The following is a 72,089-nucleotide window of genomic DNA, read 5'->3' on the forward strand; positions in this document are numbered from 1 at the left end:
CTAAATCTCATCTATTAAGAGGAGTGAAAAAAAAAAAAAAAAACATCTAAAAATCTCCACCATATTTTTTTGTGTACAGTGCCTTTCTGCTGCCACTTGGTTACAACAATAGTGGAGAAAAGTGGGCCCATAAAGCAAGATTGATTGCCGGGAAGATGATCAATTGCTGCTGTGAAAGGGGAAAAAAAAACTGATAAATGCTTTTTTCCCCCGCTCTCATCACAACCTTTTGCTAAAGCTGTGCAAAATGTGTCATGCATAAAAAGTATGCAATTTTCATGTAATTAGAGGAACACAGATGAAAATGAGTTCCATCAGAGCAATCAAGGATGGTAATGTGGTATGTATTTGTCAGTGCCTATTTGTCATGAAAGCAAAACCCAACAAGTTCTATATTTTATTTTATTTTAACTTGAAAATCATAAATGCCATTTGCCATGGCCAAATCTATAAATTTCAATAACCCCCCTTTTTTTGCAAAAGTGAAGTTTTGGAACTGCAGATTAGAGCATTTTACTCCCTTAAAGAATAGAATGCTGTTTTATGAAAAACACTGAGATTACAGGACAGATTTATTCCATGGAGGGTCAGATTTACAGTGGGAGGTGATGGGTTTATAGTTTGCTATACAAAAACACGCTATAATTTATTTTCTCTAAAAATACACTTGCATCTTACAGTAGTAGCATGTGCTTCTGATCCCATCCTCATACCCTCAAAACCAACTATATTAAGTTTTTATATTCTTCTTGGGCAAGAAGACATGCATTTTTCTTTTTTCCTTCCTTCTTTCCTTCCATCTTTCCTCCCTTCCTTCCTTCCTTCCTTCCTTCCTTCCTTCCTTCCTTCCTTCCTTCCTTCCTTCCTTCCTTCCTTCTTTCTTTCCTTCCTTCTTTTTCGGTCATACATTTGCTTAGTTATTATGTTATTTGTAACAGTTTATTGATATAAACATTTTTCCAGGAATGCTAAACTCTGATGACATTTTAAAAAAACATGATCCATGTTTTCAAGTTGATTACACTTAGTGGGAAAAGAGACACTTAAGCAATTAATACAGCAGGATAAGATCAGAAAGGAATAGCTTCGGGAGATTATGGGGAGAGTTAAGTGAATTTTGGTTGGTAAAGCCTATGGAAAGATTTTAGTCCCCACATTTAGGAATTAGTTGGAACCAGGTGTGAAAAAGGCAGCCCTGGTAGAGGAACAAGGGAAAAAGCTGGGAGGTTCCCTGGCAGCTTGTCAACTTATTGTTTCTATGGTGGAAGGTTTGAGGAGGCAAGTAGTGAGGCCAATGAAGATAATCCTGGAAGGAAAAATGAGCAAGTTCCTTGTAGGCCAGACTAAGAAGGACAATGGGAAAACTTTTAATGTTGAAAGCATCAATATCACATCATCAAGTCTGTGTCTATAAGGGCCATTCTAGCAGCAGCATGGAGAAAACTTGTTATGAATCTATTACTCTGACTCAGTTGAGAGAGAGTTAAGGTTGGAGTCAAGGTGTACAATGGCCAGGTTTGGAATTTCTTATATAATTTATATAATGCAGAAATAGATTATAAATAAGGCATAAAGAAGAGGGGGGACTTTAAGTTTTAATGCAGACAATTGGGTAAATAGTGATACCTTTTACTAAATCAGGGCACAGAGGTATAAAAAAAGCAAATGTATTTTGAAAGATAGTGAGTTACAACTTGTTCCTGTTTAATGTGAGATAATGGTGGAATGTTTAAGACTGATAATCATTGTATACATAATTTGCATAGTACAAATCCAGACATGTTTCCTCTTCTGAAGTACTATAAGCTTGTAAGGTTATCAGATCTAAGCTGAGAGAACCATTCATTCATTCATTTCATTCAAAAATGAATACTGAGCACCTACACTGTCTAGTTAAAGCAGTGGTCAAGCACAGAGCTGTTTATGAAATCACACCATTTGGACTCAAACCTTACCTCCACCAGTTATGAACTTTGTGACACAGAGCATTTGCATTAACCTCAGTAAGCTTTATTTTCCTTGTTTGTGAAATGGGAGTAAATATATCCACTCAATAGAATTAGTTATGAGGTTTCAGGGAGATGAAGCACAAAAAGTAATAGCGCAGTTCTGGATATATTGTTTAAAATTAGCATTATTTAAATCCAAGTCACCAATATGTAAGAGAAGTCTATAAATATAAACAACATAATAATACATTTAAAACATTTTACCTACCTAATTATAATTTCTTATCTAGTGGTAACTAATACTAAATAGGTGAAAATTGCATCTAAAGCTCTTAGGAAATTACAATTTGACAGCACAATATAGCAGAAAATCCACACTAAACACCCACTACTGAAAAAATATGGGAATATTTATATGTCCATGTGTAGTATTAAATATAATAAAAATAGATTAACTCATATTTGTGTAGTGCTTCCCCATTTACTAAACATTTTAACATATATTGTCCTATAATATTATTTTATTATTATTCCTTAAATGTTTGGTAGAATTCAACTGTGAAGGTCCTGGGCTTTTTTTTTCTTAAGGAGTTTTTTATTTTATTTTATCATTATTACTGATTTAATCTTCTTATTAATACTTAGTCTCCTTGGATTTTCTATTTCTTCATGATTCAGACTTTGCAGGTTTCTAAGAGTTTAATAATTTAAACTCCTTTGTTCATAGTAGCCTCTTGTAACCTTTTGTTTCAGCTTGAACATCTCCACTTTTATTTATAACTAGAGGCCCAGTGCATGAAATTCATGCATGGGGGGTTGTCCCCTCAGCCCAGCCTGCACCCTCTCCAATCTGGGAACCCTTGGGGGATGTCCAACTGCCTCTCACAGACAGATATCCCTCTCACAATCCTGGACCACTGGCTCTTAATTGCTCACCTGCCTGCCTGCCTGGTTGTCCCTAACTGCCCCCTGCTGCCAGCCTGATCGCCCCCAACTGCCCCCTCCCTGCTGGCCTGGACACTTCTAACTGCCCCCCCTCCACCGTCCTGGTCACCCCTTACAGTCCCCCCTGCCGGCCTGGTTGCCACCAACTGCCCTCCTCTGATGGCCTGGTCACCCCTAACTGCCTCCCCTGCTGGCCTGGTTGCCCCCCACTGCCTGCTGTTCAATTGTTTGGTCATCCCTCACTAACCCCCCTGGTGGCCTGGTCATAGGCACCCATATTGTGAGGGTGTGATGGTCAATTTGCATATTACCTCTGTATTATATAGGAATTTTTTGAGTACCCTCTCTTTTTTCTTGGTAAGTTTAGCAAAGCATTGCCTATTTTTGTTATCTTTTCAAATAATCAGCACTTAGTTTCATTGATTTTTTTTTCTCCACATCACTTATTTCTGCTTGAAACTGTAATTCATTTTCTATACCTAATATGTGGTTTCATTTAGTCTTTTTTCTAGTTCTTTTTTTTGTAATATTTTATTGATTTTTTACAGAGAGGAAGGGAGAGGGAGAGTTAGAAACATCAATGAGAGAGAAACATCGATCAGCTGCCTCCTGCACACCCCCTACTGGGGATGTGCCTGCAACCAAGGTACATGCCCTGGATCGGAATCGAACCCAGGACCCTTCAGTCCACAGGCCAACGCTCTATCCACTGAGCCAAACCAGTCTCGGCTTTTTTCTAGTTCTTAAGATGCAAAGTTAGGTTTATTTGAAATCTTTCTTTACTCTTTTTTTTTTTTTTTTTTTTTTAATCCTCACCCTAGGATATGTTTTTCATTGATTCTAGTAGTCAAATTCATGACCCTTTGGTATCCTGCCCCACCCTTATTTCTCATTGAAACTTCTTTATACTTATAGAGGATATTTAACATTTTAGAGCACATGATTTTATTTAAATTTTAGCTTCATAATAAATGTGATCTCTTTAGAGAAGATCATTTTAATTTGCATTTTAAAGTGTTTTTTAGTTCTTCTTAGATGGATCTTGTCTATATTTTGTTAGATTTATAACTTAGTATTTCATGTGAATGGTATTATCTTTTAAATTTCTCGTTCTACTTATTCATTGCTGATCTATAAGAAATAGGTTAACTTTGTGTATGAACCTTGTATCCAATAACTTTGCTATAATTACTTATTAGTTCCAAGAGTTTTTTTTTAATTGTTTCAGATTTTCTGTGGAGATGATTATGTCATCTGTCAATAAAGATAGTTTTATTTCTTCCTTCCCAATCTGTATACCTTTTACTTCCTTTTTTTGTTTATTGCATTAGCTAGTAATTCTAGTGTGAAAAGAAACACTGAGAGGGCCTATCCCTAACTTCTTCCTAATCTTAATGGAAAAACTTTTAGTTTCTCACCATTTAGTATATCTATTAGTTATAGATTATTTTTAGATTTCTTTATCAATTGAGGAATTTCTCCTATATTCCCAGTTTACTAAACCTAACTACGTTCTTCTACCTGAATTATACATTTAGGACAGTAGGAAAAGTGATTATTCTTAAAGATAACTCACTTTGCATGAACTCTCAGTCATTTGAGACCTTTGACAATGAGGTCTTGTTTCTAAATTCATAGCGAGTTAATGACACCCTCCCCTTTTGACCCCTTTACCTCACTTTCATAGTTACAGAATAGTACCTGAATTACTGGCCTGTTGCATATTCTGAAATGCAAGTTAGGTTTCATTTGGAGAGAAGAACAAATGGAGTAAAGTATAATGTGGGAATCTGGAAACCATTCTTGTACCCAGAGTAAGGCAGAAATCATTAGGAGATTTTAGTAACTCAGAGTCAATACCCCAAGTCCTATTCTCTGGTCCATGCAAAGGTTTTAAGACAGTGAAAAGCATAATTTTAAGATAAATATACTAATCTCGAGTAGGAGGACTGTTTTTTCCTCAAGACCCAGATGGAAGATGTCAAGAAAATAAACTTGTCCCCCAACTCTATCCTTACCCCCTACTGATAAACAAACCTATACCACTGGGTTTGTTTATTCCAAAATGGATAAGCATGTGCTCACTACCAACAAAACATTGCTGGTTTCACACTCCAGTGATTCTCGGGCCATCTGTCCAGGTATTAAGTGATTTGATTCTTCCCTCAGCTCACATAAACTAGTGATCAAGGACGATCTCTTGAAATCCCCAGCCACAGAGACTCCTGATTGAGGTAATGAGGAAAGGCTTGTGGATCTATGCAAGAGAATCTGAGAACAAGAACTGACATAAAGCAATAAGAGCACTTAGGAGGTAGACTTACTAGTAAACGGAGGCAGAAAATCTGAGTTCTACTAGGAGTGTGCTCCCCAAATATGTAACTAAGGCACCTCAATTAGTGTTAAACTGATTAAAAGAGTCATTGAACAAATATAAACAGACTCCCTGATTTTTCAGGGCACTGCATTAGGTATCACCATAAAATTAAAGATAGGTAAAAGTAAGCCCTTCATTTTGAAGGTTTTCAATAAAAATGGGGTTGTCAGACAAGTACACAGAATGTTATATAAACTAAGTCATGACAGAAAGAGAAACTATGCAGAAGGGATGAGAGAGAGAGAATGGATGAAAAAATCTAACATTGCCCAGCCTGGTGGGGCTCAGTGGTTGAGCATCGACCACTGTGACCAGGAGGTCACAGTTCAATTCCAGGTCAGGGCACATGCCAGGGTTTCGAGCTCAGTCCCCAATGGGGGATGTGCAGGAGGCAGCCGATCAAAGTTTCTCTTTCAGCATTAATGTTTCTATCTCTCTCTCTTTCTCTCTTCTTCTCTGAAATCAATGAAATATATTTTTAAAAAGCTTACATTATTAAGAGGCTCAAATGCCAGTTGCATTTAAAGTAGATCTACGATGCTCAGGCTTTTGCCAGGACTTGATATATAATTTTCATGAGGATTCCACACTCTCACAGGCCGTGACATAAGTAAAGAGATTTTAGATTTTACATAGAAAACAATACTAATTATATCCCTTTCTTTCCTACTCAAGAAATGATACTAGAACTGTGAGTAAAAATTATAACATACTTGCAATGATTTAAAATTTTAAGGATTTAACTATTACTATCTAGTATTTTAGTATACATCAAAGTTAAAGAATTCATAACAATTGAAAAAGGCTGAGACAGAGTTTTGAATCTTTGAAGTTTTTTAGGTCAGAAATAAAAAGGGTAAAACTGAATAATCATGAAATAATATTAATAGCATTAAAATAAAACAAAACAAACAGGGTAGAAGATATAATCAGCCAAACTAGCAATTTAGTATAAAAAATATGAACTAGCCTTCTGAATAACACTGAAATGTAGTTTTAGCTATTTATACAAAAATGGATTTATAATATAATGGAATAAGCAGTTTGCAATCTAACTGATAAGATTACATAGTGATATTTATTCTCTCTCTGTCTTCTTGATCTTCTTAATGACACTGTCTCAGCTAGACGTTGAGGAAGCAGAAAATAAGTAAACTCTAGGTCATTGCTGACAACTGGAGACACAAAGAATCACTATCACAACTTGAGTATCTTGAGCCCTGCAAGGGCAGTTGAACAGAATCTGAGATGCTCTCTACTCACCAGTCCCAAATTGGCCTCAGAAGCATTCTATAATAATAAAAGTGTAATATGCTAATTAGACTGAACAGCCAAACAACCTTCCAGACATCATTCCGGACATCCTTCCAGACAAAGCCACAGTGGCGGAGGCCAAGGCAGAGGCAGTTAGGAGCAATCAGGCAGGCAGGTAAGCAGTTAGGGGTGATCAGGCAGGCAGGCAAGCAGTTAGGGGTGATCAGGCAGGCAGGCAGAGTGTTAGGGATGATCAGGGAGGCAGTCGAGTGGTTAGGAATGATCAGGCAGGCAGGCAGGCAAGCGGTTAGGAGCCAGTGGTCCCGGATTGTGAGAGGGATGTCCGACTGCTGGTTTAGGCCTAATCACACAGGGATCCCACAGGGATCTTGCAGGGTCCTGGATTGTGAGAGGGTGCAGGCCTGGCTGAAGGATCCCCCCATGCACAAATTTCATACACTGGGCCACTAGTCTATATATATATAAAAGCCAAGCGACCAGAACACTGGAACGACTGGTCGCTATGACGTGCACTGCAGTGGCCAACCACCCGATTGGGGCCCCAATTGGACTTCCAAATCTCCCGCAGCTCCTCCCCGTGGCAGGCCCCGCCCCCAATTGCCCCCCACCCAGATAAGGGCGCAGGGCCAGCTGACCAACTGCCCATGGCCCCTCCCCCCAGGCAGCCCCACCCCTTTCGGTCTCCCTGACCCCAATCAGGAGCGGGGCTGGCAGGCTGACCTCCTGGGGCTCCCCCACCCCCTGGCCAATTGGCCCCAATTGGGGTGGGCCAGCTGGACCTCACCCATGCAGGAACTTGTGCACCAGGGCTCTAGTTTGGAATAATGAAAAGAGCACATACAGTGTGAGGCAGACAGATGTGAGTTAAAACATACCCCTGTGTTATCTGGAAAAGTTAATTATCCTCTCTGAGTTTCACTTTATTGCCTCAAAAGGTAAAAGCACTTACATTGGGTAAATATGATATATTGCATCTTATATTTGTCTATGGAGCTTTAGACCTGCTAATGCATTATTTCCTGACAGCATTGTTTAGAAATTAAATGAGATGATGTATAAACATCCACATAATAAACACTCAATGCATTTTCCTTACCTTAATTTCACATGCACCTGACATTAACCCATCCATTTGATATTTTCCAGTTAGAAAGCTATGGGGGTTTACATAGAAGACAACTTTCTGTCCAGGACTGGAAATAGTAACTCCACTTCACCATCCATGTACTTATGGGGCCATAGCAAATGTTAAATTCACTTTTTCTTTACTTTGCTTAATGCACTTAAAACCCTCTTCACCCACACCTTCTATGATAAACTGGCCTACAGGGCCGTTTGCAGAGAAATAAATATGTAAATAAATAAATAACTAGATTCCCTGAGCCGGCTTGGAGGAACGTTTGATAATCTGAACCATTATGGAGGTGAAATTTCATTACACAGATGGTGACATCCCGATGTCTATCATCAAAACACAGCAGGTAGAAACTATCAGCCAGGCCCATTCCCGTCTATAAAATTACACTTATATTAATGTCACTCCAGATTTCATTATGCGGAAAATAATATTGCACAGGTCTCCAGCACTAGGAGGACAGAGGGGCGGGGGGGGGAGGGTGGTGGTGTCGGGGTGGCAAGGGGAGACTGAAGGGGTAGTCATGCAAGGGTGGGAAAAGAGACTGTCTGAGAAGAGGCCATGGAAACAAATCCGGATGACGGCTGCCTAGGACTGGCAGAGAGACAAGAAGGTCTATAAATGTACACATAAATGTATATTTTAAACGTCCTTGTAGATACTGCTGCCAGTTCATGCTGCTACTTGATTGACTCGCCACCAGACGTCCTGTGCAAGCCCTGCTGGGATGTTTAAAGGGCCTCCTGTAGGAAACTAGGAGATTTACAGTTAATTTTTATTAATGAAGTATGACAGGTATCTTCACTTAGCCAAGAAGATGTTACAGCAATCCAAAAAAATGCTCCTCTACTTGGACAGGCCTCCCTAATTTCTCTCTCTCTCTCTCTCTCTCTCTCTCTCTCTTTCTCTCTCTCTCTTTCTCTCTCTCATATGTAAACCTACACATATATCGCAGCATCAGGAAATTAATAGTACAACAAATTAAGAAACAAAGGAGAACATCTACTTACTTATATACCTACTAGTGGCCCGGTGCACAAAATTCGTGCACATTAAAAGGGGGACCCAGAGTTAAGTCCCCGCCCACCCACATGCGCCTCAAAATCGCGTGTGACCCAGACCCAGCTACGCGCCCCCCTCATTGGGCTAGATCCAGACCCAGCCAGTCCCACCCTTGTTAAGCTCCGCCGAGCAGGGGGCATAGCCTCAGGTCCCCCAGCCCAGACCAGGGTGGGGGCATGCCTTGAGGTCCCCCGTCAAGCCCTGCCAGGTGGGGAGCACGGCCTGAGGTCCCCTGTCAAGCCCTGCCAGGCAGGAGGGCACAGCCTCAGGCGCCCTGGCATGGTGCTGGGGCCGGGGGTGCGGACTGAGGTCCCCTAGCCCAGCAACAGGATGGAAAGCGCACCTTGAGGTCCCCGTCAAGCCCTGCTGGGCGGGGGCATGGCCTCAGGTCCCCTGGCCTGGTGCGGGGCAGGGGGTCTCGGCCTGAGGTGCCCCGGCCTGGTGCTGGGGCAGGGGGTGAGGCCTGAGGTCCCCGTCAAGCCCTGCTGGGTGCGGGGCGTGGCCTGAGGTCCCCTGTCAAGCTCTGACGGGTGGGGGACGTGGCCTGAGGTCCCCTGTCAAGCCCCACGGGGGCGGTAGAGGGCGTAGCCTCAGGTCCCTGCTGATTGCTCTTTAAGGCTCCTTAAAGGAACTTGGCCTCAGCTGTGGGTGCAGCCATCTTTGTGACAGAGCGATGGTCAATTAGCATATTCCCTCTTTATTAGATAGGATACTCTGCTATCAAAAGAGGGAGGGATGAGGTAAGGTTTATAAATATCTAAGCATTATGTTGTACACCTGAAACTAACAATATTAAATGTCAACTCTGATTGAAAGATAAATTATTTTGTTCTAAAAAAGAGGACAGAATGAGGACTACATGAGAATCTTACAGGGTGGGGTGGTTTTTCCATTATTCTCTCTCCATTCCTACACTCCTCCTTTCTATCCATACACACCCAAGAGAAATTACTTCCATTTCAGATATGAATTAGGATGCCACATTACTTTTCTAATTAGCCCAAATAACTTCACTTGGGCCTCTCTAATTTACCTCTCATGTTGTGGTAAGATTGGTTTTTCCATAACACAGACCTATTGTGTTTAGTTTCTATGAAAAACCTTCAGTGCTGATTCTTCTGACTTACTGGATAAGTGCATATTCAATATGACCCCAGGACACCTTACAAAAGAGGCCCTGCCCATATCTCCAGGATTGGGTTTCTTTCAGTGTCTATATGGTTTGCCCTACAGTTTTTTACTTTGTTTGTTTCTTTTCTACTCACATAGATTTATCATTTTTTTTCTAATCTTAGCTCTAGCCTTGATAACGTGAGGATTTCTTTCCCAAGATAATATTCTTCCTTTGCAAATGATTTTTGATGGCTCACCATTCTTGGGATGTACAGAACTTGTCTCCCAAATAAGAAAAACGTTGGCAATTTAGTTTTATGTATGATTTTAACCCCAATATACTGGCCCATTGGTGTATGTCATCCTTACTTTTCTAAGCTCACTGATGAGGTATCATACTCTGCATTCTATGGCTTGCTTATATTGTCCATTTCCTAGTACTAGTTATCACACATAACTTGATTTGAATCCTACCCAACCTTAAAGAACAGGTTATTTCTTATTTTCTCTATGACAATTTTTCCTTAAGTATTTTGGTGTCTACTCATCTCTTCTCTATTTTTATATTTTATAGAATTCTGACTTTTTCATATAAGTTTTATTATTTTTAAAGACATGTATACTAGTTTGGTCTCATTAAATGAAGTAAATCCTTCATTTGTTATATCGTATTTTTATTTCTCAATACTAATCTCAAAGTAGGCAATAAATAAATGATGAGGAATGGCTGAAATAGGAATGACTTAATCAATACTACTGTTTATTAAGTAATCGTTGGATAAATTTTATTTTTTAATTAATATGTTATACTCAGGAGTGGGCAAAGTATGTTTATAGTTGTATAGAAAAAGACTTGTAGGTTATGATTATTACAACAGATTTATTAACTCAAAAGAATGTCACTCATAACTGTAAACCTAGTTTTGCCAACCCCTGTGCTATGTATATATAATGTCCCATTCATATTGTTTTTCAGTTTCAAGAACCATAAAAACTCAGTTACCTTTTTTCTGAGGCTATTTCATGCCTCAAGATTAAACAATTATAATGTTATTCTCTTACTGTAGGGACTCCGCAGGTGTCCTTCCTGGGGTTCTTTCATCTTTTTTTTTTTTTTTTCACACTTCTTTTACAGAAAATTGGATGAAGTACATGACCAAGGCTAGGATTTAACTTTTATAATATGGGCTGCAGAACTTTAAAAAATGCCCTCAGGATCTAAATGGGTGCAGTCATAATTGGGGTTCTCAAACTTTAGGATTCCCACAAATCAATAATAAGCTGTTTTGACTCTCAGAAAACACACAAGGAACTCAGTTCAGTATGCTTGAGGGAACCGCTGGAGTGCCAATTTTAACACATACGTGATTCTTTGCAGCTGAGGTGCAGAGCACATTTTGAGAAACATTAGAGCTCAGTAAATAGAAAGTTGTGAATATGGTAGTGAAGTTATTAATCAGAAAAACTAACCAGCAGCAAGTTGATAATCCAGTTTAGAGCTTTTTTTTTACTTTCAAAAGTTCTGAGTTTCAAATTATGTGCCATTACATTCATATCTGCACTCCCTATCAAAAACTATACTTACAAAATCACCCACTACTCTATAATCATATGACATCCAAGCTTTGATTTCATTATTTAAATTGAACATTGATAATGCAATTTAAATGGCTACAGAATAGGTAAAATTCGTATCTTCAAATTGTGTTCCTTAATCCAAATTAATCTTCAGTTGGCGGAATATACTTTCTTTTTTTTTTCTTTTTTTCTTTTGGTTAACTTTTCTCTCTAGCACTAGCCCTTTTTTTTAGTCTGTAACTCCCATATTTACCTTTCTATTAATCAATTTCTTATATATCTAGTACACACAGATACACACATACATCTGAGTTCCAAGGACAAATTTATTGCACTACGTTCTAGCCTTAAGTCTTACCAAATCTTTTGTTCTTGACCAAATTCATAAATGGATTTGAACTGACCTTACTTTTCTTAAGGCCAGTATTATATAGTCATCCATGAATAGAATATTATATTGACACAAGGTAGAATTTATATAATAAAATTTTGATTTGGAGTTGTAGTAAATTCTTTCAAATAATTTGAATTCTACTTCTCAATCACAGAAAATCCAATTTAACTGAATTGAGGTAAAATGTAGATATAATAAAATGCATGCCTAAGTGTACATTTTGGTGAGTTTTAACAATGTACACATGTATTTAATTACCATCACACAAAAAAACATTTTTGTCAACCCCATAATTTTCCTGTGCACCTTAAAATTCACTCTTGCCTCCCTGAACACCCAATGTCAGGCAAATACAGATCTCATTACACTCATTCTGCACTTCCTAGAATTCATATAATGTAATTATACACTATATACACTTTCATACCTGGATTTTTTAACTCATCATGCTATTGTAAAGATCCAACCATGTTGTTTCATATATCAGTCCTTTACTGTGTTATTGCTGGGTAGTATCCCATTAGATGGATGTACATTTTGTTTATTTGTTCACCTGTATTTAGATGGGCAGCTTATTATTAAACAATGCTATGAATGTTTGAGAACAAAAATGTTGGTTCAGTTTGAAATTTTGCGGACTGACCTTGTATTTGACCATCAATTGTGAAGGACCTGGGATGACTCACTAAGAAATTTGAATGTTAATATAGACTAGCATTCTCATTATATGCATCACCTACATCAAATTTACTAACATCACATGATAAAAATCAGATTATTGAACCCCGAAACAGGAATGCAGGATCAGAATCCCAGGGACTTGTCTGGGGAACATGTATATTTAATAAAGCTCCGAGTGATGATGGTGCAGCTTACTCATCTTTGTCAAGTCAGGACTCAAAGTTGGCCTCAGTTAGAGTTAGAGTTAGAGTTAGAGTTAGAGTTAGAGTTAGAGTTAGAGTTAGAGTTAGAGTTATACATCACAGATGCAACCGCCTTCCAGCTCATGTAAAGAGCCCAGAGTGTAAGAAACAGTAAGGCCCCTGAAACTTTTATGAAGGTTAATATTTCAAATATTTAGAACAAAAGTAGACATTGAGGGGATGGCGATGGTGGAAAAGAAAGAAACAAAACCAGTAAGCTAGAACTCAAAATTTCCTGAGAGTGTATCTGGTCAAAGATCACTGATAGGATAAGCAGGCTTTAGTATGAATACTCAGATAAAAGTGTAGGGAACAAAGCTCTACTGAAAATGATATCACAGGGGGCACATTCTATGTCACTGAATTTTGCAGAATTTTCTCAACAACAATGCTTCAAGCACTAAATAGTTCTTTCATCATTTTCTTTAAAACATATTTAATTTCTATTCACTTTTCTCAAAAAGGAAAATAAAAGTAGAGGAGGATAAACAAAACAAAGAAATAAAATCTCAACAGAACCTTTTGCTTCATTGCTGCAGAACCCTGCTCTCCACCTCAGCGCCTGCCTTTGGAGTTTCCTCCACTCACTGGGGAGAACACAGGCGCACATGTTTGTCTGTCCAATGTGGAATCAAACGCCCAGCCTCTCCTCAGAGAGGCTTTGTTGGCAATCACACATGGATCTGCTCCAGGACCAGCAGATTTCAGGCCCCTGGAGGGATGCGAGATTGCAAAGGGCAGGGAAGATTGGCAAAAATATTGACTTTGATATTTTATCACTTCACATTTTTAAAGAGTAGAAATGCACTGACAACTGCACCTTTCTAATCAGATGCTACCAGAGGTTCTCAGCATTGCACACCCACTGGAGACTGCAATACCAACAAAGCCCCACACAGAATGACTTATATGAGAGCAAAGTAATTAGCAGCATCCCTGCTTTTCTCTCTGGTTGATTTCTCTGTTCATTTGGGTGGCACTTTAAAGGATCTTATTATGAGACTTTTCAACTTCTGGCTATTTTCAGGTACTGTTGTGACCTCATTTATCTCTTCAGGGTATATATATAGCTTCCCTGACTGATACTATATAAATGGTGATAAGCAACACCCCAAATATTTTCCCCACCACTGGTTCTGGTACCAGAGATTTCATCTAAGGATAAATATTAAATATTATTCAGTGTTTGAGAGAATGGAAATGGTATCCAACTTTCAGTCTGTCAAGGAAGAAGGATCTGAAACTTGGCTTTTAATAAAAAATGTTAACCCTGTTTCTGTGCACTATCCCTTGGGAATGATGGAAGTGTCTCTTCTTGAGTCAAACCTTAGCAAATACAGCAACTGCAACCCATTGGTATATAGTATTCCTGTTGCACACTGCCTTTATCATGATTAGAAAACTAAGGTTGCCTTACACACACACACAAATACACACACACACACACACACACACACACACACACACACACACACCACAACCCCTAAAAACACTACAATAATGAAAAAAAGCAAGGCAAGGGGTCAGGTACAAAAGAATGCTAACAAGACATTTTCTTTTATAGAATCCTTTAAATCCATTTTTATCTGAGCTTTGCAAAAACAACACAAACAAAAAAAAAAAAAAAAAGGTCAAATTAATCAGAAAATACTTTATGAGTGAGACTTGTCAGGAAACACTTTCTCTACACTAGAGAACATAAAATGGGAGGTGGAAAAATCTATTTTAAGGCCATGTCACCAGCCAGTGCCAGGGATGGCATTGTACTCAGTACTTGTCCCATCTGTTTCACCTCACCATGAGTTCAAGGAAAGCAGTAGCCCTGGACCAGCAAAATATGACAAATGCTAACTGTATCCAATGGGTAGGGATGGTGACCTGATGGAATTAAACTTTAGGAGACATTGGGCACTGGCATCTCAGGAAGCTCACTAAGTTGTTCAGTCACTCTGTGTGTTCCCTTTACCATCCCTTCTCTGTAGTTTCCCTCAAGATTTTCTCAGACTCACACAGCTATTATCTGTTTTCATAGCATTTTCATCTTCCACTTATTAAAATCTGCTCTCCAAACCTACCATCTGGAGAGAATTTGGAAATGTCAATCCCACGGAAGTGATACCCTCAGGTGAACTTGCATTTGTACAAGGAACAATGATGATGGTATTTCAGCCATAGCAAATGGCTATAGAGGAGCATTTTAGAACAAGAAAGCTATCTAGGATCCATCAAATCATACCTCATCATCTGTTCTTCCTAACATGTGTAGTTCCCGGGGCGAGAGTACAAATAGAGATACACATAACATATGCTTAAATATTTAAATTTTTATGTCAAGCCAACAAACTATGAAATTATATTTGATCCTCCTACTTTGAAAAAGATATCTTCATAACAACCGGAAAGGGTATATTTGAATTTAGAATTCTTTGTCTCTTCAGTGTTCTGGGCCAGAAATAACAGTGTGGGGAGAGCGCACTATCCCTTTCTCTTCCTATCACTGACCCCGTCTAGCAATGCAGGTATACACGTGCATGGACACTGGAGACTGCACATCAAATTCCATCGACACCTGTTGTAAATAGTCTCCCTTTGACTATCCCTTGGCCACTTCATCAGAAGACTTGGGAATAGGTCTGCACAGCCCTTAGAAATGAGCTTGGAGCTATTTTAGCAGGGAATTCCAAGATCCAAGATACCTAGGACATGATCTAGAAGAGGAAGAGGGGCTCCATGTGAACACATCTACACGTGCTCATGAACATCAATCACTGTGTGGAGACACAGGTGAGAGGAAGGTCAGAAAATAGTTCTCTAGTGCTGGGTCTGGGCTCACGATTCCTCTTGCCTGAGACTACTGTGGCACTACTCATTAGATCACAGCTGTCTTAGTGGGTCAGCTGATGTAGAAAGCACATTTCATGCAAGGTCCAGGAGAGAGAAGATATGATACATCTTTTGAGAGTCTAAATGTCTAAGTTATACCAAACTTGAAAGAAATATTGGTATGATGAGAAGTATTTTCCATAAACCAACCATAAACCTCATTCATGCTTTAGAGAGAGAGACCAAAAAGATTGAGAAGGTATTTGAGATTCTTTGAAAGACTCTATTGGGGGAATTTAGAAGCAACATTGACTGCTGGAGAGGGAAGAAAATGTGTTAGCAGTCTTCAGGGAAGGTGGCACTTCTGCAACAGATGGGCCAACTGAATTTTTTCCCAATGATGATTTTATGCCTTTGGCAGAAGTTTTCAATGTAATTTAGAAAAGAGGGAAAACAACATAAAGACAACTGATGCTGTTCTTTAAAATTGGGGGAAGGACATCAAAAAATAAAGTTGTTAGTTAAAAACATTAAATGGGTTAAAAATATAAAATATTTTTGACATTTTATAAAAAGAATTGCCATCAAAATTGGCAGAATGAAACTGGGTATCAAATTCACATTGTATTGGGTCAGTTGTAGGATATGAAATTCCCTGGGGGAAAAAACACACACACAAACGGATCACAAATTAAGTTCAACATTGTCTTTTCTTCATTCTCTTACTTCTCTTAACCTGTTTTATAGTACTTTAATTGCCTACAGATGTTTTTCTCTGCTTCCTAAATCTAAATTGTCTATTCACCCTCTTATGAACATGTTTTTAAATGTGAATTTGAACATGTAATAATTAAGTACTTTTAGCTGCCTCTCATCAATTGCATTTAAATTTTCTACTTATTTGGCAAATGGTCCCGGGTATCTGGTCTTGATAAATTTTTCTAACTTAATATCCTGACTACCTCCCTTAAATAAATCACAAAAATTCTCCTCTAATATGGCATGTTCTTTTAAGCTTCTGAACACTGCATATTCTATTCCTCCTACCTGGATCATCTCTTTCTGCCATACTATCCTTGATGATCTTCTATTTTATTAATCATCATTGTTGAAATCATCTTCTCTTCAATATTTCTCAACTCCCCAAGAGAGAGTTAGTTATTTCTTCCTTTGTGTTTGCTCACAGATTGGCCACATCCCCAGGATCCCGGGTACTTGCCAGAGAGGTCTTATCCTCAGTATTTTTTGTAAGTGAAGCCAGCTACCTTCTTTTAAATATCAAAGAACTGCTTAATTTAGATATAACCCATGTCCACAAAATAACATCTACAAGAAGAAGATACCATGTTTCCTGTCTCTCTTTTTAAGAGTAAGAATTTCTTTTCTCAGAAGCTCTTCAACGGAGCTACGTATTAGGTCATATGTCACCCCTAAGCCAATCACATGCTAAGGTAAAGAACTTGACATAGTGTTATCTTCCCTAAGAGGCAGGTGGAAAGATAGAAGTGGAATTGTTTTGAGAATGTAAGATGAGAAAATTAGTATTAGGATTAGCAACCAACAGTGTATGTTCCAGAAGTGAAGTGGCTTGATTTGAATGGGATTCACTTGTGCTGTAGCCTGCCATGCAGGCACTATCAACATAACATTTAAACTTTAAAAACAGCAACAAAGCAAAGACTATTGAAGGATTCCTTACTGAAAAGGTGAGTGAACTTGTCTTCCAAGATGTGGTCTCTGTTCTGAAAAAATCATCTGTTATTTGGTATTGTTTTCTCCGCCTGCAGCAATGCTTAAATTTCAAGTCCATAGTTTAGAGCTGCAAGCTTGAAGCTCTCATGATTATTCTTAAAAGGTAAATCTCAAAATATGTGTTTTCTTTTCCTCTATAAGTAATAAAAGCCAGAAGGAGGATATATTAACTCAGGAAAAAGACAAGTGTTTCATTAAGTTAAAAATTGAAACTTCATGTTAGCTAGCCATCTCAAAACTTCTTAATTTCATAGAAACAGGTGAAAACAATGCTATGATGCTATGCAGAAATATTAGGAATTTTGGTACCAGGTAAATTTTGGACTTAAGGCAACTCCTATGAGGATTCCTATATAACTATGCTCGATGATAAAATGAATAGCAGTCGATCACCACATTCACATGTAAGACCATCTAGACTTTGGATTCCCGATGATCAAATCTTTGCCTCACACTACTGGTCTAAGATTTCTGGCCAACTGGAGTTCTCTATTAGGTCAGAGATTATAGAAGTGTCTTGGGGAAAATAATACAAAAATACTAGTTAAGGTATTGTGATATGAAGTATAAATGAAAATACTAGCTAAGGTATTGTGATATGAAGTATAATTTTATCTGCATTCAGTTATTATCACTGTTGTTCATATATGTTTGCATGTGTCCCTTTTTCTACATAAAAGATGTGGCATTGGTAGCTAAATTCATTATGTAGTTTATGGCTTATCGATGATCTGGTAACATCTGGGTGGGATTATGATGGAATTAGAGGAAAAATATGCAACATATGGAGACTGTGGATTCCAAGACAAACAGCACTTAAAGGAGCTTGTCATATTCCCTGTGGATAAAGAGGTGTCTTTCAATTGCTTACCTGCTGGAAGGCCATGATTGTGTTTATGTTTGTCCTGAAGGATAATGTTAGACAGGAACATCCTTGAAACTATACATGTAGAAAGATGGCAGCCAATGATATGAAGGATAGAATATCTGAGAGCCAATCAGTGAGCTGGACAACTGGGGCAACAGATGCAAAGTAAACCTATGGCCGGTCAAACTATTCCCAGTATATCTTTCTTATGAACCTGCCCTATCCACAGACCAGTGCTTATGAAATAAGTACTGAAATATTCTTCAAGCATAAATAGCCATTGATTGAATCAGGGTCAGATGCCCTTGTGATTCAAAATAACAGGGCCAGATTTTGCAGTATGAACAATAGTGTGTGCAGTCATAAATCACTCTACCAAATAGGGTTAATGCTAATTACATAAGCTAGTCAGACTAACTTCTTCTGTAATTTGAACTGAAAATATGGAGACTTTTGTGTAGGCAGAAAATGGGCAGAAACACAAGAACAATTAACACACAATGAGAAATGTGAAGTTCCTTTGCCCACCTTGCCTTCGAGATGGGAATTGCATGGGAGCTGGGATCAAGAATTGATTGATAATCAGAGACTTCACTTATGTGTCCTCCCTGGTAAATAAAAACAAAGAGATAACAAACAGTGAATTTACATTTTGATGGGACCAAACAACATCAAAAAAGCTCTGCAAATAATCCCCTGAATAAAAATGGTCACATTAATATGATAATATTAAATTGTGTATAACAAAAGGCCCTGGATGATACTTCATTCTATGGGGTAGCAAGAGACTGCTTGGGATCAGTAACTGAATCTATGACAAAATACAACCATTGGTGAGATACTGACTCTTTATTTATAGGATACATATACATATGTATATCTGTGTGTGTGTCTGTTCATGTACATATTAACACTTATGTCATTTAGCAAGTAGCTATGGAGAGAAAATGACTTCCTCCCATAGCATACTGCAACGTGTTTTAGGGGATATATAAGAGAAATTATGTCCTCTGACCTCTCTTGTTAAAGCTATTTGGATCACACATACTACCAGTAAAGATTTGTTAAATGTTTATTGGGTGATAAAAGTGCAAGACAGTGTGTGATAAAATGTATATTCATGGGTGAACATCAAAATAATTCTGAAAAAAATCTGTAAATTCAGCAAAAATTATTAGCATTATAAGTATCTTTTAGAGAATTGTTCTGTCTTACAGATAGCTACTTTTGTTGTTTTTAGGATTCTCCTAATATGGACAAAGAATTGTATTTCCATAAAACAAAATATATCTATCTGATTTCACTGACTTCATTATCTTCCTCTTAATATTCACCTTCTTAAAACACCCAATCAAAGGGCAGATACAGTTGAACAATCGCTTACTCATTAATCATAACCCCTTCAATGGATTCAATGTCACTTTTTTCTGTTTTTCTGTCCTGACCCCTTCTCTTTCAGCTTCCTCTAAAAGGTAGGGATTACTTAAAATTTTCTTACTGTGTTACTTGACCTAAACTCCCTGAAATCAAGAATTATGCTTTTGTTTTCTTGTTTTCACTACTGTGTTCTCTGGCCCTCATTAGGAGTTGGTGTGTATATATAATGTTAGTAAAATGGAGGGAGGGCCTGGGCAGTGTTCCTCAGTGGTTGAGTGTTGACCCATGAACCAGGAGGTCACAGTTGGATTCTTGATCAGGGCACATGCCCAGGTTGCAGGCTCAATCCCCAGTAGGGGGTATGCAGGAGGCAGCCAATCAATGATTCTCTGTCATCACTGATGTTTCTATGCCTCTCTTCCTCTCCTTCCTCTCTGAAATCAATAAAAATATATTTTTAGAAAAATGTAGGGGAGGGTATGCTTTTAGTCTTGATCTCCCTCTTGAGCTCCAGACTTGTTGATGTATAGATCAATGGTCTGCATGGATGTCTTCATGCTCCCTAATCAAGATTTATATGCACATATGCATAACCCATGGACACAGACAGTAGGGGGTGAGGGTGAGTGGAAGGGGTCAATGGGGGCAAAAAGTGACATCTGTAATACTTTTAACAATAAAGGTAAATTAAAAATAAATAAAACACATGTTGTCACATGAATAGACCTGGGGGCTATTATGCTGAGTGAAATAAGTGAGACAGAGAAAGGCAAAAAAACACATAACTTCACTTATATTTGGAATCTAAAAACCAACATCAACAAAAAAAAAAAAACAGGAAAAAAAACCCTCAGATATAGAGAATAGACTGATGGTTGCCAGATGGGAAGGAGGTTGGGGGACTCAGTAAGAAAGGGGAGGGGATTTAGAAGTACAAATTGGTAGTTACAAAACAGTGAAGGGAATGTAAAGTACAGCACAGGGAATATAGTCAATAATCCTACCTAATAAAACAGTAATATGCAAATTGACCGCACCTTCGCTATGCCCAAGCCATGCCCATCAGCCAAGCCATGCCCACCGGCCAATCAGAGTGAGTATGTAAATAAACCCGACCATGATGGCGGGTAATGTGCATACATAGACGCCCTGAGCTGACCCCCTGCCACAGATTGCAGGGAGCTGGATCTCCACCCGCTGGAGGCTTTTGGCCTGGTGCACGAGTGGACCCCCTGACATCGGAGGCGGGGAGCTGGGACTATCAGACACTGGCTCCATCCAAGCCCCGAAGCGCCAGCAAAGGCAGGTGGAACCCAAGCCTGCGATTGGAGGGGCGGGGCAGGGGGGCTTGGGGGAGGGCTTCCTAAGCCTAAAGCCTGGGGCTTGGGAAGGGGCCAAGCCTGGGACCAAAGGCAGATCATCTGGAAGTCAGAGCTGCATTGCCGAGATGCAGCCTGTCAACCCAGCACTGACTGCCCAGGTGGCTGAGACCCAGAAAGTGAGTCAGGGTCTGATCTGAAGCCTCAGTGGAAGCTGTTGATCAGTGTACTTACCTCTCTCTTTCTCTCCCTCTTTCTTTCTGATCTTCACCAGCAGCCAGGCTTTTCTTTCTCTCCCCACCTTGGAGGGGGCTGCTGTTAAGCCCCGCCTCTTTGATCAGGCCCAGAGATAGGCCTGGAGATGCTGACTGGCATAGGAACCAACCAATCAGAAACAAAGGTGGGTGCTATGGGGAGCCAATGGCTGCCTAGGAGGCAGAGCTTTTGACGCTGACTGGCATAGGAACCAGCCAATCAGAGCCAAAGGTGGGTGCTGTGGGAAGCCAATGTCTGCCTAGGAAGTGAAGCTTTTATTGCTGACATAGGAATGGACCAATCAAAACCAAATTGGCCAGCAGAGGAAGGCAGTTGGGGGCAACATCAGGCCTGCAGGAGAGGGCAGTTAGGGCTGATCAGGTTGGCAGGCCGAAGCAGTTAGGGGCAATCAGGCAGGAGGCAGGTGAGCAGTTAGGAGCCAGTGGTCCTGGATTGTGAGAGGGATGTCTGACTGCTGGTTTAGGCCTGATCCCTGGGATTAGGCCTAAAATGGCAGTGGGACATCCCACAAGGGGTCCCCAGTTGGAAAGGGTGCAGGCTGAGTTGAGGGAACCCCCCCCTCTGTGCACGAATTTCGTGCACCGGTCCTCTAGTATTGTAATAACTATGTATGGTGTCAGGTGAATACTATACTTGGTGGGATCACTTCATAAGTTATATCAATGTCTAAACATTAATGCTATATATCCAAAAGTAATGTAATACTGAATATCCACTCTAGCTTAAATTTGTTTAAGTTAAAAGAAATTCTAAAACAGAAATAAACAATCAATAAATCATCTTCCAATCAAAATAAATCCAAACATCTTTTATTGTTACTAGTACCCTGATAATAGAGTCTCTGAACTATTGACCATCAGAGTGAAATCATGCAAAGAGGACTCCCAGTGGCCTATTTTAACACCATGGAGTTCTCTACCAGGAGACCTAACACAAGGAGCGTGGTTTTCACAGTCAGTGCATTTTGATCTCCAGTGCCTTCTCTCCTCTTCATAACAGGCTTCCGAAAATTGTTCTCTTGAAAATACACTACAAACTGTTTCTCTTTTTTGAAATCAAAATCTGTTGCTATTTAAGGCAGTGCTTATTTACCTGGGATTGGAAATTATTTTAAAAAATCACTCAGAGAGTTTCCAAGATTTCAAACAAGCAAACATGCACTACTTTTCTTATATGGCATTGTCTATCAGAAAATAGTTTTGAACGAAACTGAATTTTTGGGCCCAAAGAAAACAGACCGCCCCAGAAACAATAAGATGTGTCACAATAATTTACGATTTACAATCCCTATTCTAGATCTCCTGTTGCCCTTAGCAATTCTTAAAGCAGAAACAAACAAAACAAATCCTTTCAGCATATCTTCATGAAACTGTCTGGGATGTGACAAAACTTTGAGAAACAGTTTTGTGATAATGGTTTTGCACTTTATTGGTACTTCTCCAGAGGAGCTAGTGAATGGCTGCTTTCAAATACATAGAGCTATCAAAGGCTAAAGTCAATAAAATCCTCTGGAGAATAATTGGGGAGGGAAGAAAAAGGGGAAAAAGAGCATAAAAGGAATGAAAAGGAAAGAAGGACCTATAAATATCAAAGCCTAAGGAGTATATTTTGTAGGAACAGATGATGCAAAACAAAATTGGGAATAGTTATTGGAGGACCAAGGGAGGCAAATAAAACAATGAGATATATGATGCCTGTCCTCTTGCCTCAAGTCTAGCTCATCAAACAGTTTTTCATTCCATTTTGTATATATGAGTTTCATCTGACTACTGCCAGCAGAAAGTGCTTGGATTTTCTGACTTTTTTTTTCCCACTATCAAAAAAGATAATAAGTTGATGAGATTCAAAGTCATCTAATATAACATCCTTTTCAAGAAGGAGAAAAAAATACAAATTGAGTTGTGTTGATGAATAAAACAGTTCTATTTTTCACATTCTTGAAAATAATAGTAGCACTAATGATCATAAACAATAAAGTAGGTTATTATGTAAAATACTTGTCTGAATCAGAAGGCCAGAATTTGTTGAAAAATTATGCTTAATTTTACTGCTTAAAATACCATGGATTGTATTATGCAATTAAAAGAACTTAGAACTAATCTTCCATCTCTGGGAGTACCTGGTAAATTACCAAAGAATATCCTGGGGAATCAATCTGCAGGCCTGATGATGACATGAGCTGATTTGTGCTGTGGGAACTGCTAGGCATAAGCATTACCTCTGCTGTACAAATGCCCACAGAGTGGGAAGGCACCTTTTGTCTGGAAAGAATAACTCACATGGAGTGGGAGGGTAAGGTATTAAAGCAGAAAAGTCAAGAATCCTGGCTATGGTGTGCAAAGCAGACAGGGCAGAGGGAGAAGATGCCAGCCAATATGAGCAGGTAGCTCCTCAGACACCTGGCAAGGAGACCATTTTGAAGTCATATTCTAGAAGCCTAGAATCACCAAGGAGTAAAAAGAGCCTACACAAATGCCAAAGATAGTAATTCTGACCTCGTTAGGGGTCAAGGAAGAAAAATCATGTGCCAGAGAAAGTGAATGCATTGGGAATAGAAGGATAGAAACAATTAAAAAAATATGAAGAGATAAGGTGCACTGGGAGGAGAATTTTAGATGAAGTAGCTTAGGTGGTTCCATCTTTGGATTCATTTCTTGGCTCTGGCATCAACCAGTTCTGGGACCCTTCACACATTCTGTAAGCTTCCAGTATCCAGTTTAACCATCACTAACGTGAGAGGACAGCACTAAATGCTTTCAAAGTACTGCCCAACTCGGAGACACTATTATTTTCTATTCACGAGAGTGTTTGCCATTACGTAGTGCTCTGCACCTCCCAAATGTATTTATGTGATAGCATTTGCTTTTCCAAACAGTCCTGTTTAGTAGCTCCTATAGAAAAATGCTATAGCTCATTGTAAAGATAAGAAAATAAAGGCATAGAAACGTAAGATGACTTTCTCAAGGTTGCTTAGCTAATGAGCATCAGAACAAAGACTAGAAATGTTGGCCAGCTGTAACTACATCACATAATTCCTTTCAAAAAATGTTATTTAAAAGTTTTATGTAAGGGAAATAATTATCTTATTATCTTACCTGAATTTACTTCCTTTGCTTTACATCAACAGGAGTTGAGAACTAACTAAAAATATAGAAAAGAAAGTCGGGATTGGAAAAGTAGAAAGCCTGTACATTTGTATATTGAAAGAAAATATAAGCAAAGCTAAACAGCTAATTCTTTAGCAAATTCATATTGAAGATGGGACAGCGTGCAAGGTCTTATGCCAGGTGTTGTGGAAGATATATTTTTAAAGGCATTTTAAAGATATTTGGCCAGCTAGGGGTTTCTATAATCTTACAGGAATGTGATATAAGTCTAAAGGTGATCTCGTTATAAACATAGACTGTAATCTAGGGTTTAAAGAATAATGTTTAGAAAATTCAGAAAAAGGTCAAGTCAAGTCCAGTTCTGGACAGGTCAGGGAAAATCTGAGAATTTGGCATTTGAGTTTGGAAATAAAGCAGAATATCTTGATAATTTTTAAGGGTTAGAAATCTGTCAAATTAAGTAATACATATTGGTTAATGTAGGAAACTAGAAATGGGTGAAAAGATAACTAGAGCTCTTTGCAGTTCATTGTAAAGTGGTAGCCACACAAAAACATATCACGTGACACCATTCACATCTTGCCTTATCTCCTTGTCTCTTTTTCCTCACCTTTATTTCTTGTCCTAAGTTCTGCTTTCAATAGACCCAAAATAAGATAATAATTACATTTATTTAACTATAGAGTACACTCCAATACAAAAGATTCAAATAACTCTTATCTATAATAATAAAAGCATAATATGCTAATTAGACCAGAAGGCCAAACAGTGGAATGACCATCTGGATGACCTTCCAGACGACCATCTGGGTGACCATCCGGGACCACGCTATGACACCCATTGGTGCCAGGGCAGCCAAGGCAGATGCGATGCGATTGGTTGGGGTCCCGGCCATGGCCCCATGATCGCTCTGCAGAGGGAGGTCCAGACCACCGGCCAGTGGGGTGATCAATTGGGGGAGGGAGGGCCTCCATGATTGCCCCAAAGAGGGAGGTCCAGGCCACTGACTGGTGGGCTATGGTGGGTGGTGGAGCCTCCCTCTGCAAGGGAAGCCCAGGTCCCAGGGGCCTGAGGGAAGCTGGTGCCAGCAGCCGGGGGAAGGAAGGCCTACTTTTGCACAAATTTCGTGCATTGGGACTCTAGTATTAATATAAAATACTATGGGTTCATAGAACTAGGTAAATCCATCAGTGTAAGCATAATTCTTCCTTAGTTGATAACGTGTAGGGAGGTGTCAACAAAACTATAGATATTTTAAGTATGCAAAAATGTATTAACAAACATTTGTAAACCTAGCTGTAAACCTAAATATTACATGAGAAAAACATGCAAAGTGGTTTGGCATAGTTATTCAATGTTATATTTTTATATAGTTATGTTTTTAATGTAAAGAAATTAAACTAAATGGAAATGCTTACAATATAAGAAAGTACTAGAATTGATATGTCATTTTATTATACAACACATATTGAAAAGAACAGTGAATTAGGGTCAGCACTCTTAGATTCCTGCTCTGGCAAGAGTTAGCCCTTTAAACTGAATAAGTCATTTCATTTTTGAACCCTGGTCAAATGAGCAATTTGGACAAGCCACAATTTGCAAATTATGTACTACAGAGCAAGAGTCCATAAAGATGCTCTTGAAAATAAAAAGTTTTATGATAAAATATATTAAATAAACACTCTATTATATCTAAATCATAGATTCTCAAGATACAATGCATAGAAGAGGCTCAGGAAAGCCCTATAGTAAAGAAATCTGTTTAAATTTCATCATAGCATTTTCCAAAAGGAATATATTTTAAAATTTGTTGTTTCATAGAAGAAGAACATCTTACTGACGTAGTTTTCTGCAAATCTAAGTTTTGGAGATGCAGGAATATCAGTAGAGCCTTAAAATCCTAGGATAATAATGTGCAATATGGTCTCACCAGAAGGATTAAGCTAGAATTTGAGATCCAGCACTATCTTCTAGCCAGAATCAGTGAGAATGAAACGTCCTGAGACAGAGGACTCAAGAAAAAAGGAACAAATATTGCCTCCTGCTATGGATGTGGTGAAATCATGTTTTAGTGAATCAAGAGACTTGAAGTGTGGCATGGAGCGCTGGATTTGAGTTTGGTGAAGAAGAGATTCTGATGTCTCTACTGGTCATTTAGAGCAGGGTTTTTCAACTTTAGCACTATTGACATTTGGGGCTGGATAATTCCTTCCTGCTGGAGGGTGTGCTGTTTATTGTGGGATGAATATTTAGTAGCACACTTGGCCACTACCAATATGAAGTTGTAGTAGTGAGGAGACAAACTTTAGGAAAATCCCATGCCTCTACATGGGCATGGAAAACATATACTATAAATATCTGGAGAAAATGAGAAGGCAGCATGTAGGGAAGGGGAAATGGAGTGAAAAGGAGAAGAAGGAAAGATTAAGAAAAGAGGAAATTGGGAAAGAAGGAGAGGGAAGAAACTGTATAGTGGAGGGGTTGGAGGATAAGGTTGTCTGAGGTCTTTTCTAGCCCTTCTATAAGCAGTGTGAGATTTAAGAACAAAAATACCTGGTTTTATACATTGTTTGTATAAATGTATACAAACATTTGTATACATTTACAAATCTTTTTACATCACCTTCAGTAGTTCAGTTAACCTCTCTGAGATTCCTCTTCTTGTTGTTAAAATGGGAATTACAATTTTGCAGGTTTATTTCACATACTAGAGAACATGCATGTAATAAGCTTAGCATCTTGCTAAGACTTTAATAAATGGTGGTTGTTTTCATTATTGCTATTTTTTATTGGGATGTAATCATATGCTATCTTTTTTTTTTTCAATTAGCTTCACATATCTATTATTCTTACTCTTACATTTTACTAGCCAGCTTATGCTAGGTCATGTTGCCATAATAAGCAAGTTTCAAATCTCAGAGGTTTAAATGAAACTCTATTTCATGTATATTTCATGTCAGAAAGGTCCCTTCCTTAATTCATCCTTACTCACAGACTCAAGCTAGAAGTCCAATGGGTACCATGGTAGGAGGAGAACTGTGTAGCTGTTCTGCAACAATTCTTCAGCAATTCCCCAGGAAGTGATACACATTCCTACTGCCGCTCACATTTCTTTGGTTAAAGCAAGACTCAGGCCACATGGCCAACTTCAAGGTGGCAGTTAAATGTAACTCTGATATATGCCCAGTAAAGGGGATGCTATGCAAACTATCAAAGGCACCACATCTCACTAAAAAGCACCCATACTTCACTAACAAAGGTTTCTCATTGGTAAAACAGGGTTATGAACATTACCATGGTTAATACATGCTTAACATATAGAGCAATGTCTAGTATATGGCAATCATGCAATCATGTAATCATTGCTAGCTGGCTCTTGAGATCTATCATTATTGGCAACTCTTCTAAGACCTGAGCCATGGCCTGTGCCACCTTGCTGCCCCATCAGCACTTTGCCTAGTGCTTTGCATCATCTACTCACTCAATAAATATTTGTTGAATTGAATTGAATGGTGTTGCGGCAACATGGCTGGAACCACCCACCAGCTGGCAGACCATGCACATGTAGGTTTATCAGTTTCATTTCCCCTGCCAAACACCAGTGCGCTCCACTAAGCATCCCTCAGCTGTGATTCTCCATTTTGGCAACCTAATTGACCTTAATGTAAATGTTCCCAGACACATAAAACATGTTGTGAAGTGCACAACAGCAGTCACAGTTGACTGCCAGCTGCCATCACACTATGTATGCAATTTATTCCTCCACAAATCCTCCTGAATATAACAAATAACAATGCCTTTCTTAGAAACCTCCCAACAGTCAGCACACAGGATAGTATGGCACATTTTAATGACCTCTGCAAAGGGAAAGAAAAAAGATATACAGACTTTAACAACAAGAGCCTGCATCCTGGTATACTGTTTCATTGGAGCCTAATTGGATTCTGCTCCTTTGTATTACCTGCACAATTAAATATGAGGCCACTGGAGAAAATGTGCATTAGTAAAAAGGTGAGTTCTAGTGTCAGCTCTGCCCTCATGCTGAAGGACCCTGAGCATCCTACTCCATTTTTCCGGGTATTACTTTATACATCAGTTGAATGGGGAAAATAATGTTTGCAGTGTTTCTTTTCTGAAAGCTGATGAAAGCCATTGACAGAATGTGAAATATGGGAATTCTATAAGTAGGTAGAAATTACTGTGTAGCTGTTGGAAAATAGAAGTAAAATGCTTTATTTTATTTTTGGTATCCTCATTTTTATTCTAGACTTTTCTATGTTGATCACAATCAGTTGTCTCCTGTAGGGTGGTCCAGCTTCCCTAAAGGTCATGTGCAATGAATAGCAACAAGTTAGAGCAGAAAATGGTCACCCCAATCTCAGCCATGTCCTGGAGAGATGATCCTCCCTGGGTTTGTGTTTTTGTTATTTGCAGCTAAACAGGCCAATGGTTTTCTGGTGGCTTTCAGTTACATAGCTAATTTCTATAACCCATTTTCCTGTGGATTCATAATTAAAGGGTAAACTTGTACAAAATGACTACTTAATGACCTGCCATGTGCTAATAGAACATTTTAAACTAAGTCAGTCAATTATGTTGACCAAACCCTGGGAAATGTATCTAGAAAAATAATGTAGCCAAGCAAACAAGCAAACAAACAAGAGTGAGACTGAAGAAAAGGAAGAAGAAAGAAAGAAAGAAAGAAAGAAAGAAAGAAAGAAAGAAAGAAAGAAAGAAAGAAAGGAAGAAAGAAGGAAGGAAGGAAGGAAGGAAGGAAGGAAGGAAGGAAGGAAGGAAGAAAGATAGCAGGCAAAGAGACAGAAAATAAGTAAAACATGGTGAGTATAAAGATGAAACCAGATAAAACAAGCCCCTGGTTGATATTTCTTCTTCCAAAATAGCCAGGAAGCAGGAAGCAGGAAGCAAAGACATGGAAGAACAGGAGGCTGGCAGCATTCACTGTTCCACTTGAATCTTGATTTCACAGGCGGCTTGCTTCTTTCATTTGATCACAGACATTTCTAAATATTGGGTATTAAACTTTTCTAATATTTACTAAGTATAATGGAGACTAAGAGTGTAAAATAACTACTGTAATTTGAAATTCATTGCTAAAAATAAAAAAAATAAAATAAAATTCATTGCAATGAATTATTCTCCATTTTGCTTCCTTTATTATCATTATTTTTAATCCTGTCATTTCACAGTCAATACCTTTCTTCTAGAACCAATGATCATCTACTTTTTTTTCTCATTGAGTCTTTAGATAATTTATATTTTTATCATAATTTTAATACAAGTTAAAAGATCAACAAGAGAAATAACTGGTTGTGTTGTGTACTTTTTTCCCCAATTGTCAAGAGTGGATTAGGCTAGATAAGCAACTTTCATGTAAAATTCTAATTTAGAACAATGTACGCAATGAAGTGACAGGTATAACAATATTCATTATCAAAGTTACTGTCCTTTTGTTGCTTTTTGGAGTTCTCCTTTGTTATCTAAAAAAGGAAGAAAAGAAAGAAGGGAAGAAAGGGGAGAAAATACATGAGGGGAAGACAAAATAAGGAAAATATAAAAACAGAGATTACAGACCTACTTTGTTTCAGGAAAGAGGTCAAGTAATGTATACATTGTGCAGTTAACCACCCGGTTATACTTGGAGCACCACTGTTATTGGCATTCACCACATGGAAAAGAATAGCCTTACTCAGGTTAACTTGTATGAAGTCACATGGTTGTTAAGCAGCAGGTGTTTATTTGATTTCAGACTCCCATTTGTTAATTTATTGACATATTAACAACAACAATGATTTGAATTGTGCTTTTCAATATGGTAACTGCTTATGTGGCTATTTAAAGATAAACTAGTTAAAATTAAATAAAATTAAGAATACAGCCCCACATTTCATGAGCCACATTTCCAGTGCTCAGTTGTCACAAGTGCCCAGGAGCTACTCTCATGAGCAGTGGAGATCTAGAACATTCCTCTCATTGTAAAAATATTCTACTGGCCAGAGCTGGTTTAGAATGTGGTCTCTTCTTGGGTCAGAAATTGAATGTACTGATTTTTGCGAGGCTTGCTACTGTACATATATTATGATTTCCTGCTCTTCTCTGAGAAAAATAGTTTACTCGACCAAAAATGCCAATCAACCTTTGATTCTTTCAATGCAGAGGAAAATAAATTCTCTGACATTGAAGCCTAAATTCTTGGTGGACCTCTGCAAAGGGGTGGGTAAAATTTATGGGCACAGCTGGTTTGCAGTTGTAAAACCCCATAATTTTTAATGCAAAATGGCATCTGTGCTTGCTAATTGGATACTTAGGCACACACACATAAATTGCCTGGGAATTAGAAAGGTGTATTTCTTAAGTCCTGCCCACATCTTGCCATTTGACAATCATTGCTGGGATTCATTTTTCCTCCTTGTTATTCTTGTAGAGGGAGTGGAAAAAAGCTTCTCCTTGTTATAAACATTGCCCGTTGGGAATACATCCTTCCTCCTAATCCAGCTTTAATCCTTTCAAGCTCTGAACTAAGAAACCACTGTCTGTTGTGGTAGCTGCCATTCTAAATAAGTTGGAGCTCTGTGATCATTGCCACCTGTCTGGTGAGGAAAGGAAAAAAGCAAACTTGTAATGCCACAGGCAGCCCTGTCTTAGGAGTTGAATTCGAATGTTACGCTGAGGCCATAGAAAAGCAGTTGGGACAAAGCCTTGCCTAGCCTGTGTCTGAACATTTATCTCTTTGCTAGTATTCTCTGGTTTGCAATGCAATGGGAACAATAGGATCTAAGGATATTTTATTACAAGTTTCATGCAAAAGTTTATTAAATTTGTTCTCATCATTATTGTGAGTCCTAGAAAAGATGACTTGAGCTCCAGAGCCTATATTTCTCCTACCTGAACAGATTGCTTTATCATTCTTCCATGCACTGGTAATTTCCATGAGAAAGCTTGCTAACCTGGTATTGACAATTACAAACCATAATCAGAGGTGAAAAAGGCTCACCCACTCTGATATGTGGTAAAGCCGATACTAGTTATCTGGGAAGAAAAGAAACACAAGCAAGTAAACACCCAAATGCTGGTATATCTGCCCTCTTTATGTGAGCACTACAAAGTGTGAAACATGAATGCAAAGAAAGAGAATGGTTTTCAGAGATTTAATCCCTTTAGAATAGAAAGCTTTGGTTGCAGTTTAAGAAGCCTTTTCACCTCAAGGTCACAGCCTGACTCTCATCTGGATTTATGTATAGTGTTCCCATTCAATTAGTTGTGAGCTCTTTCTGCAGTAATGCCCCTTGCATGGCATACATTGTTTATGCACATTGGGCCTTTTGCACATTTGTCTTGCTCGTGTGTGTGTGTGTGTGTGTGTGTGTGTGTGTGTGTGTGTTGATCCTCACCTGAGGATATTTTGATTTTTAAAAATTTTTATTGATTTCAGAGAGAGGAAGGGAGAGGGAGAGATAGAAACATTGATGATGAGAATCATTAATCAGCTGCCTCCTGTGCGCCCCCTACTGGGGACCCAAACCTATGCATGTGCCCTAACTGGGAATCAAACTGATTTCCTGGTTCATAGGTATCTATGCTCAACCACTGAGCAACACCAGCCAGAGTGGCCCTGCTCAATTCTTGTCTGCTCTTCTGGTTACCATGCCCTGATCTTTTAAATTGGCTGACTGGGTTATGATGGATGGTTTATCCTCCCTCCTTTCTCTGCCTAGATATAATCAAGTTGGAATCAGATTTCTTGACCCTTGATACTCAATAGGAAAAATCAAAAGAATGGCTTCAAGAATGGGGTTGTACATGGAGAACATTGGCACTTTGGCACTAGGAAATACAGGTTCTGTCTTTCTGCTATTTTCAGCCAATGTAGGAGAATCAATTGATTTTTTAAAAAATCTTTTTATTGAATATTTAAAACATAAATATATGGAGAAAATTACTTTGGAACATATATGTATGTATACATATATATCCACTAGAGGCCCAGTGCATGAAATTTGTGCACTGGAGGGAGGTCCCTCAGCCCATCCTGCCCCCTCTCACAGACTGGGAGCCCTCAGGGGATGTCCTACTGATGGCTTAGCCCACTCCATGGGGAGTGGGCTTAAGCCGCAGTCTGGCCTCCCTCTGCAGGAGGTGACCAAGCTGATCAGGGGAAGGCGCCAGCCCCATCACCCCACTGCTGCTGCCACTGCCTCAGCTGCCAAGGTGTTTTCATCAACATGGACTCCAGTCCCTTCACCACGAAAAAATGACAACTTTCTTTAGGCATTTTCAAGATGTGTCTTTCATAGGATATGACCTTTCTTCCTTTCTTTCTTTCTTTCTTTCTTTCTTTCTTTCTTTCTTTCTTTCTTTCTTTCTTCTTTTTCTTATCCTCACTTGAGGATATGTTTCCATTGATTTTTAGAGAGCTTGGAAGAGAGAGGGAAAGACAGAGAGAAACATCAATGTGAGAAGGACACTTCAATTGGTTGCCTCCTGCATGAGCCCTGACCTGGGCCCCAGTCAGGGAAGAGCCTGCAACCTAGGTACATGCCCTTGATCAGAATTGAACCCAGACCCTTCAGTCGGCAGGCCGAGGCTCTATCCACTGAGCAAAACTGACTAGGACAGGATATGATATTTCTTAGCCCCTCCAGCAGTGGACCTTAGTTTTTTCCTCCATGAGTGTGGTGGAAAAACCCTAGATCACCTTCTTGGATTCTTATTGCCCAAGTTACCAAGAGCACTGTGAGTGGCAGCATACAGGGAGCTTAGCCAATGAGCGGTCAGAAAAGCTCATGCACAGAGGAAACCCTGTGTTGTGTCTGCTGGGCTGGGGGCATTCTGTCCACTGGACTTCTGTCTGCTGGGCTGGGGGCATGCCCCAAGCCATGTGGCAGCTGCCAGGGGCATGCCCAAAGCCCAGCAGCCCCGAGTTGTGTCCACAGCCCTCCCTCCCTCTGTGGCCAGGGCACTATTGGTGTCACCATCTTTGTTGCAGAGTGATAGTTAATTTGCATATTACCCTTTTATTAGATTAGATATGAATATATATATATATGTGTATATATATTTAAACATATGGCCTACATATACAGAATTTAACTATAATAATAATTTTAATTAATAAATATTAATTATGAACTTATGTAAAATGCACTGGAAGGAACTGTAGGTGATAAATAATTCCAGGCCTTCCTTTAATTATTTAATAAGAAGAAACTTATAATAGTGACAAATAAAAAATTTAAGTTCAGAGTAACATGATGACAAATAAGTAATACATAATAAATCCTTTAGAAACTCAGTGACAGAGGAGTATTGTGGTCTGGGTTAATTAAGGGAGACTTCCTACAGCAGGTAGGACATGAATATTATATAGCACAAGAGTGAGATGAGCAGAGAAATTAAATTGTAGGGCATTCTAAAAGTTGGAATTTGAAATATGTTTAGGGTAGCTATGCAGAGGGAGATTTGAGAGGCATGGGGCATGATTCTTTGAGAGGTTTGGAGATATATTGAAGCATTGATTTCTTTTTTCATATTCACCTAGTCAATACTTCCCTTCTTTGTCCTCATCCCCTTGCCCTCCCTACTAATAAAAGGCAGCAGACCCAGGGCTGCGACCCTGTCCTGCATACCCACAATGCCTTAGCCCTGAAATGCTGAGATGACCTCTGAAGGCTGTGAGATAAGGGCCCCAGCTGAGAATTTCAGCAGAAGAAAACCAAGCCTCAAGCCTAATAGTGCTCAAATTGTGGTTTGGGGCTTTAACATTTTTCTTTCCTTTTCTCGAAGAGCCATCAATCGCCTTCTACAGACATTGAATTCACTTACAAAGTTAAAACAGAGAAATAAAGTGGAATGCAATGATCGGGAAATTCCATTTGTTTTTTTTCCCCCCTTTCATCATTTTGTTGAATGTGTGCAGAACTATATGAGGTTATTCATTTGTACCCAAACAGGAATATAGGATTTGCCATATTGGATCAGCCCATTGGTCCATCAAGTTGTACTCTCACTGCCTCTGGCAGCAGATGATACATGAAGCACTGGAGGGGAGGGAACTCCCCACCCCCAACACACAAACACTCACACGCGCGCGCGCACACACGCACAAATAGCCAGTCAGTTGCCCAGTGTGATATATGGGGTGAAAGTCTTAGCTACTCAGGATGGCACTATATGAATGTAATACATATTTAAAGATGTCTAAACAGGGAGGAAACTGCATGTGGTGAGAACCCATTTACGCAGTTCTTATCTTTGGAAATTGTGCCCAGTGTCTTCCTTCTCACTTGCAATTATAATAGTGGAATCAAACAGTCCCATTCCAGAAATATTAAGATGACTCTCTACAATAACTGACACATTTCTGCTTTCTCTCTGGTGAAAGCATAAATGCAGTCAAAACTAGGATTTGATGTAATGCCTCAGGATCTGACCCCCCTTCCTTTGGCAGTTACTAAAATGGGCTCACAGTCTGTTTGATTACTTTGGCTAGTCACCCATTCACTACAGGAGAAGACTAGATTGTACTGTGTGGAGATTTTTTTCTCCAACATGAAGACTCCTACAAGAAAGGTCCCCCAGGCTCAGGATAGTTGGGGAGTTGAAGCACCTGAGTAAGGACAATGCAGGTGAGAGCACAGAGTGTGTCACAGGTATGGCCAGCTGAAATAATGCATGCCTTCTGAGATGGGAGGGACCAATTATTTCTTTATGATATGAGATAGAAAAAATACGATGTTGGTATTTTTCTTCCTGGAGGGGAATCTGAACAAAATATAAAATAATTTATCTGACATCTCTCAAAATCCAATAATTGTGCAGTGACATAATATTCTTAGTTTTAGCAATAAATTACAGGGCTGGAATTGTGCTCAACTATGGAGAAGATAAAGATCCCTGATCTGAATAGTAATTATGCAAAATTATTTCTCGTTTCATCAGGGATTTTCAACCTGAGTCCCCAGATAGACCAGACCTGTTGCTAATATTATAATAATGATTGCAGGGCCAGCTACATATTATGTGGAGCTCAGTATGAAATAAAACTGCAGGGTCCCCCAATTTGAAAAACAGAAAAAATTTCCATTAAATATATTAAATATAAAGATTGTTTTTCCTAAACCCCCATTCAAACTGGCATTGTGGTTCTGTGCTTTCCCCCCTATCTAATTAGTGAAAAGCTAAATTTAAATTATTACCATGATTTTTACCATGCATCTTTATATATACAATGCCAGTTTTAAATGCACATATAAAAACACTTAAGTTGTATGTGGAATCACCAAAAAATCACAAATCGTATTCTGAGATCATATATATTTTGCTCTTAGCAGAACAGTAGACACTACCACAAAGGTACCTGTTTTCATTGCACTTTCTGATATGCATACATTTAACTCATACTTTCTACCTTCTGCCTAATGATAAGAAAGAATTGAAAAGAAAATAACTGTAGGTTGCCCTATTTTTCATTTCCTTTCCTTCTAAGGCATTATTTCCATGTAAGTGGTTAGTGAATATATAGGGAAGTTACCTGAGTAAGAAAGGATATGATAGGGATCCTGGATTTTTTATGATTCTTATACTACAACTGTCTTCATTCTGCAATCAAAGCAAGTTCTGGTTCAAATGGAAAGAATGGTCTCTTGGGGAAAGTGTGTCCTCACTTAGTCATAGATGTAACACACATACTTTGTACTATTGAGCCTTACTGAACTCCAATTCACAATTTTATAAGAATTCTGTGCTCTTGGTACCTTGTAAATTTAAAATGCAAATGGTTGCAAGGAATGTTGGTAATGATGCGTATTTTGAGTATCTCCTCTCCTCATGTGCATGCCCTATTGTCCCACTGAACTTCACTTATAAAACACAAGTTCAAATATAAAATTATTAAGAATTCAAGATGGTGACTGAGAGAATTAAGCCAAACTTGGAGCTCTCTTGAGACAGAGATCTGTGCAACTACACAGTGTGAAACACATGAAGCTAGCTTTGGTAATGCTATTAATAATGCATTTAACAATGTGTGAGGCTATACATCATATCTTTAATTTTCACAATTGCTCTACTTTTCACATAAGGAAATTGAGATTTGGGGATGTTAAACAATGAGCTTTTAGGTCCTCAATATTCAAAACATGGTTCTCTGTATCAACAACATCATTGGCTGACGTTTGTTGGAAATGCAGAATCCTGGGCCCCACCACAGACCTGCTGATCCAAAATCTGCATGTTCACAAGATCCCCAGGTGAAATATGCGCATGTTAAAGTTTGAGAAGCATTTTTGGTACCATCTGATGATAAGTGAAAGGGGCCAGAATTTATATCAAGTCCTATCTGACTTCAGAACTCAAACATTAAACCACTCTTCTATTGCCTAATATAATCCAAGTTTATTAGTATTCTGGTTGGCCACAGTCATGTGTACTAAAAGATAAATCTGAACTTCCAGTTGACTGTGACCTGCACCACTGGCCTGGAAAAGGCTACCATGCCTTCTAGTTTTACAAACTATGGTCACATTTATAAATCATATTCTTATGGATCACAAAAATCATGATGAGGAACACATAGGAAGGGATGTTTTTCTGAGGTTAATGTAACAGGCTTTAAGAGAAGATAGGTTTTGAGCTGGACTATTTAGCTTGTTCAAGAGAAGTTAGGAAAGATACTTGCAATGAGTGAATGTTTTCAAACATGAAGTACTAAGCTGGATGAGCACAGATCAGTTAGTTTTGGATCCTCACATAAACTTCTGAGGTGGATGGACATCCTTTTTCCTCCTGGATAAAATCAGTCCATATGCAGGGAGGGAGATGTTGCTGGGGATGTTAACTATCCTCAATTCAATTATACTTTATGCAAATAAACATTGTATTTCATATATGTTAAGTGCAGAACACTCTTTGGTTCTGTAGGGAATAATAGTGATGCAAGACAAAAATCACTATTATGAAGAAAGAAAAAAAAAACAACAACCTGTAAAGACAGTGTCTTTTTTGGCAAAAATAATTGTAAATGCATAACAAAATGATTAACTATTCTACAAAAATCATGGAACCTAATCAGACAACAGAAAATCTGCCTGTGAAAACAAGGTTCTTCTTTCCTCTGGTTATACCGAGGCCTGCAGTCAGCTTCGCAGCTGTAATTCTCTCAGACATCAGAGATATTACAAATTTGAAGAAAATGCTCAAGTAGATTATAAATAATAGTGTAAGACACAGTGAATTATATTTTCTAATAAATGACATTATATTATAAGACAGAGGTTGGGGGGGAGTTGTGTGGAAATGCATAAAAGCAAAGAACATGTGAATGCAGGTAATCCAGGATTTCTCCTCTCTTCTTACGAGTGAGGTGGGGGAAGCAAGGGAGGAAACTAAAGAAAGAAAGAATGTAGGGACAGAGACAGGGAGAGAGAAAGAGAGGAAGGAAGGAAGGAAGGAAGGAAGGAAGGAAGGAAGGAAGGAAGGAAGGAAGGAAGGAAGGAAGGAAGGGAAGGAGGAAGGGAAGAAGGGAGGGAGGGAAGGAAGAAAGAAAGAGGAAGAAAGAAAGAAACAAAAAAAGAAGGGTGGGTACTCATGTCATGTTAAGTGCAGTGTACTAAGGGACTAAAAGACAGAAAAAGGCAGCTGGACCTGGAGAGATAAGGGTGTGTCTGTCACCTAGGGGAAGCAATTCCAGATTCCACAGAGTGAGTAATGCAAATGTTACTTTTTGAAAACAAAGAGGAGAAAATCATACATGCTTATTGCATATTCAATGTCTATCTGCTTTTTTATTTGAGATTACTCTAATGAAAACTCATAGGTATTAGTACTGTAAAGACAGAGAGAGATCTAGGTTCGGCCCTTAATTAGCCTATTTTATTGTTGCCTTAACTTCTCTGAAGCAGCTTTGCCTCCCTGCCTATTTCACAGGATTTTGGGGGGAGACTATCTCCCAAGAAGATACATATGAAAGCATTTTATAAAATGGAAAACATCATTTCTTTGGGGATTTCAACACATCTTGAGAGATAGCTGCTTGGGAAGATATTCCTCTCTTAACAAAAGAGAAAAGACGTTACCTTTTTTATGAAGGCATTGTGAAGTGAAGTGTTAAAGGAGGAACATAAAAAATTGAAGGCCTGAAAACACTCCACAAAGGAGAAAAAGGGTGCTTTTGTGAGCGAAGGTTGGAAATAATTTATCTGGATTGTTTGTCTCCATAGTCAAAACTGATTAAACAAGAACACTGCTTATTGTTGATTTACCTTAATATTGTCAGGAGCTGAGGTGCAGACTAAACAGGAGCAGACCCCTCAGAGTCTAACTGTGCCCTCTAGGGACACATGTTTCACTCCAGTTGCCTCCTCAAGTTAAAGTGAATGGGGAGAGAGAAAACAAAGGAAAGAACAGGAGTCAACAGGAAGATAATGAAGGAGGGGGGAAAAAGTCTGAATATAAGAAAAAATAATACAAAAATAAATGGATAGAGAAGCCAAGAGTGAGGGAAAAGATGAACTTAAGCCAGGCTAGGAACAGAGAATAAAGAGAGTGATAGAAAAATGAAAGACTGATTCAACAGTCCTAAGTGAACATGTTCTCAGAATAGTGAAGCTTCAAACTTGCTTCTAGCAAAGACTGCTGTTTACTCTGAAATCTCTCTTCAATTTTCCAATAGTCTATGATATCATTGAAAATCATTATAGGCATACCTTAGAGATATTGTGGGTTTGATTACCACAGTTTACCCCTAATTCCTTTCCATTTCTCTATCTTTACCTAAAACTCTATTATTCAAGGTTCAAAAATTAGGCAAAGGTAGAACCATTGTTCAATATACTCAAAGACAGCAAAACTTTCTAACCACTTCTGTTAATGTGACATATTCTATGGAGAAAGATCTCTCACTCCCAAAGGGATGTACATTTTCTGGAAATTCTGGTGCTACCAGGTAACATAATGCCATGCATCCGGGCTTCAAAATTTCCTGCCCACCTTTACTGGGATCTCTGGTGCCTGAACCAATCTGTGTTTCAATTCCAAGTCTCAACATTATCCAGACTGATTTGAGTATGAGTAACCAACCAGTATCATCCTAGCTTCACATGTCCTTGGTCTCCTCAGAAATTTGACCTGGCCTCCATGTGAATTCCTCACATCTAGGTGTACGTAGGATATCACACATTAGAAAATAAAAATGACAATGTCTCCTCCTCTGATCCAGTCTTCATAGCAAGACTGTAATTCTGTGGCTGCTTCCTGAAAGGTCTAAAGAAGGGATGGGGCCCTTGTCTGATACTCTGTAAATAGAAAATACAACAGAAACCCATTATTTCCCTAAGGACAAAAGGAAAGGGTACTTCTTGCAGATTCTGCCAATTATCTCTTGACAAGGGAAGTAGTGATGGCCTGTCATTAGAGACGGGTAGTTGACAGCAGCAGAGCCCTCCTCTGCCGGTTGCAGGGACTTTAGTGGCATGGGCATACATGTTACCAGTCTCAGGGATAGCAGCATCCAGACCATGAAAAAAGATGCAGATTGTGGTGATGTGGGTCAATGGGACAATAGTTTTTCTAGTCAATGAAATTAATAGAGATTCCCCCATGGAAGGGATTTTGAGTGGGGTACCCATCGTGGTTCTGGCTGGACACCAAAATTTGGAAGAAACATATGTCAAGTAATTTTCCTTTGTGTCCCAAAGTCCCATTAGAAGGGGATCGAAATCATTTGTGTTTTTGTTTCCTGGTTCCTCTATAGTTCCACACTCAGTCAGTGCGCCACTTCTATTTGATCTCTGGCTCTAGAACTAATCTCCTTTTTAGACTGAGGGAACCTAAGAAGGTCTGCAGCTCAAACACAAGAACATCTCATTCAAAGTCCTTCTTTCTACCCATAAGCACTAAAACCTTGCAGTCTAGTTACAAGTAAATTATTACTAAAACTTTAGGTCTACCAGCACAAACCTCTGTTTACTTCTTTAGAAAGGCACACTGTTTGTGAACTTCAGTCTTCCTAATTGGGTGCAGGTTATTTGCAATAGCATATTCCTACTTGTAAATGTTAGTAGGCTTAGATATTCTTCTGTTGTCCACTGCATGTACCAATTCATTTATTCATTCAAAAATTTCTACTGAGTTTCTACTATTTGCCAGACACTCTTTGGGGGTTAGGAGAAGATAAGAGCAGAGCAGAAATTCACCAGATCTCACATAACCTCTTCCTTCTCCACTGAACTTTCTTTGATCTCCAGCCCCCACACTGTTTTTGGTAGGTCAGCTGAGATGCCTCTGACGACAATCTCCCCTGGAGTCTCTGACCCAACTTCCCACATAACTGTGCCCTCAACCTAATGGATCATAGAATGAGCTTAGCAGCACCATCAGTGTTGCTGATCTCACAGCATCCCCACAGATTTTGTCAGCCACACAATTTTCTCCATTGCCTCTCGCCCAGAACTCATTCGTTTTGTTTTTGCTTTCCAACCTAACAAAGCCACAGTCAGACCTCTGCCTTATTCAAAACAAGCCATTTGTAAGGAAACTGCGGATAAAGTGTTTCCCATTATTTTCCTTAAAGATCTTGGCATTTAACAGAGAGGGGAAAAACACAACAAAAGAAAACTTTGTTACTAGGCAGTAAAACTCTCTTTAAACTGAATATTCACATTGTTCATGGATCAGCAAACACCCCAGTTTGTCTGTAATTGAAAAAAAACATTTGGCACATTTCTATTAAAAAACCTTCCCCTTCATGAATGTTTAAACAAATTAACTTGAACAAGAGGCAGTGATATGCATATCAAAAACAATTCTTAAACCTGAAGTCAACTAAAGCATGGGGAAATCAGTGTGCTGTCAGGTATTCTTTCTGAATTTCACACTAGCAATCTCCTTAGCACCCTTTCCACCTTTCAAGCAAAGTCTTTTGCTTTTATCTTCAATGCTCTCAGAGCTCTGGTCATTGCTAAAGCATTCTTGGTTTACTAAAAACCAAGGGTGACTTTGCATGACCATAGTCAGATTAAGCCAGGACATTCTGTTCCACTAATTAGTCTAAAGTTCTCTCACTGGTAATTAATGGTGCTCTGCTGATGCCTATTTAAAGGACTCATCTGAAGTGTATATCCAGTGAGATCAGTTCTACTTGCATAACTATAGTGTTACTCATCCCAGTAAATGGACAGAAGGATTCTAGTATCAGTTCCACACCCAACTAAGTCAGTTGCTTTGAGCAAAGTTGCTCTAGTCTTCTCGTCTATAAAATGGAATAAGATGGCATCTAAATTAAATGATCCTAAGAAGCAGCCAGATCTGATTTTATCCTCATTATCTAACTTGAAATGTATGGCCATAGTATAAAAGACTTAGAGGTCACACATCGAAGTAAGATATATATGCAAGGTATACTATCTTATCAGACACTTTAATAATTGAAGAAATCTATACATTCTCAGTTTCAGAGTATGCATAGCCTCTGGGATCAGTTACAGCCTTTCAGTTTGCATTTTTTTAAAATAAATAAAACATTTAGCTAGACCTTTATTCCTCTTTTCCCCTGAGATTTGGATGCTATAGAAAACACCTGCCACACCACAGACCAGTCTTCTCACTGCCTTGGAAACTCCATACTCAGAGGGTATTCTTTCCAGGCAATGTATGCTGAGGTCACTGCCTTAGATGGAACTCATCAAATCCAGTTTAATGAAGAAACAGAAAAGAAAAAAAAATGAAGAAAGAAAAAGTGGAGGGAAAGGAGAGAAAAAAAGAGAAAAAGAGAAAGAAAAGATAAAAGGAAAGAATGCTAGAAAATGGGGTGAAAGAAAGGGAAAAATCCTTACCTCTGGGACTTTGGGGTGTATGAGTTAACAATTTATACAACCAAATTACAGAAAGATTATATTTATACATCTTATAAATAGAATAAAATGATTTTTGATACTCTCTAACTTCCTCTATTTCTCACCATTGCCTGGATTTCCTGTTATGATTATTACTAAGTAGGAGAAAGATTTCAGATTCATTTTGATCTACCAAATAGTCCTTAGAAATGGCTAAGTTTGACCCTGCAATGGACATAATAGAGTAGGTTGCTAGATAGACATGAGCCCAAATATAAGGCTAAGATCAAGGGGAAGATGTGGTAAACATGACAAACAAGAATTAACCAAGAGTTAGTAGACTCAAGAGTGAGGAAGAGGGAGACTTGAAACCTCCTACAGAATGCGGTCTAACACAGCTTAACATCAGGGAGGGGCAGCCTTGAAGCCTGAGAAGGAATTATTTATTTATTTATTTATTTATTTATTTATTTATTTATTCATGTATTTATGTATTTATTTATTTTGTACAACACAATTCTGGGGTAAAAAATTTCAAATGCCCAAATGAGCCGGGCACTTGGTTTAGCTTCAGTCAGCTAAGCTACCCAATTGGACTATATTTGCATGTAAATAAACTCTTGCCTGATTTGCTGCTATTTGATACTATCTCTTGTTTGAATTCCTTCCTCTAAGAAACTACCTCTAAGAAACAGATGAGGAAATGGAAGTAGTTGGTACCTGGCAGAGTCAGGACTCATATCCTCTCCCCCACCCACATACCACTACCCTTAGCCCACACCATTGAACCACCTTCCCATTTTCAAATGCTTTCTGTTTCAGATAAAATTCAAGGAAAATTCAAGTCACAGGATATGTTCAGAAATAAAGAATTGTGTTCAGGTGAAAGGAAGTAATCAATTCTACATTAGCATGGAATCAGAGGAAAAGAATGAGAATCACATTAAAAAGTTGAAGCAGAGGCAAAAGAATGGAAAAAGAATAGACACATTTTAAACCTACAGGAAGTAAACTATTGAGATTTTCCCTTAAATTTACAACAAACACAATGCTTTTAAGATTAGCTGACTATAGAAACTGTGTGTTAAGTGTAGAGATTTTTGGATGAAGCTGTCCTGTCTCTAGAAAATTCCATTTCTGCTTTGAAATGTGTGTGTGTGTGTGTGTGTGTGTGTGTGTGTGTGTGTGTGTGTGTGCATGCCTGGCACTTCTCTCTCAGTCTCTTTCTCCCTCTTCTTTATATTTCAGAGAGAACAATTACCCCAACTACTCTGGTTGTATTAAAATCATGACAATGAAGGGCAAATTCTCATACCGTTAACTTTAAAATGTTGCTTGTTTTCCTCCACATTTCTGTTTGATTAACCCCCTCCCAGAGATAACTATTATGAATAAATACAGATTTAATCTGTGGAATTCACCGCCAAGGGAGCATGTGAAGCTTGGTGAATGGAAGAAAAGAACGACATAAGAAGAAAGACTTCTCTGCCGATCAAACCTTTCATTTCCAAGCAGAAATAATTACAGTGATGGTCAGTGGGGAGATTTGAGCAATTTACAGAAGTATAACAGCAGTTCCTATCAACATGGTTTTATATTCAGGGCCAGGCATAGAACTGCAGGTCCTGAAGCATTGCCTATAATCTTTATTTCATTTTTAGATGTTATGCTGTAATAAAATGTAAAAAGGGAATACATAAAAAGTTATAGAGGTGGGAAAAAACATGGTTTGAAGTTGTATGGCATTTCTTGACAGGGCATGTTCCTAAGGATATGCAGAGAATAACAAATGCCATTTGAAATAAGTACACTAGAGATCTGAAACTAGATTGAAAACCCAAGTCAATTTTCCTGAGTGTCATTTGATTAGCTTTCTTATATAGAACGGAGGTTTAAACAATGCTGGGATTCTGAGTGCAGAGGTGCTTGGGAACACAGTGAGAAATGGGTTCCTCCCACCAATTTCATTGTGAAGGCTTTACAACATTATCTTTTCACATTCTTCCTGTGTTTTTTCAATAATCCATAAATGAAGCAATGTCAGAGAAAATGTGATTGATTGTGGGGAAGCACGCATGCACACTCACGTGCAGTAAGTTATTTTTCTATTCCCTTTCCAATTTGTCCCAGAGTTGCTTGAGGCAAATACCTGTAGCCTATTGCAGGTATTTGGTAGGAAGATAGAAACAAAATTCTCATGCTTGAGGGGGAATCTTTGCACAGGTAACACGCAACTCAATTATGCCTAGTGGCTATTTTCATCTGGAGAGAAATTCCTGCTGTTTTGCCATGATGTTTATTCTGGTTTCTTGAGACAGATTAGAAAGAAGGTTTAGATAGTATGTTACAATTAAGTTTAGGATAGAAATCCTATATCATTTCCTAACCTTTTTGGTTCCTTTTGTTTTGTCTACAAACAGAACAGAAAATTTGTGTATTATAATGACCACACTATCCCCTAATCCAGGTGTAAAATGTTGATGTTATCATTAATTTAGTAGGTTCTAACTTTTATAATATATACTCAGAAAATATCATTCTCAAATAAAACTTTGGTTTCTTCCATAAGAAAAATCTACCTCTACTTACATGTAACCTCCTGCACCCTACAACAATATGTGAATCCCTGTCTTGAAACAATTACATTCTTTTTTGGAAAAAAAAAATTATTTCAGAGAGGAAGGAGAGAGAGAGAAAGAAAGAAAGAGAGAGAGAGAGAGAGAGAGAGAGAGAGAGAGAGAGAGGAGAGAGAGATCAATGATGAGAGAGAATCATTGATTATCTGCCTCCTATAAGCCCCCCACTGGGAATCAAGCCTGCAACCAGGGCATGTGCCCTGATCAGAATGGAACAATGACCTCCTGGTTCATAGGTCAAAAGCTCAACTATTGAGCCACACTGCCCATTCCTTTCCTGTCTTCAAAAGCTCCTGTACCTTTTGTAAATTTTGTCAGTTTGATTAATTTTTTCTTGTCCCTTGGAATCCATTCTGAAGAGACTGCCTTCAGTTTCCTAATCTCACAGAATGCAAACGCTTGATGGTGTGTGTCAAATCTCAATACTTGAGTTCTGACAGTAGGGATATGAAATGAAGACCAACTTTAACTATTTTAGTGACCAACTGCCTATTTTCTGTCTAAATCCAATCTTCTATAAAGCGTTTCAACTGCCCACAATTGTAAGGACATAGTCTTTAATGGACAAGATATTTTCTGAAGCATCTAGTTTTAATCTAATGAATGGCTGGATTGGTTTTCCATGCAAAGGACTTGCATCTAATAAGGCTTGAATATGGCGTATATGTATTTAGAACACCCAGGTTTATCTTAGAATATGTCAGATCTTAGGCACTCCCCAGCCTTTCCTCCCCTCTTTTGCACAAGGTATGGAAGATGCTCTTAAACTCTGACTAGTAATAATACTCTTGACCAAAATGCTATTACTTCCCTAGCACTGAATAAACATTTCAAAGGTATGAGCGATGATGGCTTTAGTCCAATATATGAAGGGGGAAACCAATGATATAATATTAACTTAGATGGGTCTATTTGAAAATGATTTAAATTGTGATCTCAAATGCAGTCTTTGCAGGGAGGGTAGATTTCTAATGTGGCAAATTGAAGTAAGTGAATAATAGAGTATTTGGATTCTCCTGGAGATAAACATCCATAGCAAAATAATTTATTTGACGAATCTGGCTACTGAATAGATTCCAAAATAATTTTTCAATTTTCCATTTTATTTTGATTATGTATAAAACCAAACTGTAATGATAGGGCATTTATCTAGCTATCCAATGGAGCTGCCATGACTATTCTTCATAATAGTACAACTGGCCTTATTCATGCAGACCATGCCATAATTCCCAATCAAACCCTAAAAATACAGAAGTCAAGTGTTCACACTACTTGCTTAGGGATGCTTAAGTCTATTGACATTTCTTTCAAATGCAGTGGCTGCATTTCCTTGTTTTCTTTCCTAGATTAATCTCTCTATTACCATCATCAGATTATACTTTATGACTCCCTGGAGGAAAAATAAACACATCTATACACACACATACACACAGTGCTCCAAGATTTAAACAGGTATGATTTTTAAATTGAAAATCAGTCTCAGGCTTGTCTCCCTAATCTACCCTTCAGCTGATACCTCTGGTCCAATATAGATTGTAAGACTCTTGGGAAGTGAGTGTTGCTGATTCAGGGGATTTCTGGAGCTTGGTTAAGCTACAGATGAACTCTTTATAGATTATCTTTGGCCCATAGAAAAATCCTTTTTGCTTTGTTTATAATGATATGATACCATCTCCTTTACTCTCACCCCAACAAGAAAAAAAAAGAAATTAAGGATTTCCTCACTAATCATTCTGTTATTGTGCAACAATTCTACATTTTCTAAAATGCTGATCCACGGGGCTGGCCCCTGCTGTATTGCCTGAGAGTGTGCAATAAAACTAGAATCAGAGATGGTGTTAGATGGCAGCTTGGAAGGGGAAATGACACCTCTAATAACCAACAAGAATGGCTAGTAATTAGCTGAAATGACAATAATTAACAGAAATGACAAGTCTAATAAATTTTCACTTAAGTGTTGTCATATGGCACTTTGGGTTTTTAGCTTTCCATTTTAAATATTAATCTCAGTGGAGTTTACTTTAGATAAAAAGGCATATCCAGTATGGAAATGGAAGTAATTCTATACACACACACACCATCAAATTCTGTTTTATCAGTGTCACTTATGCTCTGATCAGGAGAAAATGGGTTAGGACCTCATATTGTTCCCCTAAAAATATATTCTTTTTGTGTATACCTCAGTTATTCAGCTCAAAACCATTCAGCCACAGAGATCAAAGGGAAAGTGGTTGTTTTTAATTTTCTTTGATATCTTCAAAGATAAGAAGGTCTCACCCCTCCCCTCTTTCCCCTTCTTCAGCAACAGACAAAGAAGGTTAAATCTTATTAGCATGTCCTATATAGCTAGTCGTAACCTAAGTGACCTGTCATGGCACTAAATGCCTACTAGAACTTTCTCTGTACTTGCAAGATGGAAATTTTATGCATCGATGCTTTTATGCATGCATCTGATTTGGGAAGTTCACTGCTTTATGGATATGAACATTGTGATCATGTAAATTGATCTACATAATGGGATTTTGTGTGTGTGCGTGCATATATCTATATGGATATGGATGTATGCAAGTGTATTCTAAAAGGAAATATAATACATGAAATGTTAACTTTAATGATATGAAATGCATTAAATTCAAACTACCTTGCATGTGTATATAGATGCATTATGTCTCTATCATTGTGCTCTGCAGGGATTTAAGGCAGAAAAAAAAATCATCATATACTCTGATGTGCCATGCTAAATGAAAGTGCAACATGGCACTATCTAGGCAATAAATAAGGTCCAAGGAAACCAAGACTTATGAAGCTTCTAAGGACAGCCCTTAGCAAAACTTCAGTAAAAATGAAATTTTATTCAGGGGCCAACAGCTTCTCCTTTCAGCCCCTTTTGTCTATAAACTATCATTTAGTGAAAACCAAGAGTTCTAAATGACAGAGTTCTGCCATTCTTCTTGCCAAAATTCTTTCACTATCAAGTCTCTTTGCTTCAAAGTCTAGTAGACTTAGTCAGGTAAACTAAATGAGCTAAAGCATTAATTCATTAAAGAATTATTTTTATCAGACAATGTAATGTCTTACCCCAGGTCCTAATTCAAATTATTTTTTATGAAACCTGTGTTGGTAACCCTAATCCTTGCAATTAATTTCAGGCCTGTAATATTCTGAGAGAGTTGTATTCTGTATATTTACCATCTTCAGAATTGTGTCTTGTGTGCTTCTAAATGGCTTAATGGAAACTGGTTGTTCATTTTTCAAAACTGGATTCAAATTGCCCACCTTCCTCTTTGCCATCATTGACACTTAGTAGATACTCAATTCATATTTAATAATGATGTTGATGAAGCAGATATTGATAATCTCCAAATAGGGTTTTATTGATTCATTTATACTCTATTTCTACTTTCTGTATAAAGAAAAAATAATATAACTTACGGGATAAAAAAAAAAAATTAACACAGAAATGAGCAAGCTTGAGTTCCTATTCCAGACCCTTCTATTGCTCAGATAGCAGCACAATTATACAACAAGTTATTCTGTGGTTTTTCCTAGAAATTGTTCAAAATCTTTTGGTCAAAAGTAATGTTATGGCCCTAGCTAGTTTGGCTCAGTGGACAGAACATCGGCCTGCGGACCAAAAGGTCCCAGGTTCAGTTTCGGTCAAGGGCACATACCTTGGTTGCAGGCTCCTCCCTGGGCTGGGCCCTGGTCAGGGCTCAGGCAGGAGGCAACCAATCGATGTGAGATGTTTTCCTGTCTTTCCCTCTCTCTTCCACTCATTCTAAAAATCAAGGGAAAAATAATCCTCGAGTGAGAATTAACAACAACAAAAAGAATAATTTTATGTATTCAATCAGTTTGTTCATTTGGCAAATATTTATTTCAAATATTTTAACTATGGAGAAGCCAAGGATGAATCAAAATTAGTCTTTGTCCTTAATTTTCCTTTCTATACTATAGAAAGTATCAGTAATAAAAAAGAACAAACACTAAATTCAATGGCATAGCTGCCTTTTATTTATGATATTGGCCCAATAATAATAAAGACCATATTTGAATTCAAAACTATATTTAGGGCAGTGATAGAACATTGGATTTGATAGCCCCATCCCCAAAATTCATGTCCACCTACAACCTCAAAATATGCTTGGCCCTAAATCCAATGACTTGTATCCCTATAAAAGGCCATGTAAATATACACAAAATAGAAGATCATGTAAAGATGCAGGTAGAGAGTGGAGAGATGTACCTAAAGCTAAGAAACACCAAGGATTGTCAGAAGACAACCAAAGTTAGGAAGAGGCAATGGAGGATTCTACCCTAGAGGCTTCAAAGGAAGCATGGCCTGCTGACACCTGAATTTTGAAATTCTAGCCCAGTTAATGGTAGCTACTTATGCAAGCACTAGGAAATTAATACCATTTAGATGTTTGATTGTTTTTGATAAATGAATATTACATCCTCTTGTCCATCAAATATCTGATCCAAAGACTTGAAATAGGCATGGTTTAAGTCTAATTTTTGATAAACATAGTAAACATATTTATCAAGAAATATGTACATATACAATGAAAAATTATAAATATATATTTTTTTCTATTTAGAGTTGTTTAGATTTTGATCGTGTCTATTAGTCAGCAGAGGCTAGGGTTGTACTGCAGTAACAAAAATCAGTGTTTTGAAAAACTAGTATTTCTTGCCCATAATACATATCCATTCTGTTAGTACAGGATACTCTTCTCTGCTTTATCCTTATTCTGGAATCCAATCTAAAAGTGAAAATGGTCTGAAGGGTTTAGGATAAGCACTCAAATATCTTACTTTCACTGACAAGCTGTTAAAGAGAACTGGACATATTTTTCTACTCAACTTACAAGAGGCCAAGAAGAGCCATCCCACCATGAGCCTAAGGCTAAAAACAATAATAACATGATGAACAACACACATGACAACAGTCTCATGCCTAGTGAACTATCAGATTCTGAGACATTCTCTTTTACTTCTTCATTCTTCTATATTGTAGGACAGTGTAGTACTCAAATTGTTGCTTAATGCACTGGTGGATAGTGTTTATAAAGCTGTTTGTCAAACTAATCAAGAAGCATATTTTAAATCTCTGGATGAGATAGGTTTCTATTTTGCATGTGTTCTTGTAATTCTAGCTGCCTTAAAGCTGAATTACACTTGGTAATATAGTGCCATTATGGGAAATATCAACAGAAATTTAGGGTAGCATAAAGAAACATTATACTAGTATACAATGTAATAAACCCATTTCCTCCCATTCTCTAAATTTATTACTTCACATTTAGAATTTTTGCAATTGTAGTTACTTAAAGATGAAAAAATTAGATGCATTTCTAAAAATAGAAACAATCATATTATGGAGCTACATGAGAAAATGAAATGAATTGAGTTCCTATAGCCAAGAAAAAACAAAAAGATGATTTGATGGCCTACTTTAATTTATGTGAATAAAGTTTTTCTGAAGAAGATGCTATACAGTAGGGCTTTATAAATGGTTTTATTCTGTTTTGTTTTAACTATAACACAGCATGGAGAAATGTATTTAAATGAATACTCCCAAATTGACTCAAGACTACCATTCAGATGAGGTTTCTGTTAAGAAAGTTGCAGCAACATCACAGCTAGAGCACACTAGAGACCGGGCAACTTGGTTGGTAGAAATTTCACCCATCTCTTGGCAGGAACTCTATACCTTCACTTACTGGCTTTCCTACCAGAACTTACACTTGCTAGTGTCCCTTCACTGAGACATGTTCATTTTTTCCTACCCCCAAGTCCCACCCCATTACATGAGCTAAGTGATTATGATCTGAGCCTGAACTGGGTAGACACTTTTTCTTAAGTTTATGTCCAATTCTGGTTTATGCTTAACCAATGTATTTCCAGTTAAGGTCATAACTATTAAGTAAAAGTAATACTTTTAAGTTTAAAGTATGACACCTTCCTTTCAGAAAAAAAGCAAGTTACATTGAAGCTTGAAGACTTCAAAGGAATAAATGGATAATACGAGAATGATAAACAGAGAGGCAGGTTTTCATGCACATTCCCTCTCATATCACATCATGGGACTGTCATCTTTCAAACATCTAGGTAAAATCTGGCCTTTTATTCTCCTTATGGAATATGCTTTGAGGACCTCAGAGACTTACCACATATTGAGATAAAGTTGAAAATGCTTTTTAATTTTGATTTTTGCTGTTTAGCGAAGAATTGCCAGAGAGTTGAGGACTGAAAACATCTTTGACAATGCAAATTACATATTGAGCCTTTTAGCTGTGGTTCTAACTAAAGAAATAAAATATTATAAGCATTTTTATTTCTTCTTTTCTTCTCTCCTGCCATTCTCCCTTCCTTTCCTTATTTCCTTTTTAATAAGGGTCTGGACCAGGAAACTCTTTAGTATTTTCAAGGCCCAAGAAACAAAACACTGGGTCTAGTAGGGCACACCAACAATGTTGCTTTGTAGACTTCTATGTATACTTCTATAGGACAGGTACATTTAACCAGTACCTGTGTTTCTGAGGTGTTGCCACATCTCTCTATTTGAGCAACAAGCAATATCATTACAAATATAAAGTAAGAAGCATTGCTATTGTTTTGTCACCATCAAAATAGCATATGCATTTATGACAGCATCAGGGGAAAGTGGAATAGTGAATCAGAGTTTAGAGGACAGGTCCCTGGGAACCACTCTTGTCTATGTAATTTACTGCTAACATGACCTTTGTCAAGTGATTACAGTTCCCTAGGGTCCACTTTCCACCTTTTTCAATGGCTGGATGTAATGAAACTGCTGTTAAAATAACTTAACTAAATTCCACTTATGGATATTTTATCCCCTTCACTCATTCTTGTATCAGGGAGTAGGGACCAGGAACAATATAGTAAAGATATTTAGAATTATATTTAGGAAATTTACTTGACCAAAATGTTTCACTTTTTAAAAAAATTCCAAATTCATTTATATATATGCTTATGTAGAGTAGCCTCTACAACTTCTTTGTAACTTCTTACTCTTTATTTCAGGTGGGTGAAAATTTCATTGTTTCCATTCGATTTTATGATCAATATGGTAAAGGCATCTATTTCTAGAGGTATGAACTTTTATCAGTTTCCTATCACTAGAGCACAGTAGTCTAATTTAGGGAGAAGAAGGAGAAGGAGGAGGAGGATTGATAGAGGAAAGAGTAGGGGGGGGAGGAGAGAATGGAGAAGGGAGAGGAGAAGGAAATGAGTTGGGAAGCCACGGAAGAAAAAGCAATGTATGTGACATCTCATGAACACCCAAAAGCCCAGTGCAAAAGCTCAACTATAAAAAGTGTTTTTAATGCATAGAAGAAAATTCCACAAACTCTGTGTATCCCATTTAACCTAACACAAAGTCTACAAATGTTGCTTATCTGTTTTTCTTAGCTCAGAAAAAAATTAAAATCATAAAATTCTAAGAAAGTTTTCAGAAATATTAAATAAGACACGACTAACCTCAATCCAGGAAAAACAACACATGAGTGCATGGGTGGGTGGGAATGGGGTGACTAAATTTTTTATAAATGTGTCAAGAGAGGACTGTGTATTTTAATAAATTACAACTTTTGTTTTGTAAATCTATTAATACAAAAGGATTTTCCACTACATCCAAGTCATATGCAAATTGCAAATCATTTTGAGAAAATACAAATGGTGATAACACATGATTCACTTATTCCAAGGAATTTATTTGGGAAATAAACCTGGACACAATTCAAGTGCAATCGCCCATTTGGGGATATGCTGAGTATACTAGTAGACTCACACTCAGAATTACTTAATTCAAAACACAAGTTTTATGCTCTGGGCCAATTTTATAATCAGGATCAACTGTGGGTCTGACCTGAGTGTGGCGATAGGAAAGTCAATGATATGTAGGGAATGGGATATGGAGTATCAGAGTCTCATTGGTCTTAGTGACAAGGACTACTCAAACATGATATGTAGGCTCAACACAAGCAGAGCAATGACAGAAAGCAATCATGTTTTAGTAGGGGTGCTGCACAAGACCTCTTAGAGATTGCTGCTTACTATTCTGGACAAATCAATTATGGGAGGCCATGGGATGCTAGTTTGATGTAGTTCCTTAAGTGGAATGACTTCAAGGGTTCATTTCTGGGCATCAGTAAGCAGAGGTATTGTTTGTAGAGTTCCTGGCTCCTGAATGTGACAAATCCATGTGTAATGGGCATGGGGAAGGAAGGTATAGAATTGTAACAGTTAGCTATGCAAATGCTTTTCACCTAATTAACCGAGTAAGGATTTTAGAAGCACAACTTCTCCTGCAGTGTCCTTTGACAATTAGATTGAATACTTTGGGAACAATAGTTAAACCTTATATTCATGAGTATGTGAAGAAGACTTTTTCAAAATATAAAAGGAAGGTTCATCTATAAAGAGGCTTATTTGGATGCAAGTATCTACTTATTTGGCACTGTTAGGGAAACAGAGCTTATGGCATAAAAGTGTCTAAAAGATAAGAAATAACTCAAGGAAACATTGGGTCAGTTTATCCTCAGTGCTCCAGCCTCTCATTGGTGCAAAACCCATGAACAGTTCCAATAAAAAGTCAGTGAATAAATGATTGGTAATTAGAAAGAAGGTGCCACCACTGAATGGGAGCCTACAAAGAAGTGTGAATTCAGTATTTAGAGAGGGTCCTTCAGTATACAGAGTATAGGATTTACATTTATTAAAAACAAGCAAGAAATAAGAAAATAACATCTGTCTCAATAAAACTGTTCCCAACTTCTTCTTCTTGATTTCATAATATTGTTTCTAAAATAGGGAGTATAGCTCAAATCCATTAGAGTCCATGCTCAGTAAGTGTCTCAAAATGCCAAGAGCCAGTAGCAATAAAGGAGAAATGTGTGAGAGAAAAAAAACATCTAATTTAGGATGAAGAGAAGATTGGTGGCTATCATGGCTGTGAATCAATGCATAGCTTAGGATGTGGTTTCAATACAAAGAAGATATTTATTTGTTTCCTTGCTTTTTGTTTGTGTTCATACAAACAAATACATATGCATGCAATTTTATGACATAAAATCTCAGATGATTCTACCCTTGTTTAGAATGTTTGCTCATGAGCTAGTCCCGAACCAGTCTTAGATCCTATGATGATGTGTCCTAGACATCATGAGGCCAATAAAATCTAACTTCCAGCTAGTCACACAAATTCTTCCCTTCTTGCATTGTCTTAGAACTCTAAAAGTGTCACAGTATAGAGAAGGGTTATAGAGATAATATAAAATTACTTAAATAGAATATAACTAACAAATCCTCTATTACTGGGTTTACTTAAAATTTTTCATAATCTCACTTAAGTCTGAGACATAAATGCCTATTTCTTTCTGTTCAGCAATTTTCCACAATAAAGAGGAGCAAAACACTCTTTTGTTTTGCTTTTGTTTGCTTTTTATTTTTATTTTCTTGTTTACATTTCAAGAGTCAGTGTGTGTGCAAACCCAAATAAAGTAAAACCAGACTGTCCAAAAGGTATGGGAGCTGAGTAACAGACTGGCCTCCTTCACTGACTGTATCACTCACTCCAAGCACAGGTGATTCAATTTTGTGCCTCAGCAAAACTGTAGATTACTACATGCTATAGACCAGTGGGTTTCAACCCTGACTGCAAATTAGAATTCCATAGGAAGGTACTTTAAAATACCAATGCTCAGGCCCCCACCTGTGACAGGAAACCAGATTCTTTCTGTGTCCCTGGTGTGTGTGTCAACATATTTGTATGCATGTGTATATGTGGTCACCTGTGCATCATGTGTGTATATGTGCATGAGATATATGTTTGTATGTTTGGAGCACTTGGCATCCCAGGTAATTTGAATATGCATGAGGGAATCAGTGTTGAGAATCTGAGTCAGATGCATTCATCTTCATAGGTACTTACCAAAAGTAAAATATGAGACTATCACATTATGAATAAGGAGCAAATAAATAATAAATGAAAAAAATGTGGAGCTACTATTCTGTAAGAAAATAATGTTGCATAATAAATACTCTTTAATGAATAAATGGCATCTTTATTTTTATACAGAGATAGACCAAGTGGGGATGTGAAGCCACGCCAAACTATTTTCTAAAATAGATACTCACCTATGTTCCCTCTAACACATGAATAAATAAATAATTAGCATCCTCAAGTTCAATACCAGATACATGCCACAAATAATTTTATCCTATTTTTTTAAATTGGAATTTTAAATCATCTACTTTAGCCTGAGAAATATTTCAGTAATATATCCCCAATCACACACATTCAGAACACAGTTTTTCACAGAACACTTGCACTTTACTGCATATTTACCTTGTACTTATATTTAAACCTACAACCTGTGACAGGTATAAAACATCTGATAGAGTTTTGTTTTGCTTACTCACTAAAGACCTGTGAGAAAATCTTTGTCCACATGGCAATAAAAGGGAATCTTCCCTAGGGGAATCTGAATAGCTTGTATTAGACTCTTCTAAGTTTTCCTGTGTCCTACCCAGCTCATGTTCCATGAAAGTTTTCCTTGGGCAGCTAGTGCCTTGCTTCAAGATCATTATCACCTCTGGTGAGCTACTGCCAGTCTCAGCTTCCAGGATGCATTATGCACCTCAAACTGGCTCCTTAATTTGTTTATCTAAGTACAGATTCTCTCTAACCTCAGAGTCCTTGTGTGGCTGTTCTTTGTCATGTTTGATATCCTCTGCTGTTACAATAGCCACAAGGAGAATGATATTTGCTGGAGAGAGTCCTCCCTCCATTCCACATTAGCTGAACATGGATCCCTGCATGAAACACACCCTATCACTAACTGCACACAACATTTTTTATTCTTCTGGGAGCTGAGGTTTTCCACTTGTCCACGGTGGAGACTGCAAAGGCTAGTTTCACTTGGAAGTGAAAGAACATATTTTAAGATTATCAAGTGACCAACCACTCATTTTAACATTTACAAGCATTATTTCCACATCACTAGGTAAGTGAGGAACAACAGGTCACTCAATAATAAATATTTTGCAAATGACCCCTTTGGCTACTTTGCCTTAGACGCAAATGACCTTGTACATGCATGCAGACTTCATTTAGTAGGAAAGTCACCTCTAACTCTATCACCCTCTATCCAAAAGGGTAAATCTGAGACCAAGCATGGGCTGCCAGACGGTCACTTCCATTACTGTCTCCTCAGGACACAGGCACAATATATCTATGTAACCAGTTCATGTGTTTGTATAAACACTTTAAAACACTCGATCAATCACTTCTTCCTAGCCAGCACTTTTGTTAGGGACGTATATGACCCTGACCTACTAGAGACTCAATGTAACTCCTTCCTTTCATGAGCTCAGGGTTTAATGGGCCAAACACAACAATGGCACAGATGAGCAATTTCAAGAAGTTCTCATTATGTCCAGGATCTGCATTACAGAGATTCAAAGGACATGTGTCAGAACACACTTCCTGCCTTTAATAACATTTGTGTGTATATATATATATATATATATATATATATATATATATATAATTAAAAATGAGAAAGTACCCAAGGCTGACAGCTTTCTCTAAAGGTCAAAAGAGCTTATCAGTTTCCTTCTAACTCTAAAATGCTGTGTGGGAAGAAATTTACAAGTTTTTAGCTTCCAGAAAGTTAACTTCAGTAATAATATGTTCCATTAAAATCTGTGCAATAAGCTACATTGCCATCTATGGTATGAAAGAGTAAGATCAGAGACTTTCCAGGCATATACATCATTCTAACTAAATTGATATCCAAGTAATATTTTATAAGACCTCATGCCTCTTACAGGCTTTTCATTTCTCCATTGTTCTCTGTACATATGCCACCTCTGCCCCCTCCCTTTTTTTATTTCTTGCAGATTTATTTATAATCAGTTTCATACTGAAAAGCATGATTGAGAGCTGGGATTCTTGATGTGTGCTTTAAGACCAAGAAGCTCTATCAGGAAATACAATCTGACCTCCATAGACACAATATCTTTGGAAATGAAACAAGAAATTATTTTCCGAATCAACACAAAGCACAGCATAGCCTGCATGGGGGAAGCAGACACACATTACCACAAAGGCCGAGGAGCATGAAACCACTGATCCTGCAATTGCAGGGTTATAAAATGCTGTTTTCTGTATGGAAGACATTTAATAGTGGACACTTGGAAGGCCTCATCTCAGAGAAAGCCTGGGTACAAGGGACTCAATATTTAGATCTTTCAAAATATGGGGAGTCATCATGTCAGAGAAACAGATGGTCTCCCCACCACTCCAATACCCCAAATCCAAACAAGTTCAGTGCATTTTGACAATTTGACAGTTGATACAGAGAAAAGCATTTCACTCTTCATTTTAAATAGAAGCAAGGACCTTCAGATGAACACAGGGCTCTCCCAGGAGCCAAAGTGTACATTCTCATCAGCTGATCTCCACTGGGGTTAGAGGGCTGGGACCGGACTGGATGACCAGAGGGTACCATTTCCACTGATACTAAATAGAGCTGAAGTAGTCTAAGTGGATCACAGAGCTCAGGCTTATTAGAGGCAGTGTTTCACTATTGTGATGGGAGTGTTTGGAGAGTAATATTTAGAATACCTATGATTTCACTGGTGCACGGGAAAGGTGCCCTAACATTTTATAAAAATTACCACCTGGAATATGCATCAAATCAAAGATGTGATTCTTTATCTTAGTTACACAAACACACGATGACAGTATATTTGAGATCATTATCAATTATAGACAAGTTTTTCGATTTTTAAAACTTCTCTCTTTGACAATTAGTCTCCTTATTAGAGGTATTTTTCCAACATTCAAGTAAAGGTTTAGAACTATAATCCAGAGAATTTAGATTAAAGTCTTGCCCCACGTGGGGGAAACATTAGAAATTGATGGTGCTATACTGCAAAGAACACGGGATGAGGAAACATGAGGCTTGATGTGTCCTTTTGGATTTGCCACTTAGATTTAAACATAGGTGCCTCCATTTCCTAATACAGAAAGGGAAAAATCACATCTCTGCTGCCTACAGGTATTGAAATAATGAATATAAGATGAGGAAATAAGTTTTTAGCAAAAGCACAAAATTGCTGTTTCATGTCAATCTCATAGATGTACCTTATTCACAGATATATTCTTAAAACCTAATGCATTTCCCTAACAACTAATTATTTATTAAGTGAATTGATAAATGTATGGAGAATAGAAACACTGTCATTAATTTTTATTAGCTTTAGCAAATGATTGTTCAACACTTCATTTGAATCTGCCCTCAGAGCTATCCAGAACCTTATTGATGCTATCCTTCTCCACCTCTATTGATTTGTCTGCATATTCTCGGTTTCTATCTATGTCAGAGTTTCTCGCAGATTGCCACTGTATCTTCATTTCTATCTGTACTGGAGAGATTGGTGAAAATGCATATTTTAAAACCCAACTAAAGTGAGTTTTACATGACTTTAAACTAGATATCTTTGAAGTCAAAAGTTTTTAAATAAAACAGAACTTTGAGCTCCTAACGTCTTCTACATCTTAATTTGAACATCTCCTACAGTGCATTCTAAAGTGCTCTTCCCAGGACAATTTAAATGGTTAAGTCAATCATTGCTTTGAATAAAAATCTTAGATTTTATGATTTCTTCATACCTATGCTTATTTGGTTTTTAATTTTTACTTACAATGAAACAGTTTGTTTTTCTAATTGCTTCCAAATTAAAACAATGAGGTCGTAGAGACCCCTGACCCTAGACATATCTGTGCAGAAGGAAACCTGGGCAGTGCTCAACTACCTGACATCTGATTCCTATGGCACTCAGTTGACCCTCTGGACCCATGCACTGATGTAACCCCTGACATAGTTAGAGCTCCTTGTTTCTCCACCATTATCTCAAATTTGTCTGCTTTGTTTGCAATTCCCTTGGCAGTTTTACTCAGCTAATTTGACTGTTAATTGTCAAAGTCAAAACCCTATTACTTGGAGATTCACAGAGGACAAATGCATTGTGGTCCCCCCCCCCTTATTTTATAGATTAGAGAACCAAGATCCATAGGAGAATGTGATTCTCCCATAGTTCATAACTTGTCAGGAAAAGAAGCAAGGATGGAATGGGGCTCCTCACACCCAACCCAGGGCTCTTTTTACTATAAAACATATGTATATTAAGTCAGTCAAGCATTTGAGAAGTAATCTACTGTATTTGTTATCTAACTAAATTGCAGAAGAATATGAAAGGATTTGAACCATTTCAGTATGGATGCCCCAATTCCACTAAATAGTAAATCAATTTTGGCAATGCACATATATAAGCAAATCAAGGCCCAGAAATTGGAAAAAAAAATTCAAGTTTAAAACTCTTTGTAACCCAGCTGGTGTTGCTCAGAGACTGAGTGTCAACCTATGAACCATGAGGTCACCGTTTGATTCCCAGTCAGGGTACAGGCCTAGGTTGTGGGCTAGATCCCCAGTTGAGGGGGACACAGGATGCAGCCAATCAGTGATTCTCTCATTATTGATGTTTCTATTTCTCTCTCCCTCTCCCTTCCTCTCTGAAATCAATACAAATATATATATTAATTTTATAGACAGTACAACTGGATAATTTCAGAAAAATCTGACAAAATGTAAAAATAAATCATTCACCTCATTCAATTTTTTTTTTTTTTTTTTGTCTGTTGTGTTTTGGCTTTGATTTAACTTCACCTGTTCAATTCCCCTGCCATCACTTGGTCTTCAGAGAAGCCATTAGAATTCAGCAGCAGGCTTCTCCCCCTGCCTCCCGTAGAGCTGCTGTCCTGCAAAGGTAATCATTCCCCAACTGTCAGAGCAATCTCTCCTCCGGAAACAGTAGTAGAGCACACTTCTCTGAAGTTTTGTAGAAGTGGTCAGCTGCTGTCACTAAGGATGAACTGGTCTCCAAATAACCAGGAGCATAACTCAAAGTTGGAGCAGGAAAGGCAGACCCTCCCCACCAAGTCTAGGAAGGAAAAGTAAGTGGGTCCTATGACCTCTTTCATCTTCTCAGCCACACCTACCTGTGGAGAGCAGCTGCATTAGAATAGTCATCTTCAAAGGCAAAGGACAGCAAAGCAAGAGGGGGGGAAAGTGAGAAAACAAACCCTAATGAATAATTGGCAAACCATCTGTCTATATGTGTTATCTCCCTATGTTACCTTCACCATTTCCCTTTTTAAGTTCTCATTGATCTAAGCCCAAAGACATTAAAGCATGTAATATATTCTGGTCCAATCATGAACAAAGTCATCCTGGCGTATCAGAGCTGGGCAGGCCCTTAGACCAAGTCCCTGGCTTATCTAGAAAGGAAACGGAGACCCAACAGTTTAGGTGCCTTGGCCAGGATCCTGGAGCTACTTAAAAGGAGAGCCAGTGCTAGAAGTCCCATATACCGACTCCTTCTTCCTTCAGCATCCTTGCTAGAATAATATCTTATTAAAAATTATCTTCCCTTGACAGTATGCTCTTTTATGCCTTTTATAGCTGCTTTCCCTAATGTTAGAGCAGAAGCCTGAGTTTTTATCCTCTTCTATCAAAACTCGCAATTGGAAAATGTTTTACATCTGTCTTTCTCCACTTAAGATGAATGAGGATCCTTGCACCACCTTCCCCGAGGGTGTTCATGTTCAGCCATATATTCTGAGTCGGGGAATGGAAGATTTTTGTCCCTGTCAGAGGATGTGGCATCAGGGCAGATTGCAGGAAGGGGTGGTATGTTTTTGACATTAGTTTCTCAGCTATGGATACCTTCTATTAGGAATACAAAATGCACCCGTCACTTTACCTTCCAGGAAACTACATCGGGAATTGGTTACTAATTGTTAAGATGGGGAACTTGGTCTCATAAGGTGATAACCTCCTGGAAAATCCTTCAGTTCAGAACAGCAGTTAACAGTGTAATGTAGAGTCACCCTGCTTTTCCAGAGGAGAGAGTAAACAGTTTCTCTCTCTCTTTTCTTAAATCTAAATAAATGTATCTTCAGTGTCACTGCTGTTGTCTCCATTTCAGGGTCTCTCTGCTCTGCCTCCGACCTCCTGGGGACTCAGAAGAGGGAACATCTGTTTGCCTGTTTTGCTCTCTATTGCAGAACCTGCTAAATAGGGAAGAAGCTAAATTTTTAATGTTCCCGAAGCCCTGTGTGTGAAACGATGATATTGGGTTGCAATTGAAGAAGAGTTTTAAGACAGGCAATTTTATACCAACTTACATAATGCATGCCAAAGTGTGAGGCTGCTATGGAATCGCAACTGCAATTGGGAGCTGCATAATACAGCCATAGTATTTGAATATTATCAGATTGTAAATGGCGCAAATGTGGTATTAAGTGTTTGTGAGGAATGAATGATGCCCTATTATATCGCAGAGACCCTGGGAGCAGTGGGAGCAGCCGGTGAATGGCGGGTTCCTCTGATTTATTAACATGGTAAGTTGACTGGGATTATGCTTATTTTTATGTGCGGCACCATTACCAGTTCTGAGGCTCTCCTCTAAAGAGGACTCACACAGGGAGGAGGAATGATGGTCACGTGACTCCCCTCCCACATGCCAATAGCACCTGGAATATTACACATTGTTTGGCTTTCTTCGGGAGGAATAAGAAACTGCGAGAAATATACAGAGAATGAAAACAAATCTCCATAAACTAACAAGAGAGTTTGGGAAAGTGGGAGGTGTGGAAAAGGAAGGCTCAGGAGGGACATGATCACAGTCTGTAAGTACCTTCCAGGTAGCTCTATACTAGTAAATGAAGGGTAGAATTTATTCCACCTCAGATGATGGCAGGAGTAGGTGCAATGCCTGGAGCTAAGAAAGAAGATGCTTGAACAGATAATAAGGAAAGTTTATAGCAGTAAGAATGACAGGACAGAGTCATGGGTTCCCAAGAGGCAGAGCAGATATTCAAGGAATAGGTTAGGTAAAATGTCAGCAGGGCCAATGTAGTGAGGAGAGCAGAATGGATATAACAAGTAGAGTTTGGTATGCCTGTTTCTGGAGATATTGATGAAATAATAAGTGCTAACAGTTTCCCCACTGAATGCAGTTTGCCCATATTCATTACAAAATCTTTTCTCTCCAGTGACAATATCATATTTAAGAAGCAAAGCCTCCAATTAGATTGCCAGCTGGAAGGACACAATCAACAAGCATTGATGGACTTCTTTCCCCTACAAACATACCCTCTCTTGACTTTGAAACCCTGAGAGAGAGACTGTCTAAGTTTATATAGGCTGATGGGTTAGAGAGAACTTATTGAAGGAGATGAGCTCTAAAGAATAGGGGATTTAGCCTGGTCAGTGTTGCTCAGTGGTTGAGCATCTAGCCATCAACTAGGAGGCTATGGTTCAATTCCTGGTCAGGTTACATGCCCAGGTTGTGGGCTCGATCCCCAGTAGGGGGCGTGCAGGAGGCAGCTGATCAATGATTCTCTCTCATCATTGATGTTTCTATCTCTCTCTCTCTCCATCTCACTTCCTCTCTCTGAAATCAATAAAAACAAGCAAACACAGAAAAAAAGATTGGGGGATTTAGGGCATAGTTTCATTATTTATTCACTAGTAGCCTGTTTGCACGAAGATTCGTGCAATAGACCTTCATTCACCTGGCTGCCTGCACCAGTTTTCTGCCGGCACCAGGGACCCAGGCCTTGGCTGTGGCCACCGCCTTCTACCTTCTTTCAGGGTCCGGGCTTGGCCCTGGGCCGTGGCCTTGGGCTCAGCTGCACCCAGCGTCCCTGCTACCCGATCTCAGGAGCGAGCCGACCCCACCCCAGGTCGGCTCGCTCCTGCGATCAGAGCAGGCACCCCGCTGGCGCCCAAGGCCGGGAAAGCCTCAGGCGGCTTTCCCGGCCTTAGGCTTTGCCGCACCCCAGCGTCCCTGCAACGGTTTCCTGGTGGGCGTGGTTGATGGGCGTGGCTTGGTTGGTGGGCGTGGCTTGGGCGTAGCGACGGTACAGTCAATTTGCATATTTGTCTATTATAAGGTAAGATTATTTATTACATGATTATTCAAAAAAGGATTGTGTCAGTAGTTGAGGATTTAAACAAGGACAGAAGGAAGGGAGATTGTTGTTCTAACTGGGCATGCCTCATGGATTATTCAATTGTCTCCCAATAAACAACAGTTGTAGCCAAGCAGCCCTCTCAGGTTGCAGGGTTGAAGCATCAAGTTCTCAAGGGTTAATGGTTATTCTCAGTGGATAATTATATGGAATCATTATACTAACAAATGATATAAACCTGAAAGTTTCAGAGGTGTCTCCACATCAGTAAATAGAGTGTTGCATCTAATCCCCCCGCTACAAATTCAAGAGGGCAGACGACACACACAACACAATCTCCCTTTCCATCACCAGTTCATGGTGCCATTAGAAAACGAATCCATTGGAAGGGCGAATCCACTGGATGATGAATCATGAATAATATCAAAGATATAGAAAGCAACCTGAGCCATACTGCAGACTGATCCCCCCCCCCAAAAAAAAGAAAGAAAGAAAGAAAGAAAGAAAGAAGAAAGAAAGAAAGAAAGAAAGAAAAGAAAAGAAAGTGAAAGTGGCTCTAGAACTGTTTTGTCAGCAGCAGGGTGGGTTTCAAGAAGCACTTGCAGAAGAAATCCTTTAGATGGCATCTCTCCTCACTCTCAAATCTTTGTCCAAGCAATGAACAACTGTGACGCCCAGACAATCATAATGAGTGTTAGCACACAGGGTGGAAAGTAAGGGCATATGACTTGAATGGCTGCTAAAGCTCAGGTGACTGAGGTAACTCTACCCTAAAGACATTGCCACCTCTCTTTCACTGCAACCCTACCCAGACTAAATATAAATAATAGCAGTGTGATTGGTCCATAGCCCACAGAGCCTGTGCAAACAGACACAGCATTTTCAGAAAGGTAACAGTGGATCCTACAGCAAAAATAAACGCACAACCAAACATGACCAAATATTAGGGGGAGGCACACATCATGAAGGAAAGGCAAAAAGTGCAGCAAATGGAAGAACATATGGTGAATAGAATAAGAGCGATAATAGAGTAAATATTAAATATATCTTGTTGGAAACACAAGAGATTATTATAATTTTTTAGAAGATTCAGTGTGAAAACTTGGAAACTGAAAATTTAATTCTTATAGAAAAAAAGTTAACAAAAAGCTGACTAGTGTTCTATTCAAAATACTAGAGAATTAAAGTTTTGTTGTGTTTTTTTGTGTGTTTTTTTTCAGCAAGGTAGAATTGAGAAGACCCTTCCCCATTTCCCATGGAATATAAAGGACAAAGGTATGAAAGCATGGCTGCAAAAATCTGTACATATGGCAAATAATGTTCTTGAAAGAGATCATAGGAACATGAAGTGGTAACTAGACAAAGACAAATTTTAATTTTCCCAGGAGTGAAAAAAGATGCGAATTTCTAGATTGAAAGAACCCACCAAATACTGTGTAACTAAAAGGAAGGAAGAAAGGAAGGAAAAAAAGGGAGAAAAAAAAGGAAGGAAGGAAGATTGCACATAGACATAGGGCAGTGAAATTTGAAAACAAATATAGAGTCCCCTAAATGTGTCTTAAGAGAAAGAGTGTGAATGGGCTTTCAAACAAAGCATCCTCTCTTGATCTCTGATTCCCATCAGTAACACTGCGTGCAAGAAGGCAACTTTCCTCAAGATTCTTAGAGAAATTTGTGTTGAACACTATTATTAACTCTTAGGTCAAAATAAAGACATTTTCCGATTTTTTTTAGGGCATGGATATTTTACCATCCATAATTCAAGTCTGAAAGAATTACTAGAGCGTACATTCCAGCAAGTAAAATAAATGAATCCTATGGAAGGAAATGGAGTTTAAGAAGCAGCAGTGAGCAAAGAAATCAATAAAATGTATTGCTAAATCTAAATGAGCATTGATTACAAAATATCAACCTGAAACTAAAATCACATATGATATTGATGTGAGAGAACATCACTAAACATACAGCAGAGAGTGACTTACTAAGGAACAATTATTCAGCATTTTATTATTTTTTCATTTTTTTCTTCATTCATGGCCTTAAATATGGTCTCATTTTTCTTGCTCTGACATAAAATGGTAAGGAAATCCTTCTCTGAAATCCTATAGTAGGCCTCATCCCATTTTCTTTTTTAGATGTTTTATTTACTCCTCTTTATGTGCATTGTAGCACAAGATAAGATTATAAACTCCAGGAAAGTGAGTTTATTAATTTGTAAATTCAATAGGTGCTGGTTAGATAAAGGATATAGTATAGTTTTCTGTGGTGGCTGGTACCATGGACTCAATTAGGAAGGAGAGAAGAGATGATTATACTGAGTCCAAAACCATGCAAAAAAAAAAAAAAGTCATGCTTCAATAAAATAATTTATCTGCATGGTGATGAGAAAAAGAGAACCCTTATAACACACATACACACACAAAAAAACAAAAACAAACAAACAAACACATAAAACAAAGCTGCCTATCTCCATTAGCTCAGATAATTGTCTACTAGAGACACACACAAAACCTAGACTTTGTGAAAAATCCCAGCACTACCAAAAAAGGCTCTGAACCCTCAATTGCTGCAAGAGTGCCCTAAAAATAGCTGAGATAAGACAAATTCACCTTCTTAAGTAAAGATACTAAAAAGAAATCAGCACAAGGTCAACAGATATTATGAGGCAAATAGGAAAAGGAATACTAACAACAACAACAACAAAAAGGTTGCTAGGTATAAATAGAAATTTCGTAAGTTAGCTAAAAGAGTGGAAAAATAGAGATTTCCCAAGTATATATAGAAGAACAAATCTGATTATTCTTCTACATAACAACAAGGGACTTTTGAGAAGTACCTGGTAGTGAGAAAGGAGAGGGCACCTGGACAGGGCAAGAACACATATAATTAAACTAGAGGCCTGGTGCACAAAATTCATGCATGTGTAGAGTCCCTAGGCCTGGCTGGTGATCAGGACCAATCTGTGGGGTGACTGGCAGGGTGATCGGGGGCCCCCACTAGCACCCACCTTGGCCGGCCTGGTCCCTGCCAATTGGGGGCAGCTCCTGCGTTGAGTGTCTGCCCCCTGGTGGTCAGTGCATGTCATAGCAACAGGTCATTCCACCAGTCTTTCTGCTGTTTGGTCGATTTGCATATTAGGCTATTATTATGTAGGATTATCTATAGTAATAAAAGCATAATATGCTAATTAGACCGGGCATCTTTCCGGACAACCTTCCGGATGAAGCTGGGCCTGTGAGGGAAGCCCGGGTCTCAGGTGTCTGCTGGCAGCCAGAGGGAAGCCTGAGTCCCGGGTGTCAGAGGGAAGCCAGTGCCAGCAGCCAGGAAAAGGAAGGCCTACTCTTGCACGAATTTTGTGCATTGGGCCTCTAGTAGAATAATGAAACTACAAAGAACCTAAGGGAACTTATTGTCCAATATTTCAATTTATCATTTGAGAAAACAGAGTTTTCCTATTTGCTCAATGGTTGAGCTAAACAAGATAGCTTTAACTAATGCTAATGTTCCTTCTTCTATACTATACTAGAGGCCCAGTGCACAAAATTTGTGCACAGGGTGTGTGTGTCCCTCAGCCCAGCCAACACCCTCTCCAATCTGGGACCCCTTGAGGGATGTCCAACTGCCCGTTTAGGCCCGATCCCAATCTCACACTCCAGGCCTGCTGGCTCCCAACTGTTCACCTGCCTGCTTTCCTGATTGCCACTGAATGCTTCTGCCTGCCAGCCTGATCACCCCCTACCTACTCCCATGCCAGCCTGGTTAATGCCTAACTACTCCCCTACCAGCCTGTTTGCACCTAACTGCCCTCCCCTGCAGGCATGGTCATCCCTAACTGCCCTCCCCTGCAGGCCTGAACCCCCCAACTGCTCTCCCCTGCAGGCCTGGGCCCCCCCCCAACTGCCCTTCCCTGCAGGACCGGTCACCCCCAACTTCCCTCCTCTGCCAGCCTGGTCACCCCTAACTGCCCTCCCCTGCAGGCTTGATCACCCCCAACTGCCCTCCCTTGCATACCTGGTCCCTCCCAACTGCCCTCCCCTGCTGGCCATCTTGTGGTGGCCAACTTGTGTTCACATGGGGGCAGTCATCTTTGACCACATGGGGGCAGCCATCTCGTGTGTTGGAGTGATGGTCAATTTTCATATTATTCTTTTATTAGATAGGATAGAGGCCTGGTGCACGGGTGGGGGCTGGCTGGTTTGCCCTGAAGGGTGTCCCGGATCAGGGAGGGGGGTTCACTTGGGGTGTGGGGTGGCCTGGGCGAGGGGCCTGTGGTGGTTTGCAGGCTGGCCATGCCCCTCGGAGACCCAAGCGGAGGCCCCGTTATCTGGGATTTATTCATTTTCTATAATTGAAACTTTGTAACTCTGAGCAGAGCCAAGCCTCCTGCTCGCTCTGTGGCCACAGCCATTTTTGTTGGGATTTATTTATCTTCTATAATTGAAACTTTGTAGCCCCAAGTAGAGGCCAAGACAGGCCAGGGCTGCAGAAGCTTGGCTTCCTCCATTGCCGGGGGCAACTCAAACCTCCTGCTCTCTCCAGCTCTGTGACTGCCACCATTTTTGTTGGGATTTATTTATCTTCTATAACTGAATCTTTGTAGCCTTAAGTGGAGGCCAAGGCAGGCCAGGGCAGGCAGAAAGCTTGGCTTCCTCCATTGCCTGGGGAAACCCAAGCCTCCTGCTCTCTCCGTGGCCTCAGCCATCTTGGTTAGGTTAATTTGCATACTCACTCCTGATTGGCTGGTGGGTGTGACTTGTGGGTGTAGTGGAGGTACGGTCAATTTGCATAATGCTTTTTTATTAGATAGTATGGTTCTTTCAGAAGGTCATGTGTTCATATATTTCCCTTCACCCATATTTATTTACCCAAATTATATTTGAAAAACATAAGCTGATGTAAAATACATCTGAAATAAAATCAGGTTAATATTTTTCCAATTAATTAATGCATGGCTATTTCCAAAATCTTTATTATATATTTCCATAGTCGTATTTTTCTCAACTATTTCTCACAATTTCCTGCCCCCTGAATAACAATTTATCTTCATAACAAAATATTGACTCTCTATTGAAATAACAAGATATAAATTTATGGAACACCTGTTATATGTTAGGTTCAACAACCTAGTGAGTATGCATCATGATATCTATAGAGTTTATGTAACTTTACCAAGGTGCTGCAACTAGGTAGTAAATTTAAAAACTGGTTCTGCCTTATTCCAAAACATGTGGGTTTTTTTTTCTCCCCTCTCCCCTACTATGCTACTTTATCTCTTAGACATCTGTCTATAGGGAAAAAATAATAAAAATTTTGCCATAGTTGTGTAAAATGTCCAGATAATATTTGTGTCTTTTGGCTTCTCAGATCATATCCAAACAAAATTAAAATTTCAGTCATTTTCAAGGTCACCCATCACTGTAGATATTTATCATTGTCATGAACTATTTAACCTGGAGTAGGTCCACAACTGAACCTTAAAGTTATCTTCTAAAAGATAGATATACTGGGCTAAAATAAGGAAACTGGGGGCAAGGTGAGAGAACACTTAAGGTAATAAAATATGGAGTCATTAGCGCTCTAGCAAAGTAACATAAGCAAACTGACAGCACAGAAGAAAAGAAAATTCTATTGTTCTTTGATACAGCAGGAAAAGAAAGTACCAGGGGCAATGAAGAAGGCTGGCAAATTTGAAACAAATTAAAGGCAATAACCTTAAATATAGTGATAATAGGTCAGTGGGATTCACTACTGTAGGATATCTTTAAATCAAATAATAATGTTGGACTACAGGGTGGATAATTTAATGACCAATAACCTTGCTGGTGTTTTGGCTGAAGAAGATACACAACATCTCATGGGCCTGATCTGATCAGCCCAAGGGCAAGGAAAATTTAATTTTCCCATGAAGCAGATAAAGTATTCATCAGAGTAACTAGAGCTTAATTTTTCATATTACTAAAACCTACTTGTGGACTGGATTCCCAGCTCAGGTATTAAATATTACTTTACAATGGGCCCCATAGGAAAGTGATAGAATGGTGTCAGTGTAAAAGATAACTTTAATTTCTTTCTCCAGTAGTGGGGTAAATTGCATTGTACCATTCTAATACCCTCTCCTAGTTGACAAAATTTACTAAATAACTGCCTCAATGGTAAGATTTCAGCTTTCAATCTTAAGAAGATGAAGAATACTAACCAATAGGTTGTTTTATGTTCTAAAAACATATATATGTACAGGCATCTATATACAAGTCCTGTTTATCATTTTTCTTATTTATGTATCTTACACATATTTCCATCTTAGCACATAGAGATTAACATTATTTAGGCTTAGTATTTCTTTATGTAAATAAGTGTTCATAATACTAAAAACAGATAACTATAGAATACTTCTCAGTGAAAACATAGGATATTTCATGTTCTTTCCCATTGATAATAAACATTATTACATATACATCTCTGAGCATATGTACAAGTATCCTATATAATAAAACCCTAATATGCAAATCGACCGAACAGCAGAATGGTTGCTATGATGCACACTGACCACCAGGGGGCAGATACTCAACGCAGGAGCTGCCCCCTGGTGGTCAGTGCACTCTCATAGGGGCAGCACCACTCAGCCAGAAGCAGGGCTCACAACTGGCGAGTGCAGCAGTGGTGGCGGGAGCCTCTCCTGCCTCCGCTGCAGAGCTAAGGGCCCCTCGGGAGATGTCCAACTGCCAACTTAGGCCCTCAGACATCCCCCGAGGGGTTCCAGACTGCTAGAGGGTGCAGGCCGGGCTGAGGGACCGCCCCCCCTCCAGTACACGAATGATGTGCACTGGGCCTCTAGTACTTGAATAATGAAGTCCTTTGAGTAGAATTAGTAGGTCAATCCCTATATATATATACTAGTATATACTCTCAAATTGGTAGATGTTGCAAAATTGCCCAGAAAATAGGTTACATCAAATTGTATTCCTACCAACAAAGATAGTATCACATTTCCCTACCTCCACACAAATGTTTTGATATTTATTTTTAATATTAAAAGTGAAAAATAATTATTTTTCTCTTTTACTAATGTGTACTAGTGTGAGGCTGAACACCATTCCATACATTAAAATCACTTCTTTTTTTGTGACCTCACCATTTAAGTTGTTTTAATTTTTTCCTGTTTGACAAAAGCCTTTCTTTTATGAATTTGTGTTTTTAAAAATATTTAGTATATTAGTCCTTGTCAAGCTTTTTTAGACATTCATTTTTATCTCAGTATCTCCAAGATCTCTTAACATGATTGTATTCAATCTATTAAACCTCCTAATCCACTGAGATATTAAAGAGTTATAAATAAACAGTATTTGGCTAATATGAGTCTTTCTTTCTTTCTTTCTTTCTTTCTTTCTTTCTTTCTTTCTTTCTTTCTTTCTTTCTTTCTTTTTTTTCTTATTTGGTAAGATGAGATGCAAGGGTGCCAATGCCAACCATCAGTGATTAGAAGAGTGAAAATAACCATAGTGGGAGAAAGAAAATTATATATTTATTATTTATTTGGCCATCCACAGATGCATTCAAGAAACATTTCCTTACTTGGAATGTTTCCCAGTAAAACTTACTGGGTTTCAGTCTTTCACTAGGTCTAGGGACAAGATCATTTTTTAATTTAGCGAATTTAATCTATTTCTAAGCTGATTTTAATCACAGAAAATATAATTAAAAAGTTGTACATCTTCAAGATTTCTATGCTTAATAAATGTTGCTTTTTCAATGTGTCCATTAGAAATGCATTGAGATGCTGGTAATAACTCCAGATAGCAGTAGGGCTCACTTTTCACTAAGGGAGACTACTACATCAAGTCCCCAGGTTGGCAGTGCAGCGCTGGTATGGTGAGTTTTGCATTACAGAGGCCCCTTCTGTCTTTTTGCTTTGCCATTCTCATATATGGCTTCCACTTTTAAATCTATTGGCATAAAATTGCTGCGGGATCTCCAGACATTATATCTGTGTCCCTACAGCAAGCAGGGGAAGCAGGTGTGAAGAAAGGACCACCAGCTTTCAAGGCAGTCAACTCCTATTTAAAAGTTTTCTTGTCCAATGGTCATAGTGGGGTATTAAAGTCTCCTACTATGATTGTATTGCTGTCAATCTCTCCTTGATATCTTCCAGGAGGGTTTTTTTTTTTTAATGTATTTGGGTGATCCTGTATTGGGTGCTTATATGTTTACCAGAGTTATTTCTTCTTGTTGGATTGCTCCCTTTAGGATTATGAAGTGCCCTTCCTTATCTCTTTTTATGTCCTTCACTTGGAGTTCTAATTTGTCAGATATAAGGTTGGGAGTCTTGGGGAGGGGGGAAAAGAGATCAACCAAAGGACTTGTATGCATGCATATAAGCACAACCAATGGACACAAGACACTGTGGGGGTGGGATGAGGGCATGCGACAGGGGGTAGGGGAGGCTGGGGGAAGGTCAATGGGGAAAAAAAGAAGGAGATATATGTACTACTATATGTAATACTTTAAACAATAAAAAATAAAAGATTAAAAAAAAAAACACACACACACAAGTTTTCTTGACCGTCCCATGCAATGGTTACCATTTAAATTTCACTGAATATGTTAATAAACTTTATTGTGGTAATAGTTTCAACAATGTATACGTATATCAAATTATCACAGTGTACTTGTTAAGTATATTTTAAATTATACCTCAATAAACATGAAAAACAATGAACCTCACTGGCCTCTTTACTTATAAGGAAATTGAAGAAAATAGGTTGTTAACATGGATGTTGTTTTTAGTTTTTTTGCTTTTTCTTAACCCATACATGTTTATAGTTAAAAAAAAAAAAAAAGAGGGGCGGGGTAAAAATTAGGCAACAAACTCTGCCTCACCACAGATAGTTTAATTCTATAGGAGGAAAATTTCAAAATTTTCTCTTTTTCGAAACACTAACGTTGATGAGGCTACCATACAGAACAGACCCACCACCTGAGGTTTAGAACAGAACCTCAGCTCAAAGCCACGGCCCTTAGACCATCATGTTCCTTTTTTTTTTTTTTTTTTCATATTTTACATCTTATCTCTCTCTATCCTTCCTCCCATTCCTCACACAAAATAAAAAAAAAAATAAAAAAAATAAAAAACTGAGTTCAAGCTATGTTTTCTTCCATCTGAAAACCGCCAAAGTTTAGATCCATATTAATTAATGTACTTTTCTGCCTTTGTTTCTTTAGGCTTAAATTCCATTCTTCCTTGTGACTAAAGCCAAATCAGTC

Source organism: Eptesicus fuscus, chromosome 12 (genome assembly GCF_027574615.1).
Source record: "Eptesicus fuscus isolate TK198812 chromosome 12, DD_ASM_mEF_20220401, whole genome shotgun sequence".
NCBI classification, from domain to species: domain Eukaryota; kingdom Metazoa; phylum Chordata; class Mammalia; order Chiroptera; family Vespertilionidae; genus Eptesicus; species Eptesicus fuscus.